General features: G+C 38.3%; 3 protein-coding genes across 4 annotated transcripts; 1 reads left to right on the top strand and 2 right to left on the bottom strand.

Moving 5' to 3' along the window:
- Positions 1-9,091: 9,091 nt before the first annotated feature.
- On the top strand, positions 9,092-11,898 carry LOC145053917 (protein LNK1-like). Of its 2 annotated transcripts, none has more exons than XM_079002037.1 (7): positions 9,092-9,302; positions 9,817-9,936; positions 10,115-10,605; positions 10,690-11,188; positions 11,275-11,396; positions 11,496-11,586; positions 11,670-11,898. In XM_079002037.1, exons 2-7 carry the CDS (start codon positions 9,913-9,915, stop codon positions 11,718-11,720), a joined length of 1,278 nt encoding a protein of 425 aa, XP_078858163.1. In that variant the 5' UTR covers positions 9,092-9,302; positions 9,817-9,912; the 3' UTR covers positions 11,721-11,898. The 2 variants fall into 2 exon arrangements, with proteins under 2 accessions (XP_078858163.1, XP_078858162.1); XM_079002036.1 differs by having other exon boundaries at positions 9,093-9,302; positions 11,667-11,898.
- Positions 11,899-11,908: 10 nt separating this feature from the next.
- On the bottom strand, positions 11,909-13,551 carry LOC145053919 (plant/protein). The gene is made up of 4 exons (XM_079002038.1): positions 13,267-13,551; positions 12,610-12,733; positions 12,343-12,493; positions 11,909-12,265 (listed from the first exon to the last, which is right to left on the bottom strand). The coding sequence occupies exons 1-4, from the start codon at positions 13,483-13,485 to the stop codon at positions 12,040-12,042; spliced, it is 720 nt and encodes a 239-aa protein (XP_078858164.1). The 5' UTR covers positions 13,486-13,551; the 3' UTR covers positions 11,909-12,039.
- Positions 13,552-14,732: 1,181 nt separating this feature from the next.
- On the bottom strand, positions 14,733-16,698 carry LOC145053916 (RNA-binding CRS1 / YhbY (CRM) domain protein). Its single transcript, XM_079002035.1, has 3 exons — positions 16,432-16,698; positions 15,313-16,108; positions 14,733-15,209 (listed from the first exon to the last, which is right to left on the bottom strand). The coding sequence occupies exons 1-3, from the start codon at positions 16,500-16,502 to the stop codon at positions 15,072-15,074; spliced, it is 1,005 nt and encodes a 334-aa protein (XP_078858161.1). The 5' UTR covers positions 16,503-16,698; the 3' UTR covers positions 14,733-15,071.
- Between the last annotated feature and the right edge of the window lie 34,070 nt (positions 16,699-50,768).

Raw genomic sequence — 50,768 nt, 5'->3', positions numbered from 1 at the left:
AACAAATGCGGATAGAGACTCATCATGCCACTCTCTATTTCCCAGGTGAGATTTGGCCCATTCGTATGTTTCCATCGCATAAACACTAATTCGAACATCTTACGTCGCAACTTCTTAGTCTTACGGTCAACAATTGCCTCGGGTTCTTCAATTAACCTCTTGCTTTCATCCAACCTTAATTCAAAATTTGGAATTATGTTAGGAACTTCTCTCGTGAACTTTCTCAAATAACACATGTGGAAAGTGTTATGAATACCATCTAGTTCTTCTGGTAGCTTATAAGCTTGGTTCCCAATCCTCTAAAGAACTTTAAATGGTCAAATAAACCTTGGACTCAACTTTCCCCGAACCACGTAACATACTCATCTTAATCGGACTCGATTCGATACGACCTACAGGGTCGGAATATCAATCATCTTCTTAGTCATTACCGAAATGATGGTAACGACATACTTGAACAAAAACGAAATCAATTACTAGCTTCTTGGTAACCTTGTGACTTTCCCTGATCCAAGTGTGAGTCCTGTGCTTCTGGTAGTATAGGCCTCTACTACTATTCACACCTACTCATACTTGTCCCAAGTATTGTCTCGCAATTTTCCAAGTCACCATTTAAAAATTTCACATAATCATTTGACACATCAGGTAACAAAACGAAGGTTTATATTATTTCTTGAAACGATTACAAAGATGTTCTAGTTTAACATACACTATGCCTCTTATAGGCTACACTACCAGATACTATCTGCATGGCTGCGTTATATCTTGATTTTTGGAACATATAGTCCTTACTCCTAATCCTTTGCATCTTCGCCTGCTTTATTAAGGATCATTGGGAATGCTTTTGCCTTTGGGTTCGGAGGTATGTTTAGCTTTGTAGCTCCTTTCCTCTTTGTGCAGTCTTGTTTGTAGTGCCCTTCTTCATTACATTCATAACACACCCTGTTATTGAATGTACATTCATTGGCGTAATGCCCATACTTTCCACATTTAAAACATGTCACCTCCGCACCACATTTTCCTACGTGTTTCTTCTTGCACTTATCGCACCACCTTGCTTCACTTCCTCCTCCTCCAAACTTCGGGAATTTTCTCTTCTCGTTGGACCCTGAAGTTCCTTCAAACTTTCTTTTCTCACCAACTTCAACCTTGCTGGCGACCCTTCCCTTAATCATATCTTCAACAGACTTAGCAGCCCAAATAGTTGCCTCCAGAGTAAGTGCCTGATGCACTGGCACCACATACTCCCATGGAAGTCCCTTTGCGTACTTGTCGATTTTTGTCAGCTCGTCTGGGACAATACGCAAAGCAAACTCCATTTTTCTATAAAGTTATTGGTGTATTCATCGATGGACACACTTCCCTTCTTCAATGTCAGAAATTGGTTCTCTAGCTTAAGCAGATTTTGGGCCGAGCAGTACTTGCGCTTGAAATGCAACAAGAACTCTGCCTAATTTAGTTGCAGTGGCTCATTAGGGTTTAGGGTCTTCCCCAGAGTGTTCCACCAGTGAACACTGCAAATATGGTTTGTAATTTTCCTTGGCAACCACATGTCATGAAGGATAATTCCATCTCCGAGATCCAATCCATTACTCCGACGGGATCTTCCTTTCCAGTGAAACTTGACGGCTTGCAAGTCATAAATTCTTTGTACTTGCATTCGTTTCTCTCGACTCCGTCCTCTTGGTTATTCCTCCTAACCACAAGTGGTTCAGTTTGACCAACATATCTACTGTAATTTCCTTCCTCTGAATAATCATCATTTAGTTCAGGTTGTTCAATAGGCATTGAAGGCTTATTCCTGTTGTTCAACAAAAATTGTCTCATTTCTTCCCTTTGTTCAGCCATCATAGTCTGAATCATGACTTGTACTCTAGCCATTGTCATTGGTTCTGGTGCAGCTCCTACTATCGGCACCTGCTCAATCACTTCGGGTTGAGGTTGCTGATTTCTATTCATGTTTCCAGCTCCACTTCTGGTTTTTGCCATTATGATCTATACACCAAATTAGGCGAATTTAGATCTTCATTCACGATAGATACATAATTTCTCCTTATCACTCCGAAACGTTTACATGCTAGTTCTAATATCGTAGTCATACGCTTAGAATCCTGAACACATAAGGTTTCCAGATCCGGTCGGCAACGGACCATAGATCCGAACAAATAATATCATATATGGCAAACATATAGCATTTAGCACATAAAAGCATTTTAGGCATCTTTCCTAAAATATACCAGTGCTCGTGTCTAAAATATGGTAGACACTCATCTCACAATCATCACCTAACATTCTAAGTTTAAGTCAAGAAATCCTACAAATTCTTAGTTCGTTTAAACTAATGCTCTAATACCAACTGTGACATCTCCAAATTTCTCAGCCAGAAAAGACCAATTTAGTTTATGCTTTTTTTAAAATAAAATCAGAGTAATCTTCCAATAGATGTTGTGGAATTTGTCCCCAAAAGAAAATTTGATAAAAAAAACTTATCAAAGCATTTCTTAAAGAAATGTATTTTCATTATATAAAAAAACCTCAGGATGTCATGTTCTGATACAGACCAAAAGCATAAACAGTATATTATAAGCTTTACAACAGTTATTTACATCCACTGGCCTATAATCCAAAAATCTCTCGTCATCATCCAACTATGTTCTTGTTCCACTACCTATAATATAAAAGCTGAGTGGGTTAGGCTTGGGAGTCTGGTGAGCATATAGGGTTTTCAACCCACAATAAATAAATTTATTCATTTTCATCAACCAACAATAAATTTATTAATTTCATCAACTAACAATAAATTTATTAATTTCATCAATCAACAATAACCCTGATTCCTTGTTCCCGTTATCCTCATTGTATGTCCCTAAACATCTAATAAAAGGGACCTAGCTTAAGGATCATCATCAGACTAACAACACTGCTTAAGGGATACTTCTGCAGTTTCTTAAGGTTCCACCCTAAGAATCCTCTATCATTCACTCATTCATTCCAAAGGATTGTCCTAAGGTATAGGCACAAAGTACATCGTTTCCAATAGCACAGCTACCAATGTTCTCTATTAGGCACATCTTCCAATATTATCCTTTAGGCGCAGCTGCCAGGATTGTGTTGTTCTCAACCAGGCGCAACTGCCAATATCATCTATTAGGCGCAACTGCCAATGTTATCTTTTAGGCGCAGCTGCCAATATTATCATCTAGACGCAACTGTCGGGATTATGATGTTCTCTATTAGGCGCAACTATCGATATTATCCTTTAGGTGTAACTGCTAGGATTATGTTGTATCTATTAGGCACAACTGCAAATATTATCTATTAGGCGCAACTGCTAAGATATTTAGATTACAACACACTTAAATCAAAAACACCTAAGGGTTATGGCTCAACTGCCAATATTCATTTATATCATCTTTCATCCCTCATTATTTATCTACCCATGTTCTACCCAACATATTCGTAGATATAAAATACATATACAGTTTAAATCATTTAAAACATGTATACAATATTCATTCAACATCCATCTCAAATAAACAAACAATATATATATATATATATATATATATATATATATATATATATATATACACACACACACATACCCACATAGAACATATTTTATATAAAATACTTCATATCTATGTGTAAGATGAAAGTGACTATATACTCACTTGATAAGACGATGGTTGGACAACACTTCATCCCTTAAAACAATCTTTTTTTATGAAACTGGGATGTTTTCTCAAAAACCGGGCTTCACGCGGGCAGAGTTTCGGCTCGAAAAACTCTTTTTCTCAGAGACTTCGGGGCTCTGGGCTTTCTTCGGGTGCTAAGATGGTACCCTAGGCTTCGGGGGGTTTAGGATAGGCTAAAATAGAGTAGAAATTGAAAGAGATAAGAATTTTGTAACATAAACCCGGTTGGCTTCGCTTGCTATTTATAGGAGGCTGGCCTGGTCTACGCAGCGGGTTCCTTGGAGGAACGCAGCGCATTCCCAAACTCAGTGCATTCCGGTTGGTGTGTGGCTTCGGATGTGTCAAGATGCGAGATACGTGTCCACTGCATGCGAACGTGGGGCGTTCCCTCGGACGCAACTCGTTCCCTTCGGATAAGCTTCGAAGTTTGTGCCACAAACTTCAAAAATTCATATCGTTTGCATACGAGCTCCGTTTTTGATGTTCTTTATATCCACGCGTAGATGAGATTATACTATACAACTTTCATTTAGATTCCGTCGGCTAATTTTGACTTTATTTTTAATATTATTATTTTTAACAGACCGTGACAGGAAAATCCGTTAAAAATTCATAACTTCTTCATCTGATGTCCATTTTCGTTTGTATTTTTACCGTTGTACTACTATTGACGAGACCTTAGATTCTCGTTTAGGTTGTGTCGGCTAAAAATCACTCAATCTAAAATTCGAGTTTCAGGTTGCATACAACTAAGTTGAAACTTAGAAAAATCATAACTTCCTCATTCGAAGTCAGATTTGAGCGTTCTTTTTATGGACGCTCTTGGTTTAACGAACACTACAAATTTCATTTAGATTACTAATGCTAAAAAGTACTTTATTGTAAATTCACTTTTTACGTCACACAACGTCGTGTCGGTTCTGTCCCTCAAACTTCGACAGGTCATAACTTCTTCGTTATAACTCGGATTTCAGTAATCTTTATATCTCCGGAATCCTTGTTTTTGACCACTACAACTTTCTTCATAGATATCGGCTTTATCTAACATTTCACTTTCGACGCTTATTTTATCCTTAATTTATTATATTATCATAATTAAATATAAGGCACATAAATTCACCTAATTCATTCTTATTACTTCAAAACACGTTACAATAGTTGGCATAGACTATTACATCGTCTTTAATGCTTAGCCCATAAACACTGGTATTACAGTATTATTGTAGAACAAATATGTAATTAGGTTCTGTGTGGTTGGTAAACTAGATTAGTCTTTTTTTTTTTATAGTTAGAGGGTTATTTGTTGATATAATATGCATTCGTAAAAGATGATGGCTGAGAGCCTACATGTCTTATGGGATGATGGCAGAACAGTTGTTGGGTTTTATTTAAAAACTAGTTTTAAAAACTATAAATAATGGAAAACATAAGACATGAGTTTTATAAAATAACAGAAACATTTTATTACCCACCAAGGATCATTTTGCAAGTAAAGGAAAGATTTAAAACACAACCATAGAAGGAAGAAGTGGTAACAACCTTTGAAGCACTTTGAGTCCTTTAGGGGAGACTTGGAAGTTGATAGAGTGAGGATGAACCCTTAAGACACCAACAATGTTCCAACTTGATGTAATGCTAGTTACAACTCTTAAGCTTTTAAGCCAAAACAAGATTATGACTTAAAGAGAGATTGCAAGCAGCAAAAATCTTCAAATTTCAAGACTTTAGACAGAAGATGGGGAAGAAGAAAGAGCTCTCGGCCAAGGAGAGTGGAGTGAAGAAAAATGAGAGCACTCACCTCTTATTTATAATGGAATTATGGTCTAAGAGTTATTAACCATTAGACAACTTTGTCCCCTATTTCATGAACACATCTTCCTAGGTTTGATTCTTTTGCACTATACCAATGCAAATGTCTTTTCTTTTCATCTCATGTTTTCAAGAAGAAAAGACAAGTCAAGAGTTTATATTTTATAAACTCAAAGTTATAAGATATAAACTTTGTCTTTTTGCTAAAAGACAAAAGGTTTATTAGGTCCAAAAAGATGTACATGACATATTATATTCATAACATATGAAATAATTTGTTACTTGTATTGTAAAATAAATATTTCCTTGAAATAAATATTTTCCCAATTATTATAAGAGTTTATGAATATTTATTAAAATCAATTTCTAATAAATAATCATTTGTATCAAGTTGTTGTTAGTGTGACCCTTATGATTATATGTTATTTAGCAATATCATTTTAATATGACTCTTAAACATACTAGATCTTTCAACAGTGATAGGTTGTGAACCTACAGGCCCAATGGGAGGATGGCAAGATTACCTAGAAAGGATAATACATGAGAAATGTGTCAAGTATGATTGAAGAAAACCAAAGGATAAAAAGGTGACAAAAAGTCCAAAAGTTTTTAACCTAACATGAACTAAATGAATCTGGACTGTAAATCAATACTAGATACCTTCGATCAACGGGAAGCACATGGGCTGGTCTAATTGAGGACAAACCATGTCAAAACTTGTTCATAGTCTTGAAAAAGTTGCAAGTGTTGGGGTATGAAGTTGTCCAACATGGAGCACTTGGAGTTGCAACAAAGCATCATAAATAAACATGGTGCACTTATGTAACATCCTGGAATCCAGGCTTATCTCTTTGATCCTTTCTTTCCTCAAGTTATCAAATTTAGTCCTTGAAAATATTTTATGGCAATTGAGTACGCTGGGTGTACTGGAGGATACGCTGCACGTACTCATGAGCGTGTTCTTGACGCGGAGGCTACCCAATACGCTGGGCGTACCATAGTGTACGTTGCGCGTACTAGGTTCAAATTAAAACCCTAATTGTGAGGGTGAGCCCTATAAAAGGAACATAGTGGCCTCACTTTTAGCCACCATTTCCAGAGAGTGAAACCCTAAGAGTGCCAAACCCTCGTTCTAGAGCTTGTGTGTGTGTTTGAGCTTGATAAGTGTTCTTGTGTGCCTTTGAAGAGAAGAAGGTGCCATTGAAGAAGCTAGAGTTGGAGTGTAAGCTTTGGATCTGAGCTTTTGAGAGGTTGGAGCATCAATTGGAGGTAAAAAGCTCAAAGCTTTCTTAACCTTTTTGGATTTGTGCATTATAGACCATTTTTAGGGTTTTCGTCCCAAAGGTGGAGACGTTATGAGTAAAGGAGCTCCATAGACCTTGATCTGCCCTTTTCAGTGTATATTGTGTTTTAGATCCATAAAAATCCAATCTTGGACGTTAAGAGTGAAGCATGCATGAGTTATGACCTTCTTAAGGAAGGAAGTGGCGTGATTTGGGTGTTAGTGACCTTTACAGCCATGCAAAGGCTTAAAGTCGCCGACTTTATGGATTGAGATGCTTTAGAGTGACCAAATCTGGGATTTGAGCTCATTTCTTAACCGATTAAGAGCAAAATCATGAAGTTGGTGAAACTGGGGCGTATGTTGGGCGTAATCCCAATACACGCAGCGTAGGGGTCGAGTGTCCCTGATTCCGTATAGCATCTGAGTACGCCCATCGTACAGAGCTTGTACGCGTCGCGTACTCCTTAGGGTTGACTTTCGTTGACTTTTAGGGTTTAGTCAACGAGTGGACCTTTGGACCATTGGAGGGGTAGAATGGTCTTTTACCCTTCTGAGTGAAGATAGGAAGGGACTAGTCTAGCCTTGAGAGCCGTTATTAATTAGGAGTGAATTCTGTATGTGTTAGGCGGAGGCTAGATCAGTGTTTCGAGTTCGAGATCATCCGAGTTTACCCGAGGCGAGTCTTCTCACTATACATTACCTAGGATGGTATCTATGTGTGGATCGGAAGGTCATGCGTGTTTGCTTGAGATTATGTGTTTTGTGATTATGTATGCTATGTGCTATTCTGACTGGACTGGAGGGTCCAACGATTTACGAGGCCAGAGGGTCCTCAGCTAGACTGGACCGGAGGGTCCAACGAGCTAGACCGGACCAGAGGGTCCAACGAGCCACGGGACTGGAGGGTCCCGCTGAGACACATTGACCAGAGGGTCGTACTGAGTATAGCCTCGAGTGGCAATTTGTTGTATATGGTATTTTGGGGAACTCACTAAGCATTCGTGCTTACCATGTTATGTGTTATGTGTTTCAGGTACCTTAGAGGATCGCGGGAAGGCACCGGCGTGATTGTACACACACTTTTGATTTGAAACTGTATTTGTGGATCCTGGAATTGAACAATTGTTTTGAAAACTTGTTGATTGGTTTTTAGAGATTTAATGTTGAGACATATGTTTTATGAATATTAAAAATGAAAAATTAGGTTTGAAATTTCTTGTCGTTACAACTTGAAGTTCATGGATCTAATAGATACCCAAAACTCGAACCAGATTACTTATTCGGGCCTAATTCGATTCGAGTTTCGGTCCAAACGCTTATCCTTAGTTTTGACATATAAAAATAACAAAAGAAAAGAATTCTTACAACTTTCCAAAGGATTTCTAAGATATATTTTAGGATTTTACAAAAGTAAGATTTTTCTTTTGTTATTTTCTAAGGTAAGCTACAATCCTAAACTTTTTTTTTTAATTTGTAAATGGTTTTTTTAAGACTATTAACACGAAAAACTTCAAAAATAATAATTTTTTTAAAATTTACACGGGTAAACTTTGATTTTTATAGATAATACCTGGATTTTTATAGAAGGGCATGTGTATTATTTTTTCAAATTCAGCTTTGAGATTGCTTTTTCATAAATGTCATTCGTTGAAATTCTCAAAGCGATGTTTCAGAATTTTTTTGAAGATGACTAGATTTTTACAAATGACATCCGCAAAAATTATAACTATTTTGGTCGCATAACTAATTTTAGCTTGTATCTAAAAAATGGATAATAAAAATTAGTATAATTTGTATTTTTCTCTTATAATTTCCTATTAGAAAAGTATAATATGTTTGCTTAAGTTCTGTTAAATGCTATTTTATAAAATAATTATTTCATAAGTATGCATTAATCATATTATAAAATAACAAAAATATATCAATCAAAAGATAAAGAATCAGTTACGGAAAGAGAAGTCGGCAGCCACTTCCGAATTGAGGATATAAAAATGGTATAAGTTAATGATCACGGGTTGAACTAGACCCACATAATTAGTTTATTTGTCTAATTATTTATGGATTTTAAATAAACCGAAATTAACGACTGACGTGTCGGCCCATGCCTGTGCGTGGCACGTGCAAAATGCTTATGTGGACCAATAAGGTGTAAGTAACAGATCGTCTGTCTCCCCCTCTCTCGTCCACGAATTGCAAGATACCCAACAAACTCTCTCTCCTCTCGCGCCCTCCTTTTGATCTCCATACCACGTGTCATGCGTTCGTTACCCCTAACTTTTCCCCTAATTTTTTTTTTTTTATTTTTTTAATCAAAACTCACAAAGACTCTCTCTCTCTCACACACACACTCACCCACACTTTCTCTCCGTAGCTATCTACGAGATTTGTCTCTGTGTATACGCATCATTCGGAAATTAGGGTTTTCTGGCTGTAAGTGTTGAGTTTTGCGGCGGTATTGGTGGAGATTGCGGATGTTTTTTTGAATTTGGCTTTTCCTGCAAGTCTTTCAGGTAGATCTTACTTGAACTGGTGATTTATCATCGTTAATTGATGTTTATTTGTTTTTTTTAAATCTGTATGAGTAATAATTTTGTGTTGTTTGAAATCTTCTTTTGATTCTCTGTGTTGTTTGGTTGCTGAGAAGAAAACTTGTGTGAAGTTTTTCGAGGTTTATGTCTGATTTGATTGGTGATTGGTAGTTATCTCTGTGGATTGGGACTTTGAAATTAGGTTCTTAGTTGTCAAGCTGCTTTTTGGATATCTTTTTAATAACTTACGGCTTAATTTCCAGTAAAAAAAGGTAGAAAAATGATGATTTCCAGTGGAGTTGACAAATTATCTGTTTCGTTTCATTTTGATACAAAGATTAGTCTTATCCATTGTTCTTTAATAATCTACAGAGCATAGGATGATAGCCTTGTAGAGTTTTAATTCATTTTTCTTGAAAGTATATGTAAAACAATATGGATCTTGTAATTGAGGTCTAATATTTCCTTTTTGTTGATTTGTTTAATTGGGATAAAGGGAGGCCTTCTTTTCTATATAATCATCTTCAGCTAATTATGAGGTTGGAGATTGACTTTGCCTGCATAATCTGTGCTGGATAGAAGATTTAAAGGAATGTCAGACTTGTCTATGTATGAGGTAGGTTCTTCAGTTTCATCAATCTCTTTGTGTTGATATAATTGTAAGGGTATCAGCAATCAAATTTCTTGAAGTTAGTTGTCATTAGTTTTCCATTTCTCATTGATCAACTTTAAGATGTTCTATATTACATAGAAAGCCACATCTATTCTTATTCTATTTGGTGTTGCACTTTCAGCTGGAAGATATTATTTGGGATGACTTTGATCAAGGTGACGATCATATAGTACCAGACCCTACTAATGCTCGAACTAGTAGAAATTCATTTGAGGGAGACATCTGTAAGAAGCCTAGGCGTGAAGCAACTTCTGTTTTGAGCAATTTTGGAAACCTTGATGCTTCCACCACTATTTGTCAAGAAAAGTCAGAAAGGGACACGAAGCTGTTAGATAAGAAAAAGAACATGATGGAGAAGGAATCATCATTCAATGCTTCATGTGATGTTGAGATAGTAAAAGACACATCTGATGACACTCGAATGTCAGATAAATGCTTCAAAAATTGCTATGTCACATCAGCTGCAGGTGATGATAACTCATATAGTTACCCACTAACACACATTTCCCAACCAGAGGATCTTTATAACTGTGAGGATAAGGAATCAGGTGATCTTTTATATTATGGGTGGCCTGATATAGGAAACTTTGAGGATGTTGACAACATGTTAAGGTTTGTAAACCCTTGTTTTTTCCTTTCTACACTTGTTGGAAAGAAAGCAAAAAGCTTTACATATTCTATATTTTTCATTTGCAGAAACTGTGATTCATCATTTGGACTAAACAACAATGAAGAACTTGGGTGGTTTGCATCAGACCAAATTGGGGGTGATACTGAAGAAGCATTAAAGATGGATTTCAAATTTCCATGTCCCGAACCAAGTGCTTTAAATTTAAACAATGCATCTAACAAGAGTCATGTAATGGAGAGTTGTGGTGATATTTCATTTGAAGGGAATGCTACTGGAGTTGATGAACAAAAACAAGGATTTCAACCATTATTTGTTGGAAGCCCGATACAGATGAATACAATGTTTCAGTCTTCAGACAGTGGTTTGGGTTGTGCTGAAAAACAAGCTGCTCATCTATCAAAAAAGGAACTTGGAAGTGAAAATGGTGTAGGAGTTCATCAGAAAGGGATTTCATTAGAGATGGGTTCATTAAATGTTCCTGAAATCTCTTCCATTAGTTCTGAGCTGGATGAAATCTCACTTGAAGCAACTAGTTTTCGCCAGCTACAACAAGTTATGGAACAGGTATATCATTATTTTGCTTTTTCTTCCTGAAAATTTTCACCTTTTCATCTATTGTTGATCTTGTAAAGTTATTTATTGGTTTTCAGTTGGATTTGAGGACAAAGTTATGCATAAGGGATAGTCTATACCGTTTGGCCAGAAGTGCTGAGCAACGACATAATAATCCAACCCTAGGTAGCAGTGCTACAGATATTAATGATAGTAATAAGTAAGATTTTTTTTTTCTTTTTTTTTTCTCTTTATGTTTTAATTTTATTATTCTCTAAATAAAATTAAAAAATGGGGTTATCTACTTTATTTATGGCAGTGGATTGATGGATATGGAAACTGATACAAATCCTATCGATCGGTCTGTAGCACATTTATTGTTTCATAGGCCTTCAGAATCACCTAATCTGGTAAGTTTTTGTGGTTGACATTATTAATGTTTGTAATAGAAAAAGATTTCTAAAACTTTTTTGATGTCCATGTTGAACAGAAGCATGGGGAGAAGAAAGCTGTTTGTGAGGAAGGTGTAGCAAACGACAAGTGAAATTAGGAGAGAGTTGTGTATGTAGTTGTTGTGGAATACATAATGATAATGTATAAAATGATCCAAAAGGTGGCCCATCGTCATGTATTAAGTTATAAACGACTCGGGCTTTTACTGTTTCTTGGTGTATATTCTTGTGTCTTGATAGTAATTTTATGTCTTAATTTTTAACCCATAACTCTTGATAGTAAAAACAAACATGGCTTCTTTGTGATGACTTAAAAAATACCATGTCATTGAGTACAAAATATAAAAAGGTTAAACAAGTTATAATCTGATAAAAAATACATGGTTCCTTTATAGAGAAATGTGTTGTTAATCAATCAAACTGCTGTCGAAGGTGCATCTCCGTTTCACTTTTCCATGTGGCATGTGATGATTGGCCTTTCATACGCTTATTCTTTTCCTTGTCTTTAATCATAGACCCTTTCTTCTTGGATGTTTCATCCGTGTTTGTGTCTGCAACAGGACGATCACCACACACAGGGCATACCATCCCCCGTGCATTAGAAAATGTCTTGGGTATCCCACACTTCACACACATCCTATGTCCAAAACGCAATGCCCATATTTTAGTGAAATATATAAGTATGTTCGCTATTTTGGGTTAAAAAAACAGTACCTTAAAAGGTCGGCAGCATCTTCTGCAGTTGGATTAGTGGCAGTTGCCACACGTTTTGTTGAAGAAACCTTGGATTGAGTATTGTTTCCAGCATCACTGCTTACTCTCTCACGGATTCCAACTAATTGAGCTTTTGCCTGCATTACAGCACCTATAAAAAAAACATTAATTCAATATGCATGATTTTGATAAAATATGATACAGTGACCACAAATTTAAATTTTAAAGTGACCATGTAGTTAGGATATTATCAGAAAACAGAACAACCTTCAGGCATATCATTTTTGTCTCTGCGGTTTCTCCGGCGACCATGCCGCCACAGCTGCACATCAGTATCTTTTTCTGCTGAGTCACCAACTGTGTTGTTCAAAAACTGTGGAGGTCCTGAAATCTCCAATAATTACAGGAAAATACATGTAATAAGCTTTTAGGTGACATAGATCTAGTAAAACAATACAATTATGGAAGTGCTGAATTTAACTTACTCATATAAAACCTACTACTAAGCACAGAAGAAGAAATTAATAAAGATTTGTTGCTAATCTACCACCAACAATTTCAAAGCCACACAGGTTAATTACACGAGCCATGCCAATAGTCAACATTCAGATTTAAGATCCTGGACATGTTCGTTTTCAAGTTCAAGCCATCACTCATGCAATTTGTTTGCTACCTAAAAGGGACTTCATGACAAGGATATAGAACATAAATACATAACCACATACATATTTTGACATCAATCCAACTGCTTGGCCTTAATTCCGCCAACATTCATCAATTTGTACGCTTGCTAACCAAATTAACTTTCAAATTAAGTTAATTAATCTTCCAAAATGAAAATATTCTTATATACAGTAATGTGAGAGAGATACATGATTCAATAAATAAACGATTAATAGAGAGAGAGAGAGTTTGTGGGATTACTTCAGAAAAAGCAACCAATGCCGAAGGAAGAGAAGAAGAGGCTGAGGGATTCGGTGGATCGAACAAGGCCTTTTTAAAATTGTTGCTGTTTGTACGGTCACCGGAAATATCCTGGTTCCGGCGTTCATCTTCTTCGTCGTCGTCGGAGGAATTGAGATATCTTTGTTCATCTTCTTCCTCCTCGGGGGATGAATAGCCCTGTAAAAGTGACAAGCTCATAGCTGCGTTTGTGTGAGAGAGAGAGAGAGAACGAGGGTTTGAAACTCGACAGCTCGCCGAGGTTCCCGTCATAAATGGGCCTCCTTTATGGGCCTTCACAAAAGACAAATTAAAATAATGGAAATGGGATAATTCTTATTTGAAAAAAAAACAATTAAAAGATCAATATTGATATATTTCCTCTAATACATACATATGTTTATATAAAAAAAAAAGATGCAGACGTCATTTTACTAATACATGTATTATATTCTCTTAGTCACTTATATCAAGCAGACACTAATCAAAAAGAAGAATTCAAATTCCATCAGGGATTTAGAGCATTAGGTATGGGTCACACTCATTTCCATCCATAACGCTGCCACATCACCTACAACTCTTTATGACTTCTTGAGGGGATGGTATTCCCGGTCTTAACCTCGTTGAGGTGAAGAAAAAAAAACAGAGAAAAGAAAGAGGAAGAAAGAAAGAAACTGGCGTTATGGGACGTTATGCCAGCAACGAGCAACACCAAAACGAGAAGCAGGGCCGGTGTGCAACGAGATGCAACGCCGTTTTAAGCGTCCACCTCAGCCTCGTTGAGGCTCAACGAGACCCATACCGGGTGCTCTTAGACATTTTATGCATCAAAGGGCATTTTAAGAAATCCACTTTGAGAGAAGGGCGCAAAAAGAAGCCACGTGTCTTCAGTGTACTCTTTTACTATTAAAGTAGATAATTATTTTTAACATAAAAAATCATACTGAAATTAAAATCCCCACTCTCGGAGGCTACCTTACATGAGAACTTTTCCTTATTGAATTACTTTTTAGGGTATGTTTGGGTTAGCTTTTTTTATGTCAAAAGTGATTTTTAAGAAAAGTGCTTATTAACTTATAGCTTTTAGGAAAAGCTGGTTTTAAAAAGTGTTTGGATGCGAAAATCTGCGTTTTTTAGGAGTAAAATGGTTAAAAAGCTAAAAAGCTAAGATTTTCCAGTTTTTTGAAAGCTTTACTTTTTCCCATCCAAAAAACTATTTTAAAAAGCGCTTTTTAAATAGGGAAACATTTTTTTTAACTTATTAGTTTTTTAAAATGTTAATAAGCTAATAAGCTTTTTTTAAAAGCTATCCCAAACACCCACTTAGTTGTGGTGTTTAATCAATTATAATGAAATGAAACATATTAGAGTCTATGGTGCACTTTTTGGTAAAATAACATTGTAAACAATGTGATAACCCTCAAGGGCAATATAATAACTTGAGCATCTTGTCACCAAACTTAGTTTATTTAACAATTTTGTTCTGATTTGTCCTAAGTTTTACCAAACGTTACATAGATAATATGTTCAGCTTTGTCAAGGTCCATCAAATGGGGGTAAATCATAGAACACCAATGACATTTTTGACCCTGTCATTCATTTAATAATTCACATCTCTCAACCCTTAAGATCCTATCACAAGGTGGGGAAAGAAAGTGAGCTCGACACAAAAGACGTGAATACCCTTCTAATCTTCATCGTAAAAATAGCCCTAAAAAGTTTGTCCATAAACATCCACATCCTATCTTGTATCCATTCCCCATATCGAACCATGTAACATCAACAACTTAATCCTTGGGTGAACTTCCCTTATCTTTAGAGAATCGTGCTTTATGCTTATAGTACTCTTCAAGCTCATTCTCCAGTTTCTCAATGAACTCACTTGTATGCTCAAGAGACTGTTCATACTTGTATTTTTCCAATGCCTGCAATGGAATAGAAATAAGATGCAATAATAAACAAATCAATGAAAAATTGAAAATATATTGCTATTTCTCACATTTAACCCTGTAAAACATTTTGTTGTACCTTTGCTTTCGAAAGGGTGTCAGGAGGTGACATAATCTCTGGTTGCACATAATTTTTTCCACGAAAGAATATAATAACATTATTAGGTTTTATGTCAATCACAATCCCTTTACTTAATCTGGTAAGCTCATCAGCATATTCTTGAATTTGTCCAGGCTTACAAGGCTTACAAACAACCTTAACAGTTTCGTGATTCTTCCAATGAAGATGCATATTAAGAACTACTCCCCCAAATACACCTCGTCTCCCAACTGGAACATAATGTTTCTTTTTCTCACCAGTTCTTTTCAAATAAAACTTCTCTTCCTCTGTTAAAATTTCAGGATCATATACTTCAGCTGCAGCTTTTCTTACATCAAATTTCCTTAATTTCTCAATCAACCATTCCTCCTTTCTTTTCGCCTTTCCAAGCCTGTATAAGATCCTTATTTCTGGATTTGGGGATCTCATCTTTTTCTTTGCTTTCAAGCGATAAAATCTTAGCTCATTGAGTTTGGCCTTTTTCGACATTTTGACACGTTTTTGTTTTGTTTCTCTTTGGGTAAAACCATCAGAAGATCTTTCAAGCTGTTTACTGATACAAAACCTGACAACATCTTTATCCATTGTCATCTCAACTGCTGAATTGCTTGCTGATCGAACTTGTAACTTTAATGGAAGAATACTATCAAGAACATATATTGATTTTTGGGTTATCTGTTTTGCCAATGGGAAGGATGTAAGAGAACGAGTAAGTAGATTGGCATTTGGATTTCTATATCTTATGTTCAGGCAATGGTTTTTGTTTATTGGATCCCTGCATTTAACAACAATACTGTCAACAAAGTGTTTAATATCGCAAATCTTAAAATGTATAATAATGGCTAACGATGTTTGACTAACATATACGATCATCACAGCAACTAGAGATACAATTTAACAATTGCAATCTAATATGTCGGTTTGCATATCTGAAATTCACATGATTTTATTCTCCATTCAAGTTTTAGAAACAGTGTTTAGTTCTTATAGAATTTGCAATGGCGCCTTTTTGCTCTTAATCTTACAGTACGGCTCTAAACAGTAAAAACCCTAGAAACGGAAATGCATGAATTAGATAGCTAATTGACGAAATCATACCAGATATGGTGGAGAACGGATGTGCTATGTATGAAATTGGAAATATGGCGGCGAAAGAGTTTGATTGACATAGAGTCAAGAGTAAGGTTCAGAAGGTGGCGCTGCGACGGAAATCGGTGGGTTGAATATGTGGTTTTGCTTTATCAGGTCGGTCATAGGCGTAGCAGGGCGTCAGCAGGAATGGAGGCGGGGTGCCGGCAAGTCGCAGAGAGTGAGAGACAGAGAGGTCCGAGGAAACATGTTTTTCGTTTGGTGACGACTGGAAGGGTGTTTGGAAATAACTTTTTGACTTTGTTTTTAGAAAAAGTCCTAAAAGATGTTTGGCAAAGGGAAAAGGACTTTTATAAATGACTTTTTTCATAGAGTAATTTCAGTCTTTTTGAAAAGTCACGATTACCTGATTTTTTTCAACTTTTCACCAGCTAAAAATATTAAATTACCAATATACCCTTCATATACCCTAAACATGTCCTTTTTTGTCATTTTACATGTAAAAATTAAACCAAACACTTTAATTTTTGACTTTTTCCCTTCAAAAGCTAATCCAAACACATTTTAAAAAATAAATTTTATAAAAAGTTCTTTTACAAAAAGTCATTTTACAAAAAGGACTTTTGCCCCACAAAAGCTAAGTCAAACACCCCCTCAGAGAAGGCTCCTTTTCGTTGGCTTGGGCTGGGTTGGGTTCGAGCCTGGGTTTGGTTTTGGACGTAGATTTGTCGATAAAAACTGGTTTCAATTTGAAGAAAGTGCAAATCTTGGAGCTTATTTCCTAATCTAGAATCTCCTAACCCATATGTCACCTTATTACCAGCATCCGTTTTTAGTTATTCTTTTACTTTCACCTTGTTACATTTCATGCAAATTCAATAATCCCAAGGCTTTGGGGAGTGTAGTGTGCCAAGTTCCTCGCCCGAAGACACTAATGCCTAGTTCACGAGTTTAAGAAAAGAAAAGAAAGTCCAGAGATAAAAGAAAATTTTCTTTTGTGTTTCCAAGTTTGAAAGAAGTGGAAGGAAAATTTAGTTGTTTTATTCTTTCTTTCCAAATTGGAAGGAAAATTAGGAGAAGAAAGTGATCCTCCAATTTCTCTCCGTTTCCTTCATTTAATAAAACTTAGGAACACCAATTTCTTTTATTTTCTTCTCATTTCCACTCATTTCCTTTCTTTTCTCTCATTAAGTTGAACTCGGAAACAGGGTGTAAGTTCGCAAATCACCACCCCTGGCGCACGTGAAGCGAAACGCTAAGCAAGCTTTGTTAGTCGGACAACGAGAAGAGAGAGAAGAGAGAAATGGAATGGTGGGTTGTGATTGGTTGACACTATGTTTTTTCTTCAAAAATCAAATTTATTTAAATGAGTTCACCACCATATCCTACATATGCAAATCAGTGGTCCGGCATTGATGCATTTGACCCACAAGTGTGGTGAGAATACTCACCTGAACTACTTAACAGAAGCTCAACAACTACCTCAACATCAGAACAGCCAACCCAAACTTCCTAAAACCAAATCGAGATCAATCCTTAGTCAAATACTCAGTTCTACCCAAGTTTGACCAAAACTCAAACTGATCAAAAAGTCAACGGCCAGCTTATACAAAGTCAACGTCACATCGTGACCCAGGGTCGGTGTAACGCCCGCAAATCTGGGCTAGTCAAATTAGAGGCGATAGGGATCGAAAACGACTTTTCGACAAAAGATTATTTAGAATAAATAATCTTAATCAAGTTGTAGAGTATGTTACAAGGTTTTCGTACATATAAAGAACGCCGAAAACCGAGTTATAACGAAGAAGTTATGACCCGTTGAAGTTTCGCGACGGAACCGGCACGATACCGAGAAGCGTAAATAGTGAATTTACGATAGAGCGAGATTTAGCCTTAGCGATCTAAACGAAAGTCGTAGAATATGTTAAACTAAGAACATCGATAAAAAGAACGCCCAAATCTGACTTCGTATGAGGAAGTTATGATTTTTTCTAAGATTTAGCATAGCAGTGCACAGCCCGAAATCTGAATTTTAGATCGGTCGATTTTTAGCCGACGGGATCTAAATGAAAGTTGTAGTACTCGTAAATACCAACGCGTGGATATAAAGAACGTCGATAATAGAGCTCGTATGCAAAAGTTATGGACGAAGCTTAGTCCCTACTTTTCGAGCGCGGCGAATTCGATACAGTTTTGTAAATACGAGATAGAATGAGAATTAGCCAACGAGGTCTAAATGAGAGTTGAAGATCTCATTAATAGGAAATCAACGGTAAAAAGACAGACAAAAATGGAGCTCGTATGCAAAAGTTATGGACGAAGCTTAGTCCCTACTTTTCGAGCGCGGCGAATTTGATACAGTTTTGTAAATCCGAGATAGAATGAGAATTAGCCAACGAGGTCTAAATGAAAGTTGAAGATCTCATTAATAGGAACTCAACAGTAAAAAGACAGACAAAAACGGAGCTCGTATGCAAAAGTTACGGACGAAGCTTGGAGACTACTTTACTATACACTTCCTATAAATACAAGGGTGAACTCCTCATATTTTCTTCACACCATAAGCCTTTCTCTCTCTCTCTAACTTCTCTCTAACCTCCCTAAACCCCTCCCAAGTCTAGGGAACCTCCCTATCACGAGAAGAAAGCCCCGGAGCGCCTGACGACTCCGAGAAGAAAAGCCTTCGGCTCGGAAACGCTGCTCCAGCGAAGCCCGGTTTTTAATAAAAACCCGATGTAAGTGAGCTACGCCTATAGTATATTTAATATAGATTTTATTTAATTATAGTAACATTGTTAGGACCTTAAAATAATTATTTAGGCTATTATTATGAGTTATATTGAGTGTTATTTAACGCTTATATAATAGTAATAATAGCTAGACTATTAATTTGTCGCGGTTATCGTTAAACTAAACCCTAGTGGTATCGATACTAGGTTTTATCAAAGGAATATCGTTTTGAGAGTATCGAAGCGCTGTCCGAGTACTGAGTCACCACCTACTCAGGTGAGTGCATAGTTACTTTCATCTTACACATAGATATGAAGTATTTTAATATAAATTACGTGCTATGTGTGCATATTGTTTGAATACTTGTTGTCTATGCTGGATGAATGATTTATACATGTTTTAAATGATTTAAACTGTATATTTATTTTATATCTACAAATATGTTGGGATAAAACATGGGTAGATGAAATAGTTGGTGAGTGATGAAATAAAATAATGAGAGATAGGTGATGATAGATAGGTGACTATGAATTGGTGATGTAGAATACTACAACCTTGTCCGACAATTTGGAGATGTAGTCATCTACCAGAGTATAGATGGCGACCACAGACTATTATAGACAACCCCGTGGAAACACCAGCAGGCTAGCAACCTGTAGGTGATGAATTACGAGTTCAGGCGATGTTGTAACTACGTATCCATGCGATGATAGTCTAACCCTTATTATGAAGTACGAGTCCAGGCGATGTTGTGGCTACGTATTCATGCGATGATAGACTAACCTTTATCATGATTTACAAGTCCAGGCGATGTTGTGGCTGCGTAATCATGCGATGATACCCTAACTCTTGCTAGACACATATTGAAGGAGTAATCCCCGGATTAGTATTGTCTATGCAATGTAGGCGATGATCCTTAGGTAAAGTTCGTAAGAACAATCATATAAGGAAATACGATGTAAGGAGATGAAAAGTAAATATGATATAAGAGATGACCCTTGAGATAATATCTTTAGGGAAGACTAAAAGAAGATAACGGGGATGGGTAATTGGGTTGATTGTTTGATTGTTTAAACATAATAACTATATTATTGTGGGTTGAAAACCCTATGTACTCACCAGGTTTCCCAACCTGACCCACTCAGTTTATTTACATCACAAATGACGATATGAAGTGACATTACACTGAGAGATTTAAAGAGATGTAGATCACTAGTGTAAATAATTGTAAGTTCTGTTTATGCTTATGTTTCTATATTAACAATGACATCCCAAACGTTTTAAAATGAAATAAATACGTTTCTTCGAAATGTTTTAATAACGTATTTATCGTGTTTTTCTGGGAACAAATTCCGCAACATTTTTATAAAATGAAGTACTCTGATTTTTATAAAGCATAAACAAAATCGGTCTTTTCTGGCCGTGATTTTGGGGATGTCACAGTTGGTATCAGAGCATTAGTTTAAGCGAACTAGGAATATGGATTTATTTCTAGACTTAAACTTAGAATGCTAAGCGATGATTGTGAGGTGTGAGCACTAGCTTATTTTAGGAATGATGCCTAAATTGCTTTTATGTGCTAAATGATTTGTTATGCTATAGTTTGATCGGATCTATGGTCTGTTGCCGACCGGATCTGGAAACCTTATGTGTTTAGGATTCTAAACGTACGACTACGATATTAGAACTAGCATGTAAACGTTTCGGAGTGATAAGGATGATTTAAACGTCAATCCTAAGTAAAGGTCTAGATTCACCTCATTAGGTGTATAGATCAAGATGGTAAGAACCCATAGTGGAAACGTAAATGCAAATGGGAACAGAAACCAACCCCCAGTGATTGAGCAAATACCGGTGATGGAAGCCACTGCTGAGCCAGTCACAATGGCCGGAGTGCAAGCGATGATCCAAGCGATGTTGGATAGTCAAATGGAGGAAACCAGGCGTTTGCTCCAGCAAAATCGAGAGGAAGCGACCATTCAGATCGAACGGCCCGAGTTGAACGAGGGGCAGACTGAGGAGGGAAACTACAGTGGGACTGTTGGTCAAGCCAACCCACCAATGGTTAAGCAAAACCACCAGGATGGAGGAAATGATGGACGTGGATGCAAATACAAGGATTTCATGGCGTCCAAACCACCGAGTCTATCTGGAAGCCCGACGCCGGTGGAAGTCATAAACTGGATCTCCGAGATGGAGACGATGTTTGAGAGTTGTGAGTGTAGCAACAGGCAAAAGACCGCTCTCGCGGTTCCTCTGTTGAAATCTGGAGTACTAAGCTGGTGGAAGCTACTAGCTGATTCGATGCCCAAAGGAGAAGCGAACAAGATGTCATGGGAGGATTTTCTGGTGCAGCTAAAAATGCAGTACTGCTCTGAACAGGATCTTCTGGAAATCAACAACGAGTTTCAGAATCTAAAGAAGGGAAAGATGAGTGTCATCGAGTATGCTGCAAGTTTTACGGAGAAAATGAAGCTTGTTCCTTATCTAGTTCCAACTGAACTCTCCAAGGTCAATAAGTTTGCCCATGGATTACCAGCAGACTTTGGTCCAATGGTCAAACAAGCAACCACTTTGAAAGCCGCCATCTGGGCAGCCAAGAATGTTGAGACCCAAATAAGGGAAAAGGGTCTGGAGAAAGTTGAAGTTGGTGAGAAGAGGAAGTCGGAAGGATCCTCAAGACCTGATAATAAGGGAAAGTTCTCGAAGTCTAACCTGGACGACCGAAGGAATGAAGCCAAGTGGTGTGAGAAGTGCAAGAAGAAACACTTCGGAAGATGCGATGGCGAAGTGACGTGCTATAAGTGTGGTAGGACCGGTCACTATTCCAGAGATTGTACATTCGAAAACAAGAAGTGCTACGAATGTGGAAATGATGGGCATATTTCAAAGAACTGTCCAAAGAAAAACGAAGCTGCAAGACCAAATGCACCGCCGAAACCAAGGGCATTTCACATGATCCTCGATGAAGCAGAAAACCGTGCGAGGAATCAAGGATGAGGACTTCATATCCGAAGATCAAGTTATGCAGTAGCCATAGTATTGTATGATGTAGCCTATTAGAGGCATAGCCTAGGGTGAACTTGAACACCTATGTAATCATTTCAAGAAATAATATAAAACCTTTGTTTCGTTATCTGATGTGTTAAGTTGATTCGCTGCATGGTGACTTGGGAAACTGCGAGACAATACTTGGGACGAGTATGAGTAGGTGTGAATGGTAGTAGAGGCCTATACTACCGGAAGCACAGGACTCACACTTGGATCAGGGAAAGTCACAAGGTTACCAAGAAGCTAGTAATTGATTTCGTTTTATTCAAGTGTGTTGTTACCATCGTTTCGGTAATGACTAAGAAGATTGTTGATATTCCGACCCTAGTGGTCATATCGAATCGAGTCCGACTACGATGAGTATGTTGTGTGGTTCAGAGAACCAAGTTTGATGTAGCGTCCGACTTAAACCAAACGGTTGAAATCAAAGCGATCAATAGAAGTATCACACTCGTTGTTAAAGAAGTTGGTGGCTAGAAATGCCTAATGTTAAAGTGTGATTATATCACATTAGAACATGAAGGAAGGCATAGTCTGTTTTAGAATTTAACTCTAAGAGACCTAAGTCTAAGTGTTGCAACATACGATGATAGGTCATTAGAATATGACACATCGATCTATAGTAGTAATAAAAGAACTTATCTCAAGTCCGTATCCAGCAAGGATCGAGATTGTGACTTGAAGGTCATAATTTGGAGTCTAACCTGAGGTAGAGAGCAGGTGCACGATCGAGTACTCTTACAGTCAATGAGTTTAAGAGATAGAATCGAAGGAATGTAGAAGTTATAATTATTACCTAGGATGAGGAGATGACGTATGGAGTCATTATACGACCCTGTTTCGTTGATGATTCCGGGACGTAATCATCCTAAGGGGGAGATAATTGTAACGCCCGCAAATCTGGGCTAGTCAAATTAGAGGCAATAGGGGTCGAAAACGACTTTTCGACAAAAGATTATTTAGAATAAATAATCTTAATCAAGTTGTAGAGTATGTTACAAGGTTTTCGTACATATAAAGAACGCCGAAAACCGAGTTATAACGAAGAAGTTATGACCCGTTGAAGTTTCGCGACGGAACCGGCACGATACCGAGAAGCGTAAATAGTGAATTTACGATAGAGCGAGATTTAGCCTTAGCGATCTAAACGAAAGTCGTAGAATATGTTAAACTAAGAACATCGATAAAAAGAACGCCCAAATCTGACTTCGTATGAGGAAGTTATGATTTTTTCTAAGATTTAGCATAGCAGTGCACAGCCCGAAATCTGAATTTTAGATCGGTCGATTTTTAGCCGACGGGATCTAAATGAAAGTTGTAGTACTCGTAAATACCAACGCGTGGATATAAAGAACGTCGATAATAGAGCTCGTATGCAAAAGTTATGGACGAAGCTTAGTCCCTACTTTTCGAGCGCGGCGAATTCGATACAGTTTTGTAAATACGAGATAGAATGAGAATTAGCCAACGAGGTCTAAATGAGAGTTGAAGATCTCATTAATAGGAAATCAACGGTAAAAAGACAGACAAAAATGGAGCTCGTATGCAAAAGTTATGGACGAAGCTTAGTCCCTACTTTTCGAGCGCGGCGAATTTGATACAGTTTTGTAAATCCGAGATAGAATGAGAATTAGCCAACGAGGTCTAAATGAAAGTTGAAGATCTCATTAATAGGAACTCAACAGTAAAAAGACAGACAAAAACGGAGCTCGTATGCAAAAGTTACGGACGAAGCTTGGAGACTACTTTACTATACACTTCCTATAAATACAAGGGTGAACTCCTCATATTTTCTTCACACCATAAGCCTTTCTCTCTCTCTCTAACTTCTCTCTAACCTCCCTAAACCCCTCCCAAGTCTAGGGAACCTCCCTATCACGAGAAGAAAGCCCCGGAGCGCCTGACGACTCCGAGAAGAAAAGCCTTCGGCTCGGAAACGCTGCTCCAGCGAAGCCCGGTTTTTAATAAAAACCCGATGTAAGTGAGCTACGCCTATAGTATATTTAATATAGATTTTATTTAATTATAGTAACATTGTTAGGACCTTAAAATAATTATTTAGGCTATTATTATGAGTTATATTGAGTGTTATTTAACGCTTATATAATAGTAATAATAGCTAGACTATTAATTTGTCGCGGTTATCGTTAAACTAAACCCTAGTGGTATCGATACTAGGTTTTATCAAAGGAATATCGTTTTGAGAGTATCGAAGCGCTGTCCGAGTACTGAGTCACCACCTACTCAGGTGAGTGCATAGTTACTTTCATCTTACACATAGATATGAAGTATTTTAATATAAATTACGTGCTATGTGTGCATATTGTTTGAATACTTGTTGTCTATGCTGGATGAATGATTTATACATGTTTTAAATGATTTAAACTGTATATTTATTTTATATCTACAAATATGTTGGGATAAAACATGGGTAGATGAAATAGTTGGTGAGTGATGAAATAAAATAATGAGAGATAGGTGATGATAGATAGGTGACTATGAATTGGTGATGTAGAATACTACAACCTTGTCCGACAATTTGGAGATGTAGTCATCTACCAGAGTATAGATGGCGACCACAGACTATTATAGACAACCCCGTGGAAACACCAGCAGGCTAGCAACCTGTAGGTGATGAATTACGAGTTCAGGCGATGTTGTAACTACGTATCCATGCGATGATAGTCTAACCCTTATTATGAAGTACGAGTCCAGGCGATGTTGTGGCTACGTATTCATGCGATGATAGACTAACCTTTATCATGATTTACAAGTCCAGGCGATGTTGTGGCTGCGTAATCATGCGATGATACCCTAACTCTTGCTAGACACATATTGAAGGAGTAATCCCCGGATTAGTATTGTCTATGCAATGTAGGCGATGATCCTTAGGTAAAGTTCGTAAGAACAATCATATAAGGAAATACGATGTAAGGAGATGAAAAGTAAATATGATATAAGAGATGACCCTTGAGATAATATCTTTAGGGAAGACTAAAAGAAGATAACGGGGATGGGTAATTGGGTTGATTGTTTGATTGTTTAAACATAATAACTATATTATTGTGGGTTGAAAACCCTATGTACTCACCAGGTTTCCCAACCTGACCCACTCAGTTTATTTACATCACAAATGACGATATGAAGTGACATTACACTGAGAGATTTAAAGAGATGTAGATCACTAGTGTAAATAATTGTAAGTTCTGTTTATGCTTATGTTTCTATATTAACAATGACATCCCAAACGTTTTAAAATGAAATAAATACGTTTCTTCGAAATGTTTTAATAACGTATTTATCGTGTTTTTCTGGGAACAAATTCCGCAACATTTTTATAAAATGAAGTACTCTGATTTTTATAAAGCATAAACAAAATCGGTCTTTTCTGGCCGTGATTTTGGGGATGTCACAGTTGGTATCAGAGCATTAGTTTAAGCGAACTAGGAATATGGATTTATTTCTAGACTTAAACTTAGAATGCTAAGCGATGATTGTGAGGTGTGAGCACTAGCTTATTTTAGGAATGATGCCTAAATTGCTTTTATGTGCTAAATGATTTGTTATGCTATAGTTTGATCGGATCTATGGTCTGTTGCCGACCGGATCTGGAAACCTTATGTGTTTAGGATTCTAAACGTACGACTACGATATTAGAACTAGCATGTAAACGTTTCGGAGTGATAAGGATGATTTAAACGTCAATCCTAAGTAAAGGTCTAGATTCACCTCATTAGGTGTATAGATCAAGATGGTAAGAACCCATAGTGGAAACGTAAATGCAAATGGGAACAGAAACCAACCCCCAGTGATTGAGCAAATACCGGTGATGGAAGCCACTGCTGAGCCAGTCACAATGGCCGGAGTGCAAGCGATGATCCAAGCGATGTTGGATAGTCAAATGGAGGAAACCAGGCGTTTGCTCCAGCAAAATCGAGAGGAAGCGACCATTCAGATCGAACGGCCCGAGTTGAACGAGGGGCAGACTGAGGAGGGAAACTACAGTGGGACTGTTGGTCAAGCCAACCCACCAATGGTTAAGCAAAACCACCAGGATGGAGGAAATGATGGACGTGGATGCAAATACAAGGATTTCATGGCGTCCAAACCACCGAGTCTATCTGGAAGCCCGACGCCGGTGGAAGTCATAAACTGGATCTCCGAGATGGAGACGATGTTTGAGAGTTGTGAGTGTAGCAACAGGCAAAAGACCGCTCTCGCGGTTCCTCTGTTGAAATCTGGAGTACTAAGCTGGTGGAAGCTACTAGCTGATTCGATGCCCAAAGGAGAAGCGAACAAGATGTCATGGGAGGATTTTCTGGTGCAGCTAAAAATGCAGTACTGCTCTGAACAGGATCTTCTGGAAATCAACAACGAGTTTCAGAATCTAAAGAAGGGAAAGATGAGTGTCATCGAGTATGCTGCAAGTTTTACGGAGAAAATGAAGCTTGTTCCTTATCTAGTTCCAACTGAACTCTCCAAGGTCAATAAGTTTGCCCATGGATTACCAGCAGACTTTGGTCCAATGGTCAAACAAGCAACCACTTTGAAAGCCGCCATCTGGGCAGCCAAGAATGTTGAGACCCAAATAAGGGAAAAGGGTCTGGAGAAAGTTGAAGTTGGTGAGAAGAGGAAGTCGGAAGGATCCTCAAGACCTGATAATAAGGGAAAGTTCTCGAAGTCTAACCTGGACGACCGAAGGAATGAAGCCAAGTGGTGTGAGAAGTGCAAGAAGAAACACTTCGGAAGATGCGATGGCGAAGTGACGTGCTATAAGTGTGGTAGGACCGGTCACTATTCCAGAGATTGTACATTCGAAAACAAGAAGTGCTACGAATGTGGAAATGATGGGCATATTTCAAAGAACTGTCCAAAGAAAAACGAAGCTGCAAGACCAAATGCACCGCCGAAACCAAGGGCATTTCACATGATCCTCGATGAAGCAGAAAACCGTGCGAGGAATCAAGGATGAGGACTTCATATCCGAAGATCAAGTTATGCAGTAGCCATAGTATTGTATGATGTAGCCTATTAGAGGCATAGCCTAGGGTGAACTTGAACACCTATGTAATCATTTCAAGAAATAATATAAAACCTTTGTTTCGTTATCTGATGTGTTAAGTTGATTCGCTGCATGGTGACTTGGGAAACTGCGAGACAATACTTGGGACGAGTATGAGTAGGTGTGAATGGTAGTAGAGGCCTATACTACCGGAAGCACAGGACTCACACTTGGATCAGGGAAAGTCACAAGGTTACCAAGAAGCTAGTAATTGATTTCGTTTTATTCAAGTGTGTTGTTACCATCGTTTCGGTAATGACTAAGAAGATTGTTGATATTCCGACCCTAGTGGTCATATCGAATCGAGTCCGACTACGATGAGTATGTTGTGTGGTTCAGAGAACCAAGTTTGATGTAGCGTCCGACTTAAACCAAACGGTTGAAATCAAAGCGATCAATAGAAGTATCACACTCGTTGTTAAAGAAGTTGGTGGCTAGAAATGCCTAATGTTAAAGTGTGATTATATCACATTAGAACATGAAGGAAGGCATAGTCTGTTTTAGAATTTAACTCTAAGAGACCTAAGTCTAAGTGTTGCAACATACGATGATAGGTCATTAGAATATGACACATCGATCTATAGTAGTAATAAAAGAACTTATCTCAAGTCCGTATCCAGCAAGGATCGAGATTGTGACTTGAAGGTCATAATTTGGAGTCTAACCTGAGGTAGAGAGCAGGTGCACGATCGAGTACTCTTACAGTCAATGAGTTTAAGAGATAGAATCGAAGGAATGTAGAAGTTATAATTATTACCTAGGATGAGGAGATGACGTATGGAGTCATTATACGACCCTGTTTCGTTGATGATTCCGGGACGTAATCATCCTAAGGGGGAGATAATTGTAACGCCCGCAAATCTGGGCTAGTCAAATTAGAGGCAATAGGGGTCGAAAACGACTTTTCGACAAAAGATTATTTAGAATAAATAATCTTAATCAAGTTGTAGAGTATGTTACAAGGTTTTCGTACATATAAAGAACGCCGAAAACCGAGTTATAACGAAGAAGTTATGACCCGTTGAAGTTTCGCGACGGAACCGGCACGATACCGAGAAGCGTAAATAGTGAATTTACGATAGAGCGAGATTTAGCCTTAGCGATCTAAACGAAAGTCGTAGAATATGTTAAACTAAGAACATCGATAAAAAGAACGCCCAAATCTGACTTCGTATGAGGAAGTTATGATTTTTTCTAAGATTTAGCATAGCAGTGCACAGCCCGAAATCTGAATTTTAGATCGGTCGATTTTTAGCCGACGGGATCTAAATGAAAGTTGTAGTACTCGTAAATACCAACGCGTGGATATAAAGAACGTCGATAATAGAGCTCGTATGCAAAAGTTATGGACGAAGCTTAGTCCCTACTTTTCGAGCGCGGCGAATTCGATACAGTTTTGTAAATACGAGATAGAATGAGAATTAGCCAACGAGGTCTAAATGAGAGTTGAAGATCTCATTAATAGGAAATCAACGGTAAAAAGACAGACAAAAATGGAGCTCGTATGCAAAAGTTATGGACGAAGCTTAGTCCCTACTTTTCGAGCGCGGCGAATTTGATACAGTTTTGTAAATCCGAGATAGAATGAGAATTAGCCAACGAGGTCTAAATGAAAGTTGAAGATCTCATTAATAGGAACTCAACAGTAAAAAGACAGACAAAAACGGAGCTCGTATGCAAAAGTTACGGACGAAGCTTGGAGACTACTTTACTATACACTTCCTATAAATACAAGGGTGAACTCCTCATATTTTCTTCACACCATAAGCCTTTCTCTCTCTCTCTAACTTCTCTCTAACCTCCCTAAACCCCTCCCAAGTCTAGGGAACCTCCCTATCACGAGAAGAAAGCCCCGGAGCGCCTGACGACTCCGAGAAGAAAAGCCTTCGGCTCGGAAACGCTGCTCCAGCGAAGCCCGGTTTTTAATAAAAACCCGATGTAAGTGAGCTACGCCTATAGTATATTTAATATAGATTTTATTTAATTATAGTAACATTGTTAGGACCTTAAAATAATTATTTAGGCTATTATTATGAGTTATATTGAGTGTTATTTAACGCTTATATAATAGTAATAATAGCTAGACTATTAATTTGTCGCGGTTATCGTTAAACTAAACCCTAGTGGTATCGATACTAGGTTTTATCAAAGGAATATCGTTTTGAGAGTATCGAAGCGCTGTCCGAGTACTGAGTCACCACCTACTCAGGTGAGTGCATAGTTACTTTCATCTTACACATAGATATGAAGTATTTTAATATAAATTACGTGCTATGTGTGCATATTGTTTGAATACTTGTTGTCTATGCTGGATGAATGATTTATACATGTTTTAAATGATTTAAACTGTATATTTATTTTATATCTACAAATATGTTGGGATAAAACATGGGTAGATGAAATAGTTGGTGAGTGATGAAATAAAATAATGAGAGATAGGTGATGATAGATAGGTGACTATGAATTGGTGATGTAGAATACTACAACCTTGTCCGACAATTTGGAGATGTAGTCATCTACCAGAGTATAGATGGCGACCACAGACTATTATAGACAACCCCGTGGAAACACCAGCAGGCTAGCAACCTGTAGGTGATGAATTACGAGTTCAGGCGATGTTGTAACTACGTATCCATGCGATGATAGTCTAACCCTTATTATGAAGTACGAGTCCAGGCGATGTTGTGGCTACGTATTCATGCGATGATAGACTAACCCTTATCATGATTTACAAGTCCAGGCGATGTTGTGGCTGCGTAATCATGCGATGATACCCTAACTCTTGCTAGACACATATTGAGGGAGTAATCCCCGGATTAGTATTGTCTATGCAATGTAGGCGATGATCCTTAGGTAAAGTTCGTAAGAACAATCATATAAGGAAATACGATGTAAGGAGATGAAAAGTAAATATGATATAAGAGATGACCCTTGAGATAATATCTTTAGGGAAGACTAAAAGAAGATAACGGGGATGGGTAATTGGGTTGATTGTTTGATTGTTTAAACATAATAACTATATTATTGTGGGTTGAAAACCCTATGTACTCACCAGGTTTCCCAACCTGACCCACTCAGTTTATTTACATCACAAATGACGATATGAAGTGACATTACACTGAGAGATTTAAAGAGATGTAGATCACTAGTGTAAATAATTGTAAGTTCTGTTTATGCTTATGTTTCTATATTAACAATGACATCCCAAACGTTTTAAAATGAAATAAATACGTTTCTTCGAAATGTTTTAATAACGTATTTATCGTGTTTTTCTGGGAACAAATTCCGCAACATTTTTATAAAATGAAGTACTCTGATTTTTATAAAGCATAAACAAAATCGGTCTTTTCTGGCCGTGATTTTGGGGATGTCACAGTTGGTATCAGAGCATTAGTTTAAGCGAACTAGGAATATGGATTTATTTCTAGACTTAAACTTAGAATGCTAAGCGATGATTGTGAGGTGTGAGCACTAGCTTATTTTAGGAATGATGCCTAAATTGCTTTTATGTGCTAAATGATTTGTTATGCTATAGTTTGATCGGATCTATGGTCTGTTGCCGACCGGATCTGGAAACCTTATGTGTTTAGGATTCTAAACGTACGACTACGATATTAGAACTAGCATGTAAACGTTTCGGAGTGATAAGGATGATTTAAACGTCAATCCTAAGTAAAGGTCTAGATTCACCTCATTAGGTGTATAGATCAAGATGGTAAGAACCCATAGTGGAAACGTAAATGCAAATGGGAACAGAAACCAACCCCCAGTGATTGAGCAAATACCGGTGATGGAAGCCACTGCTGAGCCAGTCACAATGGCCGGAGTGCAAGCGATGATCCAAGCGATGTTGGATAGTCAAATGGAGGAAACCAGGCGTTTGCTCCAGCAAAATCGAGAGGAAGCGACCATTCAGATCGAACGGCCCGAGTTGAACGAGGGGCAGACTGAGGAGGGAAACTACAGTGGGACTGTTGGTCAAGCCAACCCACCAATGGTTAAGCAAAACCACCAGGATGGAGGAAATGATGGACGTGGATGCAAATACAAGGATTTCATGGCGTCCAAACCACCGAGTCTATCTGGAAGCCCGACGCCGGTGGAAGTCATAAACTGGATCTCCGAGATGGAGACGATGTTTGAGAGTTGTGAGTGTAGCAACAGGCAAAAGACCGCTCTCGCGGTTCCTCTGTTGAAATCTGGAGTACTAAGCTGGTGGAAGCTACTAGCTGATTCGATGCCCAAAGGAGAAGCGAACAAGATGTCATGGGAGGATTTTCTGGTGCAGCTAAAAATGCAGTACTGCTCTGAACAGGATCTTCTGGAAATCAACAACGAGTTTCAGAATCTAAAGAAGGGAAAGATGAGTGTCATCGAGTATGCTGCAAGTTTTACGGAGAAAATGAAGCTTGTTCCTTATCTAGTTCCAACTGAACTCTCCAAGGTCAATAAGTTTGCCCATGGATTACCAGCAGACTTTGGTCCAATGGTCAAACAAGCAACCACTTTGAAAGCCGCCATCTGGGCAGCCAAGAATGTTGAGACCCAAATAAGGGAAAAGGGTCTGGAGAAAGTTGAAGTTGGTGAGAAGAGGAAGTCGGAAGGATCCTCAAGACCTGATAATAAGGGAAAGTTCTCGAAGTCTAACCTGGACGACCGAAGGAATGAAGCCAAGTGGTGTGAGAAGTGCAAGAAGAAACACTTCGGAAGATGCGATGGCGAAGTGACGTGCTATAAGTGTGGTAGGACCGGTCACTATTCCAGAGATTGTACATTCGAAAACAAGAAGTGCTACGAATGTGGAAATGATGGGCATATTTCAAAGAACTGTCCAAAGAAAAACGAAGCTGCAAGACCAAATGCACCGCCGAAACCAAGGGCATTTCACATGATCCTCGATGAAGCAGAAAACCGTGCGAGGAATCAAGGATGAGGACTTCATATCCGAAGATCAAGTTATGCAGTAGCCATAGTATTGTATGATGTAGCCTATTAGAGGCATAGCCTAGGGTGAACTTGAACACCTATGTAATCATTTCAAGAAATAATATAAAACCTTTGTTTCGTTATCTGATGTGTTAAGTTGATTCGCTGCATGGTGACTTGGGAAACTGCGAGACAATACTTGGGACGAGTATGAGTAGGTGTGAATGGTAGTAGAGGCCTATACTACCGGAAGCACAGGACTCACACTTGGATCAGGGAAAGTCACAAGGTTACCAAGAAGCTAGTAATTGATTTCGTTTTATTCAAGTGTGTTGTTACCATCGTTTCGGTAATGACTAAGAAGATTGTTGATATTCCGACCCTAGTGGTCATATCGAATCGAGTCCGACTACGATGAGTATGTTGTGTGGTTCAGAGAACCAAGTTTGATGTAGCGTCCGACTTAAACCAAACGGTTGAAATCAAAGCGATCAATAGAAGTATCACACTCGTTGTTAAAGAAGTTGGTGGCTAGAAATGCCTAATGTTAAAGTGTGATTATATCACATTAGAACATGAAGGAAGGCATAGTCTGTTTTAGAATTTAACTCTAAGAGACCTAAGTCTAAGTGTTGCAACATACGATGATAGGTCATTAGAATATGACACATCGATCTATAGTAGTAATAAAAGAACTTATCTCAAGTCCGTATCCAGCAAGGATCGAGATTGTGACTTGAAGGTCATAATTTGGAGTCTAACCTGAGGTAGAGAGCAGGTGCACGATCGAGTACTCTTACAGTCAATGAGTTTAAGAGATAGAATCGAAGGAATGTAGAAGTTATAATTATTACCTAGGATGAGGAGATGACGTATGGAGTCATTATACGACCCTGTTTCGTTGATGATTCCGGGACGTAATCATCCTAAGGGGGAGATAATTGTAACGCCCGCAAATCTGGGCTAGTCAAATTAGAGGCAATAGGGGTCGAAAACGACTTTTCGACAAAAGATTATTTAGAATAAATAATCTTAATCAAGTTGTAGAGTATGTTACAAGGTTTTCGTACATATAAAGAACGCCGAAAACCGAGTTATAACGAAGAAGTTATGACCCGTTGAAGTTTCGCGACGGAACCGGCACGATACCGAGAAGCGTAAATAGTGAATTTACGATAGAGCGAGATTTAGCCTTAGCGATCTAAACGAAAGTCGTAGAATATGTTAAACTAAGAACATCGATAAAAAGAACGCCCAAATCTGACTTCGTATGAGGAAGTTATGATTTTTTCTAAGATTTAGCATAGCAGTGCACAGCCCGAAATCTGAATTTTAGATCGGTCGATTTTTAGCCGACGGGATCTAAATGAAAGTTGTAGTACTCGTAAATACCAACGCGTGGATATAAAGAACGTCGATAATAGAGCTCGTATGCAAAAGTTATGGACGAAGCTTAGTCCCTACTTTTCGAGCGCGGCGAATTCGATACAGTTTTGTAAATACGAGATAGAATGAGAATTAGCCAACGAGGTCTAAATGAGAGTTGAAGATCTCATTAATAGGAAATCAACGGTAAAAAGACAGACAAAAATGGAGCTCGTATGCAAAAGTTATGGACGAAGCTTAGTCCCTACTTTTCGAGCGCGGCGAATTTGATACAGTTTTGTAAATCCGAGATAGAATGAGAATTAGCCAACGAGGTCTAAATGAAAGTTGAAGATCTCATTAATAGGAACTCAACAGTAAAAAGACAGACAAAAACGGAGCTCGTATGCAAAAGTTATGGACGAAGCTTGGAGACTACTTTACTATACACTTCCTATAAATACAAGGGTGAACTCCTCATATTTTCTTCACACCATAAGCCTTTCTCTCTCTCTCTAACTTCTCTCTAACCTCCCTAAACCCCTCCCAAGTCTAGGGAACCTCCCTATCACGAGAAGAAAGCCCCGGAGCGCCTGACGACTCCGAGAAGAAAAGCCTTCGGCTCGGAAACGCTGCTCCAGCGAAGCCCGGTTTTTAATAAAAACCCGATGTAAGTGAGCTACGCCTATAGTATATTTAATATAGATTTTATTTAATTATAGTAACATTGTGAGGACCTTAAAATAATTATTTAGGCTATTATTATGAGTTATATTGAGTGTTATTTAACGCTTATATAATAGTAATAATAGCTAGACTATTAATTTGTCGCGGTTATCGTTAAACTAAACCCTAGTGGTATCGATACTAGGTTTTATCAAAGGAATATCGTTTTGAGAGTATCGAAGCGCTGTCCGAGTACTGAGTCACCACCTACTCAGGTGAGTGCATAGTTACTTTCATCTTACACATAGATATGAAGTATTTTAATATAAATTACGTGCTATGTGTGCATATTGTTTGAATACTTGTTGTCTATGCTGGATGAATGATTTATACATGTTTTAAATGATTTAAACTGTATATTTATTTTATATCTACAAATATGTTGGGATAAAACATGGGTAGATGAAATAGTTGGTGAGTGATGAAATAAAATAATGAGAGATAGGTGATGATAGATAGGTGACTATGAATTGGTGATGTAGAATACTACAACCTTGTCCGACAATTTGGAGATGTAGTCATCTACCAGAGTATAGATGGCGACCACAGACTATTATAGACAACCCCGTGGAAACACCAGCAGGCTAGCAACCTGTAGGTGATGAATTACGAGTTCAGGCGATGTTGTAACTACGTATCCATGCGATGATAGTCTAACCCTTATTATGAAGTACGAGTCCAGGCGATGTTGTGGCTACGTATTCATGCGATGATAGACTAACCCTTATCATGATTTACAAGTCCAGGCGATGTTGTGGCTGCGTAATCATGCGATGATACCCTAACTCTTGCTAGACACATATTGAGGGAGTAATCCCCGGATTAGTATTGTCTATGCAATGTAGGCGATGATCCTTAGGTAAAGTTCGTAAGAACAATCATATAAGGAAATACGATGTAAGGAGATGAAAAGTAAATATGATATAAGAGATGACCCTTGAGATAATATCTTTAGGGAAGACTAAAAGAAGATAACGGGGATGGGTAATTGGGTTGATTGTTTGATTGTTTAAACATAATAACTATATTATTGTGGGTTGAAAACCCTATGTACTCACCAGGTTTCCCAACCTGACCCACTCAGTTTATTTACATCACAAATGACGATATGAAGTGACATTACACTGAGAGATTTAAAGAGATGTAGATCACTAGTGTAAATAATTGTAAGTTCTGTTTATGCTTATGTTTCTATATTAACAATGACATCCCAAACGTTTTAAAATGAAATAAATACGTTTCTTCGAAATGTTTTAATAACGTATTTATCGTGTTTTTCTGGGAACAAATTCCGCAACATTTTTATAAAATGAAGTACTCTGATTTTTATAAAGCATAAACAAAATCGGTCTTTTCTGGCCGTGATTTTGGGGATGTCACAGTTGGTATCAGAGCATTAGTTTAAGCGAACTAGGAATATGGATTTATTTCTAGACTTAAACTTAGAATGCTAAGCGATGATTGTGAGGTGTGAGCACTAGCTTATTTTAGGAATGATGCCTAAATTGCTTTTATGTGCTAAATGATTTGTTATGCTATAGTTTGATCGGATCTATGGTCTGTTGCCGACCGGATCTGGAAACCTTATGTGTTTAGGATTCTAAACGTACGACTACGATATTAGAACTAGCATGTAAACGTTTCGGAGTGATAAGGATGATTTAAACGTCAATCCTAAGTAAAGGTCTAGATTCACCTCATTAGGTGTATAGATCAAGATGGTAAGAACCCATAGTGGAAACGTAAATGCAAATGGGAACAGAAACCAACCCCCAGTGATTGAGCAAATACCGGTGATGGAAGCCACTGCTGAGCCAGTCACAATGGCCGGAGTGCAAGCGATGATCCAAGCGATGTTGGATAGTCAAATGGAGGAAACCAGGCGTTTGCTCCAGCAAAATCGAGAGGAAGCGACCATTCAGATCGAACGGCCCGAGTTGAACGAGGGGCAGACTGAGGAGGGAAACTACAGTGGGACTGTTGGTCAAGCCAACCCACCAATGGTTAAGCAAAACCACCAGGATGGAGGAAATGATGGACGTGGATGCAAATACAAGGATTTCATGGCGTCCAAACCACCGAGTCTATCTGGAAGCCCGACGCCGGTGGAAGTCATAAACTGGATCTCCGAGATGGAGACGATGTTTGAGAGTTGTGAGTGTAGCAACAGGCAAAAGACCGCTCTCGCGGTTCCTCTGTTGAAATCTGGAGTACTAAGCTGGTGGAAGCTACTAGCTGATTCGATGCCCAAAGGAGAAGCGAACAAGATGTCATGGGAGGATTTTCTGGTGCAGCTAAAAATGCAGTACTGCTCTGAACAGGATCTTCTGGAAATCAACAACGAGTTTCAGAATCTAAAGAAGGGAAAGATGAGTGTCATCGAGTATGCTGCAAGTTTTACGGAGAAAATGAAGCTTGTTCCTTATCTAGTTCCAACTGAACTCTCCAAGGTCAATAAGTTTGCCCATGGATTACCAGCAGACTTTGGTCCAATGGTCAAACAAGCAACCACTTTGAAAGCCGCCATCTGGGCAGCCAAGAATGTTGAGACCCAAATAAGGGAAAAGGGTCTGGAGAAAGTTGAAGTTGGTGAGAAGAGGAAGTCGGAAGGATCCTCAAGACCTGATAATAAGGGAAAGTTCTCGAAGTCTAACCTGGACGACCGAAGGAATGAAGCCAAGTGGTGTGAGAAGTGCAAGAAGAAACACTTCGGAAGATGCGATGGCGAAGTGACGTGCTATAAGTGTGGTAGGACCGGTCACTATTCCAGAGATTGTACATTCGAAAACAAGAAGTGCTACGAATGTGGAAATGATGGGCATATTTCAAAGAACTGTCCAAAGAAAAACGAAGCTGCAAGACCAAATGCACCGCCGAAACCAAGGGCATTTCACATGATCCTCGATGAAGCAGAAAACCGTGCGAGGAATCAAGGATGAGGACTTCATATCCGAAGATCAAGTTATGCAGTAGCCATAGTATTGTATGATGTAGCCTATTAGAGGCATAGCCTAGGGTGAACTTGAACACCTATGTAATCATTTCAAGAAATAATATAAAACCTTTGTTTCGTTATCTGATGTGTTAAGTTGATTCGCTGCATGGTGACTTGGGAAACTGCGAGACAATACTTGGGACGAGTATGAGTAGGTGTGAATGGTAGTAGAGGCCTATACTACCGGAAGCACAGGACTCACACTTGGATCAGGGAAAGTCACAAGGTTACCAAGAAGCTAGTAATTGATTTCGTTTTATTCAAGTGTGTTGTTACCATCGTTTCGGTAATGACTAAGAAGATTGTTGATATTCCGACCCTAGTGGTCATATCGAATCGAGTCCGACTACGATGAGTATGTTGTGTGGTTCAGAGAACCAAGTTTGATGTAGCGTCCGACTTAAACCAAACGGTTGAAATCAAAGCGATCAATAGAAGTATCACACTCGTTGTTAAAGAAGTTGGTGGCTAGAAATGCCTAATGTTAAAGTGTGATTATATCACATTAGAACATGAAGGAAGGCATAGTCTGTTTTAGAATTTAACTCTAAGAGACCTAAGTCTAAGTGTTGCAACATACGATGATAGGTCATTAGAATATGACACATCGATCTATAGTAGTAATAAAAGAACTTATCTCAAGTCCGTATCCAGCAAGGATCGAGATTGTGACTTGAAGGTCATAATTTGGAGTCTAACCTGAGGTAGAGAGCAGGTGCACGATCGAGTACTCTTACAGTCAATGAGTTTAAGAGATAGAATCGAAGGAATGTAGAAGTTATAATTATTACCTAGGATGAGGAGATGACGTATGGAGTCATTATACGACCCTGTTTCGTTGATGATTCCGGGACGTAATCATCCTAAGGGGGAGATAATTGTAACGCCCGCAAATCTGGGCTAGTCAAATTAGAGGCAATAGGGGTCGAAAACGACTTTTCGACAAAAGATTATTTAGAATAAATAATCTTAATCAAGTTGTAGAGTATGTTACAAGGTTTTCGTACATATAAAGAACGCCGAAAACCGAGTTATAACGAAGAAGTTATGACCCGTTGAAGTTTCGCGACGGAACCGGCACGATACCGAGAAGCGTAAATAGTGAATTTACGATAGAGCGAGATTTAGCCTTAGCGATCTAAACGAAAGTCGTAGAATATGTTAAACTAAGAACATCGATAAAAAGAACGCCCAAATCTGACTTCGTATGAGGAAGTTATGATTTTTTCTAAGATTTAGCATAGCAGTGCACAGCCCGAAATCTGAATTTTAGATCGGTCGATTTTTAGCCGACGGGATCTAAATGAAAGTTGTAGTACTCGTAAATACCAACGCGTGGATATAAAGAACGTCGATAATAGAGCTCGTATGCAAAAGTTATGGACGAAGCTTAGTCCCTACTTTTCGAGCGCGGCGAATTCGATACAGTTTTGTAAATACGAGATAGAATGAGAATTAGCCAACGAGGTCTAAATGAGAGTTGAAGATCTCATTAATAGGAAATCAACGGTAAAAAGACAGACAAAAATGGAGCTCGTATGCAAAAGTTATGGACGAAGCTTAGTCCCTACTTTTCGAGCGCGGCGAATTTGATACAGTTTTGTAAATCCGAGATAGAATGAGAATTAGCCAACGAGGTCTAAATGAAAGTTGAAGATCTCATTAATAGGAACTCAACAGTAAAAAGACAGACAAAAACGGAGCTCGTATGCAAAAGTTACGGACGAAGCTTGGAGACTACTTTACTATACACTTCCTATAAATACAAGGGTGAACTCCTCATATTTTCTTCACACCATAAGCCTTTCTCTCTCTCTCTAACTTCTCTCTAACCTCCCTAAACCCCTCCCAAGTCTAGGGAACCTCCCTATCACGAGAAGAAAGCCCCGGAGCGCCTGACGACTCCGAGAAGAAAAGCCTTCGGCTCGGAAACGCTGCTCCAGCGAAGCCCGGTTTTTAATAAAAACCCGATGTAAGTGAGCTACGCCTATAGTATATTTAATATAGATTTTATTTAATTATAGTAACATTGTTAGGACCTTAAAATAATTATTTAGGCTATTATTATGAGTTATATTGAGTGTTATTTAACGCTTATATAATAGTAATAATAGCTAGACTATTAATTTGTCGCGGTTATCGTTAAACTAAACCCTAGTGGTATCGATACTAGGTTTTATCAAAGGAATATCGTTTTGAGAGTATCGAAGCGCTGTCCGAGTACTGAGTCACCACCTACTCAGGTGAGTGCATAGTTACTTTCATCTTACACATAGATATGAAGTATTTTAATATAAATTACGTGCTATGTGTGCATATTGTTTGAATACTTGTTGTCTATGCTGGATGAATGATTTATACATGTTTTAAATGATTTAAACTGTATATTTATTTTATATCTACAAATATGTTGGGATAAAACATGGGTAGATGAAATAGTTGGTGAGTGATGAAATAAAATAATGAGAGATAGGTGATGATAGATAGGTGACTATGAATTGGTGATGTAGAATACTACAACCTTGTCCGACAATTTGGAGATGTAGTCATCTACCAGAGTATAGATGGCGACCACAGACTATTATAGACAACCCCGTGGAAACACCAGCAGGCTAGCAACCTGTAGGTGATGAATTACGAGTTCAGGCGATGTTGTAACTACGTATCCATGCGATGATAGTCTAACCCTTATTATGAAGTACGAGTCCAGGCGATGTTGTGGCTACGTATTCATGCGATGATAGACTAACCCTTATCATGATTTACAAGTCCAGGCGATGTTGTGGCTGCGTAATCATGCGATGATACCCTAACTCTTGCTAGACACATATTGAGGGAGTAATCCCCGGATTAGTATTGTCTATGCAATGTAGGCGATGATCCTTAGGTAAAGTTCGTAAGAACAATCATATAAGGAAATACGATGTAAGGAGATGAAAAGTAAATATGATATAAGAGATGACCCTTGAGATAATATCTTTAGGGAAGACTAAAAGAAGATAACGGGGATGGGTAATTGGGTTGATTGTTTGATTGTTTAAACATAATAACTATATTATTGTGGGTTGAAAACCCTATGTACTCACCAGGTTTCCCAACCTGACCCACTCAGTTTATTTACATCACAAATGACGATATGAAGTGACATTACACTGAGAGATTTAAAGAGATGTAGATCACTAGTGTAAATAATTGTAAGTTCTGTTTATGCTTATGTTTCTATATTAACAATGACATCCCAAACGTTTTAAAATGAAATAAATACGTTTCTTCGAAATGTTTTAATAACGTATTTATCGTGTTTTTCTGGGAACAAATTCCGCAACATTTTTATAAAATGAAGTACTCTGATTTTTATAAAGCATAAACAAAATCGGTCTTTTCTGGCCGTGATTTTGGGGATGTCACAGTTGGTATCAGAGCATTAGTTTAAGCGAACTAGGAATATGGATTTATTTCTAGACTTAAACTTAGAATGCTAAGCGATGATTGTGAGGTGTGAGCACTAGCTTATTTTAGGAATGATGCCTAAATTGCTTTTATGTGCTAAATGATTTGTTATGCTATAGTTTGATCGGATCTATGGTCTGTTGCCGACCGGATCTGGAAACCTTATGTGTTTAGGATTCTAAACGTACGACTACGATATTAGAACTAGCATGTAAACGTTTCGGAGTGATAAGGATGATTTAAACGTCAATCCTAAGTAAAGGTCTAGATTCACCTCATTAGGTGTATAGATCAAGATGGTAAGAACCCATAGTGGAAACGTAAATGCAAATGGGAACAGAAACCAACCCCCAGTGATTGAGCAAATACCGGTGATGGAAGCCACTGCTGAGCCAGTCACAATGGCCGGAGTGCAAGCGATGATCCAAGCGATGTTGGATAGTCAAATGGAGGAAACCAGGCGTTTGCTCCAGCAAAATCGAGAGGAAGCGACCATTCAGATCGAACGGCCCGAGTTGAACGAGGGGCAGACTGAGGAGGGAAACTACAGTGGGACTGTTGGTCAAGCCAACCCACCAATGGTTAAGCAAAACCACCAGGATGGAGGAAATGATGGACGTGGATGCAAATACAAGGATTTCATGGCGTCCAAACCACCGAGTCTATCTGGAAGCCCGACGCCGGTGGAAGTCATAAACTGGATCTCCGAGATGGAGACGATGTTTGAGAGTTGTGAGTGTAGCAACAGGCAAAAGACCGCTCTCGCGGTTCCTCTGTTGAAATCTGGAGTACTAAGCTGGTGGAAGCTACTAGCTGATTCGATGCCCAAAGGAGAAGCGAACAAGATGTCATGGGAGGATTTTCTGGTGCAGCTAAAAATGCAGTACTGCTCTGAACAGGATCTTCTGGAAATCAACAACGAGTTTCAGAATCTAAAGAAGGGAAAGATGAGTGTCATCGAGTATGCTGCAAGTTTTACGGAGAAAATGAAGCTTGTTCCTTATCTAGTTCCAACTGAACTCTCCAAGGTCAATAAGTTTGCCCATGGATTACCAGCAGACTTTGGTCCAATGGTCAAACAAGCAACCACTTTGAAAGCCGCCATCTGGGCAGCCAAGAATGTTGAGACCCAAATAAGGGAAAAGGGTCTGGAGAAAGTTGAAGTTGGTGAGAAGAGGAAGTCGGAAGGATCCTCAAGACCTGATAATAAGGGAAAGTTCTCGAAGTCTAACCTGGACGACCGAAGGAATGAAGCCAAGTGGTGTGAGAAGTGCAAGAAGAAACACTTCGGAAGATGCGATGGCGAAGTGACGTGCTATAAGTGTGGTAGGACCGGTCACTATTCCAGAGATTGTACATTCGAAAACAAGAAGTGCTACGAATGTGGAAATGATGGGCATATTTCAAAGAACTGTCCAAAGAAAAACGAAGCTGCAAGACCAAATGCACCGCCGAAACCAAGGGCATTTCACATGATCCTCGATGAAGCAGAAAACCGTGCGAGGAATCAAGGATGAGGACTTCATATCCGAAGATCAAGTTATGCAGTAGCCATAGTATTGTATGATGTAGCCTATTAGAGGCATAGCCTAGGGTGAACTTGAACACCTATGTAATCATTTCAAGAAATAATATAAAACCTTTGTTTCGTTATCTGATGTGTTAAGTTGATTCGCTGCATGGTGACTTGGGAAACTGCGAGACAATACTTGGGACGAGTATGAGTAGGTGTGAATGGTAGTAGAGGCCTATACTACCGGAAGCACAGGACTCACACTTGGATCAGGGAAAGTCACAAGGTTACCAAGAAGCTAGTAATTGATTTCGTTTTATTCAAGTGTGTTGTTACCATCGTTTCGGTAATGACTAAGAAGATTGTTGATATTCCGACCCTAGTGGTCATATCGAATCGAGTCCGACTACGATGAGTATGTTGTGTGGTTCAGAGAACCAAGTTTGATGTAGCGTCCGACTTAAACCAAACGGTTGAAATCAAAGCGATCAATAGAAGTATCACACTCGTTGTTAAAGAAGTTGGTGGCTAGAAATGCCTAATGTTAAAGTGTGATTATATCACATTAGAACATGAAGGAAGGCATAGTCTGTTTTAGAATTTAACTCTAAGAGACCTAAGTCTAAGTGTTGCAACATACGATGATAGGTCATTAGAATATGACACATCGATCTATAGTAGTAATAAAAGAACTTATCTCAAGTCCGTATCCAGCAAGGATCGAGATTGTGACTTGAAGGTCATAATTTGGAGTCTAACCTGAGGTAGAGAGCAGGTGCACGATCGAGTACTCTTACAGTCAATGAGTTTAAGAGATAGAATCGAAGGAATGTAGAAGTTATAATTATTACCTAGGATGAGGAGATGACGTATGGAGTCATTATACGACCCTGTTTCGTTGATGATTCCGGGACGTAATCATCCTAAGGGGGAGATAATTGTAACGCCCGCAAATCTGGGCTAGTCAAATTAGAGGCAATAGGGGTCGAAAACGACTTTTCGACAAAAGATTATTTAGAATAAATAATCTTAATCAAGTTGTAGAGTATGTTACAAGGTTTTCGTACATATAAAGAACGCCGAAAACCGAGTTATAACGAAGAAGTTATGACCCGTTGAAGTTTCGCGACGGAACCGGCACGATACCGAGAAGCGTAAATAGTGAATTTACGATAGAGCGAGATTTAGCCTTAGCGATCTAAACGAAAGTCGTAGAATATGTTAAACTAAGAACATCGATAAAAAGAACGCCCAAATCTGACTTCGTATGAGGAAGTTATGATTTTTTCTAAGATTTAGCATAGCAGTGCACAGCCCGAAATCTGAATTTTAGATCGGTCGATTTTTAGCCGACGGGATCTAAATGAAAGTTGTAGTACTCGTAAATACCAACGCGTGGATATAAAGAACGTCGATAATAGAGCTCGTATGCAAAAGTTATGGACGAAGCTTAGTCCCTACTTTTCGAGCGCGGCGAATTCGATACAGTTTTGTAAATACGAGATAGAATGAGAATTAGCCAACGAGGTCTAAATGAGAGTTGAAGATCTCATTAATAGGAAATCAACGGTAAAAAGACAGACAAAAATGGAGCTCGTATGCAAAAGTTATGGACGAAGCTTAGTCCCTACTTTTCGAGCGCGACGAATTTGATACAGTTTTGTAAATCCGAGATAGAATGAGAATTAGCCAACGAGGTCTAAATGAAAGTTGAAGATCTCATTAATAGGAACTCAACAGTAAAAAGACAGACAAAAACGGAGCTCGTATGCAAAAGTTACGGACGAAGCTTGGAGACTACTTTACTATACACTTCCTATAAATACAAGGGTGAACTCCTCATATTTTCTTCACACCATAAGCCTTTCTCTCTCTCTCTCTAACTTCTCTCTAACCTCCCTAAACCCCTCCCAAGTCTAGGGAACCTCCCTATCACGAGAAGAAAGCCCCGGAGCGCCTGACGACTCCGAGAAGAAAAGCCTTCGGCTCGGAAACGCTGCTCCAGCGAAGCCCGGTTTTTAATAAAAACCCGATGTAAGTGAGCTACGCCTATAGTATATTTAATATAGATTTTATTTAATTATAGTAACATTGTTAGGACCTTAAAATAATTATTTAGGCTATTATTATGAGTTATATTGAGTGTTATTTAACGCTTATATAATAGTAATAATAGCTAGACTATTAATTTGTCGCGGTTATCGTTAAACTAAACCCTAGTGGTATCGATACTAGGTTTTATCAAAGGAATATCGTTTTGAGAGTATCGAAGCGATGTCCGAGTACTGAGTCACCACCTACTCAGGTGAGTGCATAGTTACTTTCATCTTACACATAGATATGAAGTATTTTAATATAAATTACGTGCTATGTGTGCATATTGTTTGAATACTTGTTGTCTATGCTGGATGAATGATTTATACATGTTTTAAATGATTTAAACTGTATATTTATTTTATATCTACAAATATGTTGGGATAAAACATGGGTAGATGAAATAGTTGGTGAGTGATGAAATAAAATAATGAGAGATAGGTGATGATAGATAGGTGACTATGAATTGGTGATGTAGAATACTACAACCTTGTCCGACAATTTGGAGATGTAGTCATCTACCAGAGTATAGATGGAGACCACAGACTATTATAGACAACCCCGTGGAAACACCAGCAGGCTAGCAACCTGTAGGTGATGAATTACGAGTTCAGGCGATGTTGTAACTACGTATCCATGCGATGATAGTCTAACCCTTATTATGAAGTACGAGTCCAGGCGATGTTGTGGCTACGTATTCATGCGATGATAGACTAACCCTTATCATGATTTACAAGTCCAGGCGATGTTGTGGCTGCGTAATCATGCGATGATACCCTAACTCTTGCTAGACACATATTGAGGGAGTAATCCCCGGATTAGTATTGTCTATGCAATGTAGGCGATGATCCTTAGGTAAAGTTCGTAAGAACAATCATATAAGGAAATACGATGTAAGGAGATGAAAAGTAAATATGATATAAGAGATGACCCTTGAGATAATATCTTTAGGGAAGACTAAAAGAAGATAACGGGGATGGGTAATTGGGTTGATTGTTTGATTGTTTAAACATAATAACTATATTATTGTGGGTTGAAAACCCTATGTACTCACCAGGTTTCCCAACCTGACCCACTCAGTTTATTTACATCACAGGTGACGATATGAAGTGACATTACATTGAGAGATTTAAAGAGATGTAGATCACTAGTGTAAATAATTGTAAGTTCTGTTTATGCTTATGTTTCTATATTAACAATGACATCCCAAACGTTTTAAAATGAAATAAATACGTTTCTTCGAAATGTTTTAATAACGTATTTATCGTGTTTTTCTGGGAACAAATTCCGCAACATTTTTATAAAATGAAGTACTCTGATTTTTATAAAGCATAAACAAAATCGGTCTTTTCTGGCCGTGATTTTGGGGATATCACAGTCAGCCCATGGGCCTGGGCAAGCTGGGTGACCGCCCCAGGCCTCCAAATGTCTAAGGGCCCACATTCTTGAGTTATTATATTGGGTTAAGAGTTGAAAACTCATATATTTTTAGCATCGATCTGTTGAAAAAGACCCAAATCCAATCACCAAGCGCCAAAGAGGGAACGAGAATTCAAAACCTAATAAAACGTTGATTAAGATTTCCAAGAATTGACTAAGATTTCAAGACTCATCGGTCTCTTAAACGCCATCGATTGTTGATTTTCTCAAGACTTAAGATTTCTAATTTCTCGATTAAAAGAAACGATAATGTGATTTCTTTCTCTTTTTATTGATTAAACTCATCTTCTCCTCTTAAACGCCTATGATAATCTGATTTCTTTCTTATACTCATTTCCTAAAGCTTGATTGTTGATTGTAAAGTCTTACTAATCGATTTCTAATTTTTCAATTTTCCATGGCTAGACTTTAATCTGGTGGAATTATGATTAATGTTGTTGATAATGTTGAAGTTCATTGATCAACATTTGAGTAAGTTTTAATGATTTCTAAATTGGTCTTAAGTTTGATTTTGGATTTCACTGATTTCTCGATTTTGGTATTAAAGTTCTAGTTTTTTTGTTTTTTTGTTTTTGTTTTTGTTTTGTTTTTGTTTTTTTTTTGTTTTTGTTTTTGATTTTTTTCCTGATTTATGAAATTATCGATTTCTAGCTTTTTTTCTCTTGATTTCAGAACTGATTTATGTATTTTTTGTGACGGTAATTTCCAATTTTCTTGATAAATGTTGCTTATCAAGGGCTGAAGATGATGAGGAAAAAACAGATTACATTTGAAACATTTGTGCTTGTCATGGCAGTATATTAAGAGAAGAATGTTGGAACTTCTATCCTTATGTTAGTTTTGTCAAGATTTATATTTTATTTATATTTGTTCCTTATGCTTTAGCTCATAGGCAACTAAGATTCCAAATTTGCCAAATACGACTTTAGAGCTTCTTTTTGTTGTAATATCTAATCAGATGTGTGCGTTTACCTATTACATATCATTATAAGAAAATGAATATGAAATCTTCATTTAGTTGAAAATGTATATGTATGAAGTTTCATAGGAATGCATATATTTTGTTAATTATCCAGTTTTTATCCTCTCTACATAAAGTTTGTCATTGGAGTAGTGAGTGTTAGTGTTTGGTATCTGGTATGACATAATTTGAAAAAGAATGGAATGGTGTTTGCTGCACAGGATTGAAAAAACATGTTTTCTTGTTGCCAAATCAGCCAAAAAGACTCAGATAAAAATTGATAATTTTTACTAAAGTTGTGAGGTTATCAAGGGCCCTTCAATTTTTTTGCCCCGGGCCTCAATTCGGCTTGGACCGGCCCTGTCGTGACCATTCCTTGGTCACATCGTGAAATTGCAACGACAAAACAATCGCACCAAAATGCATTATAACGTTTCCAACTTGATCCACTAGGATGGTCGAAACAACCACGATCTAGTCTTTAAGTCTCAAAGTACCAAAAATGTATCTTTCTCAACTAAATCCATTAAGTCCAAGTCTTCAACCTTCAAATTTGAATCAACATGATGTTTAGATGGATAAAGTTTCCAACTTTATCCATAATAATGTCTCAAACTTTCAAGATCTAAACTTTAATACATCAAAATGGCCTAAATGACCAAAATAACTTGCATGGATGAAAGGGAAGACAGAAGATCAAAATGTTCCTAGTCCGTGAGGTCCAAGAAAACATTCTAAACTGATCTAAAAGTGTTGGAGTCCAAATTTGAAACATACAATGTTCTTACGACCTAGGAGTAGGAGAGTAATAAAGTTGCAAACACTTTTTTCCCAACTCTCACTCAAAACTCATTATAATGGACCAAAACACCAAAACACACTTAGATCCAAGATGAAATGCAATAAAGCTTGGGACTTTATAACTTAAAAGGTCTAGAAGGTAAATGAAAGTTGAGATCTTCAATTACCAAGTTTCAAGGATCAATATTGCATGAAAACATTGCTCCAAAACCACCAAAAATGGATGAAAGATGTGAGGGGAGGCTCAAATCTTGAAAATGGAGGCTAAGGTTTTCCCACGGGGTTCTATATATGAAGGAGGCTAAGAAAATACCCTAAAACATGAATCCTTACCTTTAAGTACCTTGGAAACCCTAAAAATTTGTGGGCGTGGGTTGTACAGTTCTCACGTCATGAGAATTACTTCTCACCTCGTAAGAACAGGCTCCTCACGTCGTGAGAATTACTTCCCACCTCATGAGAGCGAGTTTTTACCAAATTCCATTCCAACTTCAAACAATCAAAACTTCTTCGTTTCAACTCCTTTTTAGGTGTTCTTTATATGCATGAAAATGTATTGAGGAGCCCCGCAACTCTATCTAATTACATTTGACTTAAAACACACTAAACGAAAATCCTTAATTCATGAAAGAAGTTTGAAACATCACTTTTCCTATTTTACCCTTTCACTCCAAGACACAGACCAAAGGCTTAAATCACATAACCAATATTATCAACATATAATAGGGTCTAAACCATATTCCCCTGAAGCCTAAGGCCTTTACTTGATCCATTTATTGTCCTATAATGTACACTAGTAACAAACCAACACATGGCATCCGTTTTTGAAAACCGATTGGTGTCAATTTTCATTTTTCTCGTCATAAAAGGTTATAAACTAATTAACATGATTGTTTCCATGACAGATTACCGAACACGAGTCACCATTGCAAATCAGACTTCACACATTAACGTCAGATTTACATAAAAATGACAAGTAGTGAGATGACCGAAAACGGTGGCCAAATGTCCTTTTTTATAACAAATTTTGTTATTTTATATGTACCTTTACTTTGTTTCAGTTATTAAGTGAGACATAAAGTGTTGAAGTTTTGTAACACCCGGAATTCGGTATGTTACCTTTTAGCCCTTGGATTAAATTTTATTTTGCATGAGAGGCCCCTCCGTACGTTGGGTGTACATATGTGTACACTTAGCGTACATAGGAGTTATGGATGCAAACTTCAACCACGTACGCTGGGCATACTAAGGTGTACACAACGTGTACATGGCCAGAGACAAAAACCTTAATCTTTGGGCATGATCCCTGTTTAAGCTTACTTATGACATTTGGACCTCACCCTTATCAGCCTCCACTGCTTGTTTTCGTCCGTTAAACCCTAGTTTTCTAGTTAGTGTGATACTTGAGATTTAAAGTGTCTTTAGTGGCCATTTTAGGGACTTTGCAAGAAGAAGAGCTTGGTGTGCAAGCCTTGGACGCGGTTGAGCTTCTAGATCCTGCATCTACATCATCTTGGAGAGCTTTTAGAGGTAAAAAGTTCAGACCTTGCTAATCCTTGTTCTAGTTTGAGTTAAGGTTTGGTAGTGAGTTCATTTTGGTCCATGGATCCTCTTTTGTGAGTTTGAGCAACTCTAGAGGTTAGAGATGATTAGATCTGAGTCCCTTTGGCATGTTAGAAGCATAAAATGCTATCTTGATGGTTGTTATGGCACCATGCATGGGTTTGAGTTCTTAAAGCGAGTCTTAATTGACAAAATGGGATGTTGGTCTACTATAAGCATGCAAAGGCATAAAGTTGCCAACTTTATGCCCTAGGACCTTTAAAATGACCAAGATCTGGAATTTGACGAAGTGGCTGCATGGATTAAGATCTTAATGGTTGATGTAACATCCCAAGTCTAGGTATACCTTATAAGCCCTTGTTCTTTTGGTAAATTGTCAAGTTTAGCCCTTATTGAGAAAAGGTGGTAAATGAGTACGCGGGGCGTACGCAAGTGTACACTTAGTGTTCTCATATGCATGTTTGTGACGTGGAAGCCATCTAGTACACTGGGCATACTAGGCCCAAAGTGGAAACCATAACTTGGGGTGTGTCCCTATATAAAGGATATGATGGCCTCATTCCTGGCAACCATTCTCAGACAAGCAACCCTCTCAAACCCTAATCCTCGTTCTTGAGCTTGTGTGTGTCCATTTGAGAGCATTTAAGTGATTTTGTGTTGTAACATCCGAAAAACACAACCAATTTAAAATTTTCAAAGCAACCCGATTTTCATTAAAATGTTCACAAAAAGGTTTTCAATACAATTCATTTAAGTATTCCCAGAATCACGTTGTTACAAAATCATGAGGAACGGTACGATCGCGCCTTCGCCTTGCCACAGTCTCCTGAAGAACCTGAAAAACATTAAACCACAGCTGTAAGCCCGAAAGCTTAGTGAGATACCCCCAAAATACCAACCACGCATACGCCTTTCCAGGCCGTGACCTTCCGGTCCAAAACATATAAATCATACATAACAAAACAGATCATAGAACAATCATGCATATCGGGTCTATCGTGACTGGTCCGCCTTATCAGGCCTTCAGTCCGTCGGATCCATCCTCCGGGTCTAGTCATGTCCTCCGAGTCTACAGTGGGGTTGGTCCGCCCGCATTGGGCCTTCAACCCACCTGGTCCACTCTCCGAGTCTACAATGTGACTGGTCCGCCCGCATCGGGCCTTCAGTCATCCTGGTCCACTCTCCGAGCCTCGGCACGTCTGGTCCGCCCTCGTGGGGCCTACAGCCTATCCGGACCGCTCGCTGGGCCTTCGGAACAACCGGTCCGCCCTGGGTATCTTGGCCTACAGCACAAAGCAGGACCCGCCTCAACCCATCTCTAGTCCAAACAACCATGTGCACAAAACATACAGTCATATAACAGTCATAATCAACAAACCGAGTAAACAGATCACATAGCATAGCATTACTCAGCATATCGAGAACTGACCTTTACAAGGTCCCCTAGCATGTACCATCCTAACTACCAGGATGCAGACACAACCAGCACTAACATGATAAACGTAACTGAATCTCAATACAATAAAGGGCCGGCCTTGGTGCCTTAGACCCTGTTGATATAGTGAGGATAACTCACCTCGAACTGACGGCTGAAAAGATAAGATCCCGCTGCTCCGAACTCTGACACAACTCCTCCACTGAACATCAAACAATAACCCAATAAACTCCC

This window comes from Lactuca serriola, chromosome 5 (assembly GCF_051521515.1).
Source record: "Lactuca serriola cultivar US96UC23 chromosome 5, Lser_US96UC23_V15, whole genome shotgun sequence".
Classification (NCBI taxonomy): Eukaryota; Viridiplantae; Streptophyta; class Magnoliopsida; order Asterales; family Asteraceae; genus Lactuca; species Lactuca serriola.
The sequence above is the reverse complement of the archived record's forward strand: the minus strand, read 5'-3'. Positions and strand labels throughout refer to the sequence as shown.

Coding starts and splice junctions, on each gene's coding strand:
- LOC145053917 (XM_079002036.1), top strand. CDS start 9,913: ATGTCAGACTTGTCTATGTATGAG. Junction 10,606..10,689: donor GATGTTGACAACATGTTAAG/GTTTGTAAACCC, acceptor TTTCATTTGCAG/AAACTGTGATTCATCATTTG. Junction 11,397..11,495: donor GATATTAATGATAGTAATAA/GTAAGATTTTTT, acceptor TATTTATGGCAG/TGGATTGATGGATATGGAAA.
- LOC145053916 (XM_079002035.1), bottom strand. CDS start 16,502: ATGTCAATCAAACTCTTTCGCCGCCATATTTCCAATTTCATACATAGC. Junction 16,109..16,431: donor TCCGTTCTCCACCATATCTG/GTATGATTTCGT, acceptor TGTTAAATGCAG/GGATCCAATAAACAAAAACC. Junction 15,210..15,312: donor ACACCCTTTCGAAAGCAAAG/GTACAACAAAAT, acceptor ATTCCATTGCAG/GCATTGGAAAAATACAAGTA.
- LOC145053919 (XM_079002038.1), bottom strand. CDS start 13,485: ATGAGCTTGTCACTTTTACAGGGCTATTCATCCCCCGAGGAGGAAGAA. Junction 12,734..13,266: donor CATTGGTTGCTTTTTCTGAA/GTAATCCCACAA, acceptor TAATTATTGGAG/ATTTCAGGACCTCCACAGTT. Junction 12,266..12,342: donor GATGCTGCCGACCTTTTAAG/GTACTGTTTTTT, acceptor TTTTGGACATAG/GATGTGTGTGAAGTGTGGGA.